The sequence below is a fragment of the Stegodyphus dumicola genome, chromosome X2 (assembly GCF_044657685.1).
Source record: "Stegodyphus dumicola isolate Sdum_Otavi_A_Nest chromosome X2, ASM4465768v1".
Taxonomy (NCBI): domain Eukaryota; kingdom Metazoa; phylum Arthropoda; class Arachnida; order Araneae; family Eresidae; genus Stegodyphus; species Stegodyphus dumicola.
The window spans coordinates 135386727-135458815 of NC_140781.1; the positions used below are offsets into that span (position 1 = coordinate 135386727).

At 30.7% G+C, this 72089-nt stretch overlaps 1 protein-coding gene across 1 annotated transcript; it reads left to right on the top strand.

Moving 5' to 3' along the window:
* Positions 1-34288: 34288 nt before the first annotated feature.
* On the top strand, positions 34289-37377 carry LOC146992920 (uncharacterized). Its single transcript, XM_085810189.1, has 3 exons — positions 34289-34449; positions 34543-34656; positions 35298-37377. Exons 2-3 carry the CDS (start codon positions 34633-34635, stop codon positions 35688-35690), a joined length of 417 nt encoding a protein of 138 aa, XP_085666315.1. The 5' UTR covers positions 34289-34449; positions 34543-34632; the 3' UTR covers positions 35691-37377.
* Positions 37378-72089: the final 34712 nt, after the last annotated feature.

Below are 72089 nucleotides of genomic sequence, written 5' to 3' on the forward strand. Positions count from 1 at the left end.
GTAGCACATTGCTGGAGTTTAAAACAAAGAAGCTACTTTTGAAGTTTTATATATTAAGAAACAATACTAGATATTTCTCTTTGTGTATAATTTTTCTTTAATTTCAAAGTAGTTAAAATCTAATGATTCCTTTTCCCCCCTTGGCTTCTTCTAGTGTAATTTGCCATCATTTTTGTACACTCTTGGATTGCAGATCATGATATCGTGAAAGAAAAAGAATGGAGAAACAGTGCAGACAAAAAGACATCTGTGGCTAATAATTCTTGTTTTATATTAACTTTATTTTCACTAGAAATGCTTGAATGTTATAATTTGTACATCCCTTTTTGCATGTTGCTTTATATTTGAGTTTTGCTAGTTATTTATTTTACATGAAACTTCATATTACATTTTAATGTTTAGGGTAGCATTTATGTATTAATTTCTTAGGTTTTGAATTTCGTATTGAAGTGTCTGAATTGGTGCTTTCTTTATATTGTATTGTAATATTTGAAGTGAGGTAGAACCACACTATAGATATCAGAAGTCTGAGATTTTTTAGAGTTCCGTTGCTTTGCAGTGGTATCAAAATTACCTCTGTAGTGTATTTTTTTCTGAATTGGCCTCCTTTCGCATTACGAGGAGGAGGCTAAACATTTTCCTCTCTGTGTGGCCTAATATTTTCCCTGTCCAACGGGATCTTCTCTTCCCAACAAGTCAGTGTAATTGAACTGCCTGTGTATAAACGAATTTTGTTTCAGTTTTGTCCGAATTTACAGTCTCTCTATAAAGTGCTGTTTCTCTTAAAACCTTTGAAAGTGAAATGTTGAACAAAAAAGAAATGTAAATAAAAATTTAATGAGTACTCGTAAAGAAAGTTAGTAGAGCCAAATTGTCTTCTGTTAAGGCTGCTTAAAATGTGCTTTTTCTTAGTTGTTTTAAGCATACTTTATTATATTTTTCCCTTAATCTGAACTATTTTAGCATATTGTGAAGTTTTCTGAACCAATTTGCGAAGATGTATTTAAAATTGATTCAATAAGAAAAAATTAATTTTGAAATCGAATCAGTGATGTTTTATTTTTATCAAAGTTGCATGACAGAATTATTTTTTGAAAAAGCTGATGTCTTTTGTTTATAAGAATGACTGATGCAACTGTAACCGTGTCGTTGTAAAGAGCATGTTTCCCAGCAGCTCTTTTAAAGTGTCCAGTTTTTTCTTTAATTGGGTCAATCTCCGCTAGAAGATCAGACGTTGCTTTTGTGTTATTTAACAATTCCTTCATCTTATCTTCAGTTAAAATCTTTTCTTAGTAATGAGCGCTTTTATTATCAAGGGGTATTATAAGCACCCAATTCTTCTTTTGTAATTTTCTAGTCATTAACAGTACTTGTGTAAAAACAGATTAAAGTATACGAATTTCCTGTTTAAGAAAGGAATTTCTCTATGACAGTATGCAGTCTGTATCATAGCTGGAATAGCGAGATGTTGCGTCTTCAGGGAAACAAAATCTGTTATTCTGTAATTTTTACTGAAAATGTGATTTTAAATTTTGTTACCTAGATAACCTATTTTTAACTCTTTCTATATGAAAATGAAACCAAATACAGACAAAGAAATAAAATTGCATTCCTTTCCTTGGTGCAGTTATTCGCAACTTTAACTTATTGGGAGCCAATTTTAAGTTTATAGAATTTGGGCTAGCTGCAATTATAAATTGCAATTTTAGTATTTCAGTTGTTAGTGCATTACACAAAGTATAAAAATGTGTGGTATAAAATGTTAAAGAAAAGGTATACTCTTTGTATTCTTTACAAAAATTTCAGCAAGATGAAAATTAAATACAGGGAAAACATATTTTAATGTGAAATTTAACACTGCTTTTCTTCTGCGAGTTATTTTCCCTCTCTGTAGTACGTGTGATGTTATGGGTAAATCCATTCAGTCGTTCGGATGTTTGTTTGTTATCCTGTATCTGAACATTGATTTTTAACAAGTTCATTCTTAAAAATCCTCTTTCACCTTTTTACGTAAATCAAAAGCAGGAATTTATCTTTTTAAAAGTTTAACAGTTCATGATTTTTCTGATCTAGGACTATTCAAATGGGCTTTTTGTGGTATTCTTGATCTTAATTAGGATGAAAATTAGTTATTTCCATTTCTAGATCAGTAGAATTGTTATTTAACATATTTTCAATCTTTTACCATTTTTCTTAAATACTAGTATTATATAATGGGTTTGAAGTGAAGGAGAGTAGTTGGCCTAATTTTAAATACACTCAAAACATCTAATTTGAAAACTAACTTAAGCTCGATGAGACTTTCCAAATGTTTGTTTCAGTTTTCTTATATTTCACACTTTAGTTCTCCAGATTTTCCAAAGTGGCAAAACGTACATTACATTATGGTATATTATGTATATTCCTTATATTTGTGTAATATTTTCACAAAATTAATTTTGATTTAAAATGAATTTATAATAGCATTTAATTCAAAGACTTTGGTTTAGTTCTCTTCCCCCCTCAAGTTTAAGATTTTAGTTATTATGTCTGTAAGAATGACTAAATCATAGAACCAGGTATGTTCAATAATTTCTTCGTAAGTTTCATTTCTGGATTTTTAAAATTCTTCTATGAAACTTTTGTAACAGAAACTGGGATGGAACCCAGGCAGACAGACAGAATGTTCCTTCCCTGAGTGAAAATTTCTATCATTTCACTAAAAGTGACATTATACTATTTCATAATAAACCCTCGTAACACTAATAAATGTATATACACTTTTTTAATGTTTATATAATGCGTGTTTGGTTCCTACAATATTTTGAGGTATTATATTACTAATTCTGTATGTGCATTAAGACAGTTTAATATAGAATACCTGCTTCAAGGCTAAAAGTAAAGTATTTGAATTATGTTTTACGTTTCGTCTGTTTCCAGACGCAGGATCTATTCTACAATTTACAGAATTTCTCGGTATTGGACATCTCACATAGCTGACAAAATTTCATTCCTGTGTTTAGGTTTTATAGTACAATAAGTTGAGCATCCCTACATTAGTATATGACTTTGATTCCTTCGAAAGAGAAAAAGAGTATCTTAGTTTTCTTGAATTTTTGGTCAAAATTTTAGTATGTAAGTAATTGCAATAGCTCTTCCACGAAATTGCATTTAAATTTTTTGCGATATTTCAAAATGCTGTTTAATTCAATGGCATTTGATGTGTTTTGGCTTGCTGTATTAAAGCTGGGCACGAACACGGGCAGCTAGACAATTTGTTCTTTCCCTGAGTTAAATATTGCTATAATTTCATTAAAGTGACGTGGTAATATTTCAGGATAATTTTTGGTACATTGGACTAAGCTATCCTCTCTCAGTCATAAGAGTATCTAAGTAAAGAACGTAAAATTAGAAACGGTTCTTACGTTAAAATTCTCAATGAAATATTTCTTTTATGGTTTATGACTTTTGTTTCCAAGATGTTCTTCGAAGTCTGTTTTTAGAATGGTGTTTTTGAGCTTTTTTTTTAAAAAAAAAATCTTTAAAAGTGTATATATATATAGCTCTTTTAATGTTAATATATTGCGAGTTTGATTCTTACTCTTTTTTGATCTGTTATGTCACTAATTCTGTGTGTGAATTAAGATAGTTTAATATATAACACCTGCTTCAAAGCAAACAGTAAAGTTTATTTTGTTTATTTGTCATTTAAAATTACCTGCTTATTGTCTTTTGGTGCCGTCTTTCTACCAGCGCTGAAATTATTTACTCTTCTCGAAGATCATTATCCGTAATAACTGTCTAAATATTTTTCCTTTCATTGTTCATGTTGTACCCATATATTAAAACCCCTTTTGCTTACTGTACTTCTGTCGTATTAGGGAAATCATTTGCTTTTCTATCGACTGCAGTCATCAGTTTAGTAACAATGTAGCACATTGCTGGAGTTTAAAACAAAGAAGCTACTTTTGAAGTTTTATATATTAAGAAACAATACTAGATATTTCTCTTTGTGTATAATTTTTCTTTAATTTCAAAGTAGTTAAAATCTAATGATTCCTTTTCCCCCCTTGGCTTCTTCTAGTGTAATTTGCCATCATTTTTGTACACTCTTGGATTGCAGATCATGATATCGTGAAAGAAAAAGAATGGAGAAACAGTGCAGACAAAAAGACATCTGGGGCTAGTAATTCTTGTTTTATATTAACTTTATTTTCACTAGAAATGCTTGAATGTTATAATTTGTACATCCCTTTTCGCATGTTGCTTTATATTTGAGTTTTGCTAGTTATTTATTTTACATGAAACTTCATATTACATTTTAATGTTTAGGGTAGCATTTATGTATTAATTTCTTAGGTTTTGAATTTCGTATTGAAGTGTCTGAATTGGTGCTTTCTTTATATTGTATTGTAATATTTGAAGTGAGGTAGAACCACACTATAGATATCAGAAGTCTGAGATTTTTTAGAGTTCCGTTGCTTTGCAGTGGTATCAAAATTACCTCTGTAGTGTATTTTTTTCTGAATTGGCCTCCTTTCGCATTACGAGGAGGAGGCTAAACATTTTCCTCTCTGTGTGGCCTAATATTTTCCCTGTCCAACGGGATCTTCTCTTCCCAACAAGTCAGTGTAATTGAACTGCCTGTGTATAAACGAATTTTGTTTCAGTTTTGTCCGAATTTACAGTCTCTCTATAAAGTGCTGTTTCTCTTAAAACCTTTGAAAGTGAAATGTTGAACAAAAAAGAAATGTAAATAAAAATTTAATGAGTACTCGTAAAGAAAGTTAGTAGAGCCAAATTGTCTTCTGTTAAGGCTGCTTAAAATGTGCTTTTTCTTAGTTGTTTTAAGCATACTTTATTATATTTTTCCCTTAATCTGAACTATTTTAGCATATTGTGAAGTTTTCTGAACCAATTTGCGAAGATCTATTTAAAATTGATTCAATAAGTAAAAATTAATTTTGAAATTGAATCAGTGATGTTTTATTTTTATCAAAGTTGCATGACAGAATTATTTTTTGAAAAAGCTGATGTCTTTTGTTTATAAGAATGACTGATGCAACTGTAACCGTGTCGTTGTAAAGAGCATGTTTCCCAGCAGCTCTTTTAAAGTGTCCAGTTTTTTCTTTAATTGGGTCAATCTCCGCTAGAAGATCAGACGTTGCTTTTGTGTTATTTAACAATTCCTTCATCTTATCTTCAGTTAAAATCTTTTCTTAGTAATGAGCGCTTTTATTATCAAGGGGTATTATAAGCACCCAATTCTTCTTTTGTAATTTTCTAGTCATTAACAGTACTTGTGTAAAAACAGATTAAAGTATACGAATTTCCTGTTTAAGAAAGGAATTTCTCTATGACAGTATGCAGTCTGTATCATAGCTGGAATAGCGAGATGTTGCGTCTTCAGGGAAACAAAATCTGTTATTCTGTAATTTTTACTGAAAATGTGATTTTAAATTTTGTTACCTAGATAACCTATTTTTAACTCTTTCTATATGAAAATGAAACCAAATACAGACAAAGAAATAAAATTGCATTCCTTTCCTTGGTGCAGTTATTCGCAACTTTAACTTATTGGGAGCCAATTTTAAGTTTATAGAATTTGGGCTAGCTGCAATTATAAATTGCAATTTTAGTATTTCAGTTGTTAGTGCATTACACAAAGTATAAAAATGTGTGGTATAAAATGTTAAAGAAAAGGTATACTCTTTGTATTCTTTACAAAAATTTCAGCAAGATGAAAATTAAATACAGGGAAAACATATTTTAATGTGAAATTTAACACTGCTTTTCTTCTGCGAGTTATTTTCCCTCTCTGTAGTACGTGCGATGTTATGGGTAAATCCATTCAGTCGTTCGGATGTTTGTTTGTTATCCTGTATCTGAACATTGATTTTTAACAAGTTCATTCTTAAAAATCCTCTTTCACCTTTTTACGTAAATCAAAAGCAGGAATTTATCTTTTTAAAAGTTTAACAGTTCATGATTTTTCTGATCTAGGACTATTCAAATGGGCTTTTTGTGGTATTCTTGATCTTAATTAGGATGAAAATTAGTTATTTCCATTTCTAGATCAGTAGAATTGTTATTTAACATATTTTCAATCTTTTACCATTTTTCTTAAATACTAGTATTATATAATGGGTTTGAAGTGAAGGAGAGTAGTTGGCCTAATTTTAAATACACTCAAAACATCTAATTTGAAAACTAACTTAAGCTCGATGAGACTTTCCAAATGTTTGTTTCAGTTTTCTTATATTTCACACTTTAGTTCTCCAGATTTTCCAAAGTGGCAAAACGTACATTACATTATGGTATATTATGTATATTCCTTATATTTGTGTAATATTTTCACAAAATTAATTTTGATTTAAAATGAATTTATAATAGCATTTAATTCAAAGACTTTGGTTTAGTTCTCTTCCCCCCTCAAGTTTAAGATTTTAGTTATTATGTCTGTAAGAATGACTAAATCATAGAACCAGGTATGTTCAATAATTTCTTCGTAAGTTTCATTTCTGGATTTTTAAAATTCTTCTATGAAACTTTTGTAACAGAAACTGGGATGGAACCCAGGCAGACAGACAGAATGTTCCTTCCCTGAGTGAAAATTTCTATCATTTCACTAAAAGTGACATTATACTATTTCATAATAAACCCTCGTAACACTAATAAATGTATATACACTTTTTTAATGTTTATATAATGCGTGTTTGGTTCCTACAATATTTTGAGGTATTATATTACTAATTCTGTATGTGCATTAAGACAGTTTAATATAGAATACCTGCTTCAAGGCTAAAAGTAAAGTATTTGAATTATGTTTTACGTTTCGTCTGTTTCCAGACGCAGGATCTATTCTACAATTTACAGAATTTCTCGGTATTGGACATCTCACATAGCTGACAAAATTTCATTCCTGTGTTTAGGTTTTATAGTACAATAAGTTGAGCATCCCTACATTAGTATATGACTTTGATTCCTTCGAAAGAGAAAAAGAGTATCTTAGTTTTCTTGAATTTTTGGTCAAAATTTTAGTATGTAAGTAATTGCAATAGCTCTTCCACGAAATTGCATTTAAATTTTTTGCGATATTTCAAAATGCTGTTTAATTCAATGGCATTTGATGTGTTTTGGCTTGCTGTATTAAAGCTGGGCACGAACACGGGCAGCTAGACAATTTGTTCTTTCCCTGAGTTAAATATTGCTATAATTTCATTAAAGTGACGTGGTAATATTTCAGGATAATTTTTGGTACATTGGACTAAGCTATCCTCTCTCAGTCATAAGAGTATCTAAGTAAAGAACGTAAAATTAGAAACGGTTCTTACGTTAAAATTCTCAATGAAATATTTCTTTTATGGTTTATGACTTTTGTTTCCAAGATGTTCTTCGAAGTCTGTTTTTAGAATGGTGTTTTTGAGCTTTTTTTTTAAAAAAAAAATCTTTAAAAGTGTATATATATATAGCTCTTTTAATGTTAATATATTGCGAGTTTGATTCTTACTCTTTTTTGATCTGTTATGTCACTAATTCTGTGTGTGAATTAAGATAGTTTAATATATAACACCTGCTTCAAAGCAAACAGTAAAGTTTATTTTGTTTATTTGTCATTTAAAATTACCTGCTTATTGTCTTTTGGTGCCGTCTTTCTACCAGCGCTGAAATTATTTACTCTTCTCGAAGATCATTATCCGTAATAACTGTCTAAATATTTTTCCTTTCATTGTTCATGTTGTACCCATATATTAAAACCCCTTTTGCTTACTGTACTTCTGTCGTATTAGGGAAATCATTTGCTTTTCTATCGACTGCAGTCATCAGTTTAGTAACAATGTAGCACATTGCTGGAGTTTAAAACAAAGAAGCTACTTTTGAAGTTTTATATATTAAGAAACAATACTAGATATTTCTCTTTGTGTATAATTTTTCTTTAATTTCAAAGTAGTTAAAATCTAATGATTCCTTTTCCCCCCTTGGCTTCTTCTAGTGTAATTTGCCATCATTTTTGTACACTCTTGGATTGCAGATCATGATATCGTGAAAGAAAAAGAATGGAGAAACAGTGCAGACAAAAAGACATCTGTGGCTAGTAATTCTTGTTTTATATTAACTTTATTTTCACTAGAAATGCTTGAATGTTATAATTTGTACATCCCTTTTCGCATGTTGCTTTATATTTGAGTTTTGCTAGTTATTTATTTTACATGAAACTTCATATTACATTTTAATGTTTAGGGTAGCATTTATGTATTAATTTCTTAGGTTTTGAATTTCGTATTGAAGTGTCTGAATTGGTGCTTTCTTTATATTGTATTGTAATATTTGAAGTGAGGTAGAACCACACTATAGATATCAGAAGTCTGAGATTTTTTAGAGTTCCGTTGCTTTGCAGTGGTATCAAAATTACCTCTGTAGTGTATTATTTTCTGAATTGGCCTCCTTTCGCATTACGAGGAGGAGGCTAAACATTTTCCTCTCTGTGTGGCCTAATATTTTCCCTGTCCAACGGGATCTTCTCTTCCCAACAAGTCAGTGTAATTGAACTGCCTGTGTATAAACGAATTTTGTTTCAGTTTTGTCCGAATTTACAGTCTCTCTATAAAGTGCTGTTTCTCTTAAAACCTTTGAAAGTGAAATGTTGAACAAAAAAGAAATGTAAATAAAAATTTAATGAGTACTCGTAAAGAAAGTTAGTAGAGCCAAATTGTCTTCTGTTAAGGCTGCTTAAAATGTGCTTTTTCTTAGTTGTTTTAAGCATACTTTATTATATTTTTCCCTTAATCTGAACTATTTTAGCATATTGTGAATTTTTCTGAACCAATTTGCGAAGATCTATTTAAAATTGATTCAATAAGTAAAAATTAATTTTGAAATCGAATCAGTGATGTTTTATTTTTATCAAAGTTGCATGACAGAATTATTTTTTGAAAAAGCTGATGTCTTTTGTTTATAAGAATGACTGATGCAACTGTAACCGTGTCGTTGTAAAGAGCATGTTTCCCAGCAGCTCTTTTAAAGTGTCCAGTTTTTTCTTTAATTGGGTCAATCTCCGCTAGAAGATCAGACGTTGCTTTTGTGTTATTTAACAATTCCTTCATCTTATCTTCAGTTAAAATCTTTTGTTAGTAATGAGCGCTTTTATTATCAAGGGGTATTATAAGCACCCAATTCTTCTTTTGTAATTTTCTGATTCATTGTTTGACTTCTCTGTCTTCCATATGCAGAAATTCTTCGGCATCCTTTGCTTTTGAGATTTGTTAGAATTTTTTGGACTTCATTTTCAGTCGATGGAAATTATTTAAAGTAGCAGATAAATTCTTTCCGGTGTTGATGGATGAATGTTGCACCCTGTATGAATGAAATTCTAGCAGTGGACAAACTAAATGGGATCCTTTAAAGTACTGCTATACGCGAAATCACGCTTTACAAGTCTGCGCTCAGCAAGTACCTGCCGTATTAAAAATGATAGACTACGAAACATCACTTGAAGAATCGTATGAGTTATGTGGAATGCAGGTTGGGTGTTTAGTCATGATAGGTAAACAGACTATACAGATTACCCGAAGTAATAAAAATTGAGATGGGTGTACTATAAAGTATTTTACTCCTGGACCATGGACTAGTCATTAACAGTACTTGTGTAAAAACAGATTAAAGTATATGAATTTCCTGTTTAAGAAAGGAATTTTTCTATGACAGTATGCAGTCTGTATCATAGCTGGAATAGCGAGGTGTTGCGTCTTCAGGGAAACAAAATCTGTTATTCTGTAATTTTTACTGAAAAGAAAAAAAGAGTATCTTAGTTTTTTTTTTGAATTTTTGATCAAAGTTTTAGTATGTAGGTAATTGCAATATCTCTTCCGCAAAATTGCATTAAAATTTTTTGCAACATTTTAAAATGCTGTATCATTCGATGGCATTTGATGTGTTTTCGCTTTCTGTATTAAAGCTGGGTTCAAACCCGGGCAGCTAGACAACATGTTCTTTCCCTGAGTAAAAATTAATTCTGTTAAAAATAAATTTATATCATTAAATGAAGAGGCTAGATGAAATATTCAAATCGTGTAGCTTCTCTATTTAGTTTGACAGTAAAAAGTCTGGAAGTAATATTAATTCTTTGTTGAAAAATATCTTTATTGATACCAAGTGTTTCAAATCAATCTTAAGTTATTTCTCAGAGTAATATATAAAAACTGTCCCCCTCTGGCTACATTCCTGAAAGTAAGCATTAAGTATTTAACAAATCGATTTGATCATATTTTATGCATCATGCAGACTATATTTCCAGCTCTTTCATTAAAGTGCAATTTATTTTCAGTGTATTAACATGAAATTTCTTCTAAAATACTGTACAAGCCTAGTCACTTATTCCAAATTTAATTCAGTTTTCATATAAGAATTAAAATTTGCCAGACAATTGCTTTCTTAACATCTATTAAACTAAAAATAGTTTAATAGATGTTGTTGTAATTCAACACTTTTGACTTTAATGTTTTCAGAAATTTGCTAAATCGAGTTTGTCTTTGTGTGACCTTGCATCGAAGGCACCGATAATAAATTTGTTTTAACATTCACTGGTTAAATTTTTAAAGAAAACTTATTATATATGTAAAAGAAGGAACAAATTATATTTATCTTGGTAATATGTCTTTTGATATTGTCTTAAGTTATCGCGTCTTATGGTTATTTATGGTGTCTCATGATATTGCAGCAACTTAAAATGCATTTCATAGAACTTGTTGTTTCTTAAGTTGCATAACCTATTTTCATAGCTTCTTGTCATCTTTATGTTTTACTGTTCCATGTTCAAATATATATAAAAGGTAAATTTCTAATCAAATATTCTTCCAGTCACAGTACAGTGATATAATGTGTGTTCGCATTTATTATGCAGTTATCATTATTCATTATAGAGTTTTATATATTTATTATATATATTTAATTTATATCATTATGTATTATATGATTTTGCTTTTAGAATATATCACAATATATGTTTCGAATTGCTAATAAAACTATTATGTTTTTCAATATGTTAATGTGATCTGTGTGTCTTTTAGGTTAATTATTTTAATAAAGGAATTAAAATAAAATCATATCCTTTTAATGTAATTCACATTTAACCATAAAATTTTTTTTTTTTTAAGTCACATTTGATAACAATATAAAAAATGTCGATAGAAACTTTAAAATTATTCCTATTTTTATTGGCAAGTATTAAATATTCTTCAGAAAATTCCATTTCTCAGCACACACCATCTCAATTAATTTAATCAGTTTCCAAATAAAAATTAAATTCAGTATGTGCAGAGTAAGTACCAGAAGTAGAACTGCATGAAACACACAAGAACATATCCATATTTAGCCAATCACTATTCACTTCTAACTGTTACTAACTGAATAAAAGAAAATATAAGTATAAAGTTCTATGAATAAAAGATCAGTTACACTAAAGAAAATTTTTTTTAATATACATTACATCTTAATTCTATATAATTATTCTTTTGTTTTTCACTTGCCCTTGACATTAGTTGATGACAGCTGATTCATGTCAGAAATATTGTTCCTTATAAAAAAATACACACATAAATTTTATGTTTTATATATAGAAAAATCTATGTACTCTTCTGTTATAGAGACTTGGATTCAAAAATGTCTGTATGTGTGTTTATACACAAACATACATGCATACGTACATATATACGTGCATATGTGAACACATTCATACATACATTTCTGAATTCGGTCCTGATAACAGAAGTGTACCAAATTTTGCCGCAGTTGTTAAATGAATAGTGTAAGGTAAAATGGTTGTGGTTTATTTGATTACAGCTTAGCTTGCTCAGGCTCATCTATACCTAAGGGTGTAGATGATGCCCTTGTGTAGTACTTTCGATTGAAAACTGGCACACATTAATATTACATGTGTATAATCAGCTATAAAATATGCACCAAGAAACTGAAATTGTCAACAGTAATTTAATATACTTTATTCTGTGTTACATACGAATAGTACATTCTTTTTGGACAAAGCTGTATGAAGCATACACAATCAGCCTCATTCAAATACTAAATATTTAAGTATTTTTTGATTATCCAACCCCTAGTTTCAGCATTTTATAAAAGTGTTAGGTTTTTTTTATGCATTCCTGGTACACATGCGACCAAAGACAGTGCATAAAAATGGTTATATAATTATATTATACAAATGGTTATGATTTTATAGTTAACCGTCATTTCACTGGCAAATACCTTTTTTATCATAATGAATTACATTAGAATTCTGGAATCTATGTACTTATAAGAAAGAAAGCATTGGATTTCATTAAAAATACAATGTTTTCCCTAAGAATAAAGAATGAAAAATGTGCATTCTATGAAATTGTACTTTTTAAATGATAAAATTTTAAAATCTACAATCTGAATATTAGAATATGGTTGGAAAATTACCGTAAAATCTCTTGTTTCTACCAAAGTGCTTTTAATATTCTGTGATGGATGGAATTCTCTTATGAAAATTATGTTATGGTACTTGAAATGGTTTCTTGTTTACTTAAGAATTATAACCAGATAATGAAGCTCTTACAACAAATTTTATCTGATTAATATAATTTATGCCTTTTTTTTTAATGAAATGGCTGTTGTATATAATGATTGTAGTTGTTTAAATTTAAATAATTCTTTGGCATAATGTAATTTATATCATCTATGTTGCTACAATTCTGTTTCAGTACAAGACCATCATGTCAGTGTAAGATTTCGTAAGTGGAGACTTGGTTTCTAATCTTTGTGTAATATAATACGGAGAAGCTCTTACTGTGAATTTTGATATGAATAATTTATTCTTGTATTGGAATTGGAATGGACTCGGTGTTTTCATTTAGGATGTTTCATATTCAAAGAGTTAGTTCAGTGTTTCATATTCAAAGATGATTCAGTTCATACAATGTAATTAATTAATAGACTTATCACACAGACCTTTTTAATAAACTTATTCTTTATTTTTTTGTTCAGACATAATGTTACTAATTAAAAACAGCATTAGAGAAACAAAACTGGTTAAAAGAAAACTTCAGTTATTTTTAAAATTGATATTTTGTATTTAAATGCTTTTATTAATATAAAAACAGCAATAAACATATTTCTAAATAATAAGGTTATTAAGAATCCTTAAGAAAATTTTTAACATTTATAAAGGTTTGCAAGGTGAAAACATAATCGATTTTGTTATAAATCACATGGTTTTGACATGTTTTGAGTATGCTCCTGCTGGATTGGTAGAAGCTTGGTGATCCTGTTATGAACAAATCTTAACAGATGAAGATATAGCATGTGAATATAGAATCTAAAGGCATATTACTAAGCACATTGGTTATCAGTCTGAAGAAGAATGCTTTTATGAAGAACTTTATAGGGCACACTCGTTCTTATATGGCAGGGTTGCTTTCTCAAGTACTGAGGTAGGGAATACTTAATCTGTTCTTTTTTTTTTTTTTTTTTTTGAAGTGTTTGGTAATGGTATTATTCATTTCATGTATTTTCTGTAATACATATAGAACACTAATATTTCTATTACAAGTGTCTTTTTTCATTTTTAAGTGCTTTGCTTGTTGATATTCTCAAAATTGCATCTAATAAGTAGTGCTATTAAGTATATAATAGCTATATATTATGTATAAATTATAATATAATGTACAACATATAATGATATGTATTACGTGTGCTATTATGTATGTATAAATACAATAAACGCATATATAGATCAATATATTTTTAGTATGTAATCATTCAAAATAAATTTTATGGAAAAAAAAGACACTTGACAGCAGATATTTTCTGGAAATCCCAAGTTAAATACATATGAAATCATTTGTTTACAATCAGTGAACGTTAACACCAAAACAGCGACTCAGTGCTTACAACAGCCAGCAGTTCCTCCTTTACATGAACAAGAAATTAAATTAAAAAAAATATATATATATTTCTCCTTTTTCAACAATGAAATGTCCTCCGATTTCATGCGATCATTACACTATAGAACTTATCCTTCAATAGGAAGTCAAAATTCGTACATTGGGTTTTTCACGTAATATTCCGTGCTTTACTAAATGATGCACTTTTTTAAATTCTCTCTGCTTCAGTAATATAGCGAGAATTTACGCCTCCTTGAACAAAATCAAACATTTCGCAAAAGCTAAGCAACTCCATTTTTGGATGGACGAAGTCAGATCACAAATCAAAATACCGATTTTTATACGCCATACCTATATGTGAATTTAATCACGGATAAAAAGAAAAGGCAAACTAGTAGAAAATATTCTAAAAATATTACTGTCTCCATGGGTGTAGTCAAAACGAGAGGAAGCTGTAATCATTTACAATAAATAGTGTCTCACAGTTGTGTGTAGTGAGTATGTTTGGTAAGGCTGAATAGATGTGATGATGGGGGGGGGGGGAATGGATAGTGTTGAGATGCTTGGTATTCAAGCATTTATTTATTTATTTTACCATGGAATTTAGCATGGAATACAAGGCAATGTGTATGCTTTCATCCTGAGACACACAGCAAAAGACCCATAACATCAGACAAAAATATATATTACTTTAACTAAAATAAGTAAAGACAATAAGCATAGATCGGTGGTATTTATTGATATATTTATCATAATTTATTATAAGTTTATTTATGGTCAGTTCGCTATCATAATTTATTACTTGTTAATTAATGTTAGTTTAACACATTGAAGAAAACAGTATTTATATTATCTCATAAGTATAAGAATTTATTTAAGGCAATGAAGAATAATAGATCCCTCACATTTAGACATTAAACAGATAGCAAACAACAGTTGAGGAAAAAAGAAATCGGTGAGGTATAGTATTTAAAGGCAAAAAAATATTTAAGCGATCTCAGGGGGGTGGAAAGATAGGAGAGCGAAGTAGTGCATAGCGCAACCTAACATACACGTCGCTTCGCAAAATCTCCATTTTCCCTCTCTGGAAACTGGAAATTCCTCAAAACAAGACAGGGCTAAGGATAGGGCTTAACCTGTATAGTAGGGCAGGCTCAGAAAGCAGAATCGTTGACAAACGGGAACTGATAACGAAGTTAGCGCCTGTTTGGAATTGTTACCACAAAAAGAGACGCAAGCAATGAGCAATTTCAAGCATTGTTTAACGCTAAAAACTGGTGAAAAAATATATTTATTAATTTAAAAGTACTTAGATTTGATTTAGTTTAGATGAAAGAAGGATACTTATCTCAAAATTCCATGCTTTCTTCGTGTATCCTCGCAGTGTCCACTTTGTCACTCTCATTAACATCGGAGCTAAATTAAGGAAAGAAGAGTTTAAACCCTTCGCTGCGGAGTTAGATCTAATCGTTGCAAAAGATGTGAAAATTGTTATTTTAAAAACTTTTATAAAGAAATAATAAAGTTTTGAAAACTTATCAAGAGTTCGTAAAAGCTTAGTTGATTACCCGTTTAAGCAAGGGGGGAAAACTCAAAGCCGAAAACAATTCAAAAATTTCGTTACAAAAACTTGAAAACGAAACAAAGATAGAGTTAGATAAAATCAAACTAGCGCAGTTGGAGAAAGAACTTCAAATCGCAAATGTCAAATCGAGTTGTCCCAAAATACGTCGTCTTCGACAGTAAAGCCATCAAAAGACAGCCGTCAAAAACCCAATCCCTGATATCTCAGTTGGTGAATTTGAGAATGCTGAAAAGACACTTTGTAGGTTTGGAACAGAAAGAATTATTTACATGCATAAAAGACCCCACTGTTCGTGCGTTGAGACTAATCGTAGACGAAATGGAATTTTCAGAGCGAATACGGACGTCCTACAGCGTCAAGATGAAGAAAATTTCCAATATCCTCTCATTTTACCTTCAAAACACCCTCTTGTTTAGAGACTAATTTATGAGACACCTGTAGAACTCCAGCATGCTGTTGCAGCATTTTAATGACAAATTATAGAGAAAAATTGTGGATATAAAATCCAGAAAAACTGTTCGAAATATTATCAAATATTATTAGGAAATGTGTAAGATGTAAAAGATTTGCTACACAAAGAGTAATAGTCGAGCCAGGATTTCGACCCGAATTCAGACTTAGAAAGGGCCGTTTTTGAAGTCGTCGGTGTAGATCTAGCGGATCCTCTCTATCTCCGTGATGGATCTAAAGCTTGGATAGTCTAGATTCATTGCTAGAAGAGGTAGAACTTATGTAATATATTCTGACAACGGAACTAATTTGGTACGGACTAACAGTGTTCTTAAGAAAGTGAAGTAGAACGCCATATGTTTAGCTGTTTCTATTTAAAGGACACGATGGAAATTAAAACCTCCGACTGCTGCCTGGTGGGAGATAAGGCTCCTCTAAACCAGGCTGAATCACCAACGTTTCTCTCTTGGCGAGGGAGTGAACGTGCTGCCAATTTTGGCGCGTTTATCGCACACGCTGGCTGAATGTCTGCTGTTTTTTTAAAGATTTATTTTATAGACGCGCGGTATTCAGCGCATATAAACTTTTCGGATAATTTATTGATTCTCGAATAGTATATAGACGTTTTCACTTAAATAAAAATTTCGCGTATATTTTGTAAACATATTCAAAATAACTTATTCTTTAGATGTTTCAGTTTCGTTAGCAGACTATAATAAATAAGATATGAATAAAAACTTTCAATAGTGTCAAATGGGGAAATAGTTAAAGCGTAGAGTGTGCAAATAAATTTATCTTAATGACATTTTAACAAAAATTTCCATAAAAACACTGTAAATTCATACTAAAAAAATAACTTAAGAATATGTTGTCATTTAAGTCTGAGGTACATGGAAATAATTGTGCAAGATTCTGAAGAAACACTTTCTTTTAAATGTGTGAAATATTTCATAACATAATGTGGAAGAAGAAAGTACAGCATTCTGTGTTTTGGATGCTTTTCATCAAATGTAATATAAATACGAACTAGAAACCGTAATAAAAAGTCCTTCCTCTTCAATCAGATCACCTTTGTGTTGCATTGTATTTGTAATACTTCTAAAAATCCAGTTTTTACCTAAATTAAAAAAACAGTTATTCCATAAAAGATAATAACTTTGAACGTATATAGAATGAATTTTGTAATTTGAGTTATGTTACAAAATAATTCATAGTTTATATATTTTATACTAATAATTTAAATAAAACCTGTCCAATTTAAGAATGTGTGTTAACCACATTCTTAAATTGTAAAAGGACAACTTAACCACATGTAATTAATTTCAAAGCATAAAAGAAAGCTTATTTTTTATTTTACACAGCAACAGCATTTTCATGCAGTCAAGTTTTTTTAACTGCTAGTTATTATACATAATACTTAATTTTAAACCCATTCTTATTAGAAAGCATAACTAAGAAACTTCTTTTTAAAGCACCACAGTGATTGCAAAGAATGTCGTTAAATTTACAAAAGTATTGAAGATATATTGAACAGCATTATAACAAGAAAGTACTGTAGAAAATATGTAAATTTAGCATAACTTCTTTTTTAATATTTGCATAGTTTCCTCCAAATGAACCTTAATGGGAAGTTATCTTGCGAAAATTTAAAAGTATTAAAATGGCCTCTATTTAAGATGTAACTGCATTTATAATTATTTTGTAATTGCGAATAGATTATATTATTGCAATTAGATTATGCACTTACAACATAATTGCATAAAGTAATGAAATTAAGAGTTCACAGATACAATGTAATATAATTACAATGCAATTACCTAAATTGTAATTATAATCACTTATTTCATACCACAATATTATTACAATCACAATGTAATTTAAATTGGGTACTATATTTGCATACCCTCCACTCAAAAGGAGGTACTGATAAGCCTGGAAGTTATTATCAACAAAAAGCCTGTTCAGGACAGTTTGATGACAATTTCCACTGGGCGAAAAGTACATTCTTAAGCCCAGGCAAATCATGACAATAAAAATCATTTAGTCTTATGATTCACTATATTTTAAACCCTAAATTTGAATTCTGCACCAAATTATTTACCTATATTTTAACATACTTTATGAATTATTAGAAGCGACATGGCAAATATCTTCTAAAAATAACTGTAAAATATTTGTATCCATTAATTGATTCAGATACACACTTTTATTATTTAAGTATATCAAAATAACAGTTTCATGTTCCTGAAATACAAAAATTATGGAAAAAGTTAAAGTAATATTCTTAGAAGCATATGATATTAGTCACCAGATGCAAAATTATAGTTAATTTTTTGCCCTAAATACAATTTTATTACACAGTAGTCAAATGTGTAACTTAATAACATGTTATATAAAAAATTAATGATAATAAGTTTATCAGAAATGAATTAATTCTGCAAATAAACTTTCTGCACTTGAAAATTTTCTACACCTGAGGGGAGGGAGAGATCTAGTAAAATTAGATTTATTATAACTTCAGTTGGACCAAACACCTTCTCTCTATATATATGCATCACTAAAGAAATAAATAAAATAATCATGCTTAAAAAACAGATATACCATACCAGTTTTTTTTCCCCTTGTTACACTTTAGATTGAGAAATAACAAACCGTACAACACTGAAAAATACTATCCTCGAAATTTTGTTTAAATGAAGAAACACACACCATCTTTTTATTTAAGCATTACACTTCAAAAACAGATACACATACCAATTTATTTTCACTAGCCTTTATACTGATAACATGCCATATAAAAATGAAAAGAATTATCCTTGAAATTTAGATAAAATGAAGTAACACAATGGGAAAATTTATGCACACGGACATCTTTTTTCTATTGCATGTTGTCTGACATGATCCACAAGTGCCTAAAAATGTACCCAAAGAAACGCATTTCAATATTAACAAAAAATTGTTTACAGATTAAAATTCATTCATTTCATACCAGTATTATAAAGATCATGCATGAAACAAATCTGCTTTCCCATACTTTTAAGTAAAACTTTTATACTGGAAAATAGACTATATTTCTATAATTAGAAACAAGAAAATACTAATTTGAATGTTCTGCATTCATTTCTAAATCTTTACTCCATTGCCAAATTGTATAATACTGTGATTATAAATAAACTTGCACAATCCTTGCAATTATTGAAGTCAGATTATATATATTTTGTCTCACACTATTCAATTTATTCTATTGACTTCAGATGTCAATGTCAAAATTCTGGAAGTTATTTTAACCAAGAAACAGTAGTGGGCACCGTGCATAAACAACTCATCTAACTTTTTAACAATAGTGATTATAAAATAAAGAAAAAATTATATATCATTCCAACGATATTGCAACTATAGTATAATGTTACATATATCTTTAGCAAACATTCAGATTTTATCTTGACTTTCCAAATTATTATTTATTTTTTAATAAATTTCAATATGCTAATGATTTTCATGTTACATTAGTATAAATTCCACAATTAGCACAGGAAAACAAAATCCGCGCTTTATATTAGAAGAGAAATTTCTTTTCCATATTCAAAACATCTACATTGGCGATGTTTGGCGACGGGTACATTAACCCTAGACTAATTTAATTATAGCTATTATTACAGAAATTAGCAGATACTCAGGTTATTGTACACAAGAATTTCACTTTACTTGCACATTATAAACATCAGAGAAGATATAAACTCTAAATGAAGGCGTAATTAACATTATACTTACTAAGCAAAGTTCAGCGCCTGGACCAGGTTTCCAATTGTCTCTTCGGCAATTATTTACCCATATCTTTCTTCATTTTTAGGAAATTTTACCAATGTATGACCTTTCCGTGAATGATTTGAACAATTAATAGCTGCACATCCGCCCATTTTACACAAAAAAAACACAAAAAATTGTTGCACCTTAACCACTCAGCCGCCATTAAATCTCCCACTTGGGAGCGCGAATGCCTGATGATTCAGCCTGGTTTATAGGAGCCTTAGTGGGAGAGGCTTGTGCGAATGATGAAAGAAAATTTTTAAGAAGAATATAAGGCCGAACTGCGTATTTCCAAACCCTACCTCACTTTTCGAATTTTTGACGTCATGGACAAATCGACTAGTTTCGCCTGGATGGTAATTCTTGAGCATGCGCTGAAGGGCGAGAAGTAACAAAGAAATTCTCACTATAGATCCTTTGGTAACATAAACAGAATTTGCGCTTCTAAACAGTATTAAGTATATTGTCTGAAAGTGTATTCGTTTATGTAATTGCATAATTTTACTGTTTCTGTAATAAGAAAACTTCATTCAGATAAAATTTATTTTAATATTATTATTATCTGGTTATAGGATTATACGAAATGCTGAATACTCTAGGTACTATCGTAATCTTCGCATAACCTTTCACATTGGATTTTGCCGTATCATTTTAAAATATATTGTATAATAAAGATTAAATCAAAGCAAATTACTTTGTTAGAGATGTTAATGTTCTAACTGAATTTTCTTTTTATCACTTATTATTTATTTCCTCTTTGGAAACATATTCATATTTGGCAAATAATTATCTCCGCTGAAAATTTTTTGATCGTTTAAAAACTATACTTGTCAATAATGTAATAGAAACTCACTAATCTAGTGCTTCATAGATCAATATGACAACGAATTCAAAATGTTTTAAAAAAACCATTCTTTAATCTTTATTTTGTATTAGATGCAACTAATGTCACGGAGATAAAATATTTCAATAAAAAAGTTCTCCATGTTAATTCAATAGCAAAATTATTTCTATTTCAGTGAGAAATCCACTTTCAATGCTTAAATAACAGATAAATGTAAGATAAGCATTTTAGAAGTTTTAAATATAAGCTAAAGGTTTACTGTACAATTTTATGTAAGAAACGTAATAATTTACTTTCATTCCTTTTAAATCGGTATATTAATTTCCAATCAACTAAAATTTTTGGCAGTTTAGAGACTTAACACACAGTATTCCGTCACTTAAAATATCAATTAATTGTTCTTTTTCATTTAGAGATACATTGGAATTGAAAATACCAAAGGCAAAATGGGTCACAGATCCAACCTAATTCCTTATTTGGAAATTTTTCAAAAAAATTTGTCAATTTTATCATATGTTGTTTTAAACAAGAAATCTGTATTATTTTCTTTAGTAAATTGTGAAAAGCATGTTTCTGTTTTTTTTTTTTTTTTGGTTCAATTCTCCTTGCCAAAGTATTGGCTTAGTTTTAAAAGCTTACATTAATACAAACTGCGACACAGTGTGTCTAGGTAAGATTATTTGTTTCAAAATGTTTGTTAATAATTTCAAATATTTTCTCTCCAGTTGTTTTTCCTTCCCAAATATTACAACATAAAAAATATTCTACTGCGTCATTTTCAAAAACATATCTCACATAAACGATGAAATGAAACATTTTAGTAATGTCGGTAGTTTCATCAAGTTTTATAGTAAAGACTGGATTTTGTATTCTATAGTGTCTGATATGACAAAAATTTGGTAAGAAACAGTATCATTTTTTTTATGCTATTGTTTTTAAATCGTTACTATATTTTTCTGCATGCATAAATGATGTCATTTTAATTGCTGAAGGAAGAATGAGCGATTCTCCAATTGTATGAGGTTTTAAATTTTTTGCAATTAAATATGAAACTTTTAAGGATGCCTGTAAATCCTTCTCAGGAACTATTGTATATTTTTTCAAAAATACATTTTAATTTTTCATGCTCTCAGCTCATTCCTTAAAAAAATTCTTCAGATTTATTTACTTAATCTTTATGTTTAGTTTCTGAGGTACTTTTCAGTTTCACTGGTGCAAATCTCGCCAAGCAGACCTTGTTGACGACAACATACAATATACACATAAAAAATGTTAACAAACGTTAGTTCTAAGAATTTTTTATTTTGAAGACACAAACATTTTAATATCTTTTAAAATTTTGTAAAAAGCCAATAAATAAAGATAATAAATTTGTAAAAAGACATTAAGAATTTACTGTTTTCATGGTTCAACATCCTGATTCGCCGGTTCGTATCACGTAACACCACGTGATCTCATCTCATGTAAACTACGCTACAAAAATCTAATTCTCTCAGTAATTATCTACATTAATTTCAAGTTAAATCTTAATTTGGAATAAAGTTTAAATGCAAGAATTATTTCAATTCGTACAAATAGCTTACTCAAAAATTATGTAAAACCTCAGTGCTTTACTTCACTACTGCATTCTCAATAGAATTGATGAATTTAACCCTTCATTTTGCCTTTGGGTGAGTGGTGTGATTGCAGTCTAATTGTTTTAATTACCGTGAATGGTCTTGGGGCATAAATTTTAATTATTTTGTAAAAATTCTATGTAGTTGTATGCCAGTATTGAAAGAAACAATCTGATAAGAAATGGCTGCGACTTGTTTCGAAAATGAGGCGGAAAACGTTGGCAGTGAAGATATTCCGTTTGGCATCAGTAGTATCGTTGTTGGCAACTTTATTGCTTGCGGCGGCAAAATGGGAAAAGTACCGTTTCTAAATGTATTTTTAATTTCGCAGATTTCATGCTTTCCATTTGCCAAGTTTTCACTGCATTTAACACACAATGGATATTTTTTTTCCATTGATAATGCAACATGTAAAACAGTATAAAATAAACTCTTGATATTTACTCAATTTTTTTTTTTTTTTTTTTTTTTTTTTAGAAGTAGAAAGAGAGCCAATGGTTAAATTTTTGTTTGCATTTTCATTAATAGTTTTTCTCTAAGTTTATTTGATGTTGGTGCATCCATTCCATTTCTCTTACAAGAGATTTTGAGCCATTTAACCATCATGAACAAAATTGCAACGAAAACAAAATTGTTTTTATTATCCTTTGAGACACTACTGAATTTTCCAATGCTTAGGAAATGTTATGTGCTTACTTGACAACAAATTTGATTAGAAATAAGAAACATAGTTTATAAATGATGCGTATTACAATTACAAATTGCATGCAAGACACTACTAAGACAGCCGAAAAAACTAAATCTTAGCTGCGCGTATGCAGTTGCTTTGAAATTTGATTCGAGCTGTTTGGAAATCATCAAACGTAACACATAAATCAAGTGAAACCAATAAAATCAGAATTAAAATATGGAAATGTTTAATTTAAAATTCCTGGCAAATGTTAAAAAACATCCAAAATTCTCTTCAAATTCCGTATATCTTTTATTGTCAAATAAATTTCTTTGAATTCTGTGACCCCCCACAAATTTGTTCATGACTCCCAGGTTAAAATTTTGTAAAAAAACAAGTTATCAATTGCATTTTGAAAAAAAAAAATTATTTCAGGCTTGTCTTCAACAGAATAGCATACAATAGAGTATTTTCAAATTTACGGGAAAGTATGACTTATGTGAAAATTGATAAACATTGGCTGTCCAATGTGAAAAGTCAATTACGGTTTAATATGTTATGTTCATAGCTTGTGTATTTTGATTATCTAACTAAATACAGAATGATCCATTCTTGCAAACTTTTGCTGGAATAACTGCTAGAATATCTATCCCATTTCAGATGAACAGAAAGCAAGTGTTGTATTCTTATTCAACAATTACAATACTCTTGCATAATACTTACAAGCAATAAAATTGGTTATTTAACTAAAGTGCAGTCAATTTTATTTCTTATTTACATGAATGATGTATCACACAATGCTGTGTAGGCTGGTGACCTAGCGATGATGATTCAAAATGCATCTTTGCATTCAGGCATACACTCCTTATAAGAATATAACCATGCACTGGAGTCCTAGCTTCAGCAGGTACATTTTGTTATGCTATTCAATCTCTGTGGGTCCTAAATTCTAAAAACTTTTCACTCCTAAATTCCAAAAATTTTGTTACTTGATATTTCTGTAAATTCCAAAATTTGCACACCTGCCATAACTGCACTGGCTGTGGCCTCAGTTATCCAATGTTCCAACAAAATCAAATATTGTAACGTTATTTTAGACCAGACTTTCTTGAACTGTAGATCGCAACCCCCATCTACAGCAGGGGGTCGCAAAAAATTTTAGTAGTTTTGGTATTTCTTTAACTTAATGTAATAATTTTACAATTACCCAATACTTTTACACAATGTATCTGAAAATAGATAAAGATAAGACAATACAGACAAAGAGAAAAACAAAAATGTTTCAATGCATTCTGTTTATAATATAAATGTTCATTTTACTTGCTTTGCACGTGATGCTGTCATTTCGTCTGTTACTTGATTAAAATTTTCACATTGTTCTATGTCTTAAAATGAGAAATTAAAGATAATGACCTAAAACTGCAATACTATCTTGCAATAAAAGTGGAATAATTGACAGTTTCACTCGCGTGTGTGTCAGATTTTTGCAATGCTTTCGCAAAATTTTCATAAATATTTCAGGGTCATGGAAAAAATCTATGATAAAAAAGAGTCACGACTGAAAAAAAGTTTAAGAAGGCCTGTTTTAGACCAATCAGTTTCCTGACGCCAACCCATTTTTCGGCCTGTTTTGTTTCTTAGCCGAATAATGTTTGTGTGGGGATTTTTCTATATTTTTACTGTTTCAGCTGAATGAAAAAACATGCTAAAATGTTTCAAATGACTATTAGGGGAAGAGAATCAAATATCCCACATTATTATTATCTCTATTTATCTCCTGTTTTGATTCTGAGTTATGTTTTTTGATAGAATTTTTCCATATTACATATTTCAGTTCAACAAAAAATCAACTTTTAAAGTATTGAGGAAAAGCATGTACTAAAATGTTTCAAAATGAAAATTTGGGATAAATAAATATATAAATTAGTTTTTTCTAGGAGTGTTGTTCTTATATATAGTATATAAAAATTTTTTACAAAGACTAAAAAATTGAAGTTCAAATGATCTTCATAAAATCCTATAAATGTGGAACAAGAATAATTTAAAATGTAAAAAATTAACACGTTGACTGCCGCGTGCATTTTACGTGATTTGCGCATGAAGCCAACTTGAAATTTTTATTATGCGATATATATTATGTTAAAATATTATCTACAGAACATAATGTTATATAATTGTGCTTCATGCTGGGGGTCACCAGCGACCTCCAAACATCTGTAGACCATTTTTGTGATTTATAATTAAAATTTTTATGATTTATTATTCTTCAAACCATTATAGTAACAATGGTACTATTTAAAAATTTATCAGTATCAATATTTATTTTAATTATGTATTTTACTATTGGTCGCGTTGCTAGTGGCACCCACGGCAGTCAACATGTTAAAATAAACCATCACAAGAAAAAACAAAAAGTAGTATAAAAGAACAAGAAAAGTGAGGAATACAACCAACTTTAACATAATATCGTCAAGAGGAGGTATGTCAAATTTAATTACATTTCCCCTTCTAAAACAAAATCCTTGCTTTTCTGTATCCAGAATCAGCTGATGAACCATTTCAATATATTTTTTATCTTAATTGTTCACCAAAAAATTCTAGTCCTCCTCAAAGCGAAGGAAAATCATTGAAAATATCTTCCGATTTAAAAATATTTTTCTAATCTAAAAAGAAAGAAAGAAAACATGCCCTTAAAAATGTAGAAAAAATTAAAATCCTGCAGTGGAAAATCTTTGAAAGTTCAAAATAATTTTAACACAAAACTTCACTAGAACCTCTTATCAAACAGCAGTAGCAAAGGAAAATGGGGAGGGGGGAGTAAAATCATTAAAAATATCTTCCAATTTAAAAAGATTTTACTAGTCTAAACAGGATTTTATCAAGTTAATTTGAATTTCAATTTTTATTCTTTCTGAAAAATTGGTTCTAAATTTCTTTCTTTATATATTTACTGATCAATTTTTAGCAGCATAATGCACAAAAAGTTTTGGATTATAAATTTTCCTTTTAAAAAATTATTTGTATATACATAGTCCAAACACATCTGTATACAGTGGAATACGTTTAACGTGAAAACGCTTAAGACGAAATATTGGTTAACACGAAATAATGCAACGGTCCCAACAAACTACTATGTATTTTCATGCAATTTGTTTCTCTTAACACGAAACAGAAATTGCTTAATGTGACGAGGTCACATTGAATTAATTATTTACTACGTTATGGCATTATTTAGATATTTGCATCAGATTCCTTTGGTGACAATTTCATTTTTTTCGCCAACTTGTGTTGTAAGTTGGGTAACAGATTTCATCAGACAACTGTTGTAAGCGGAGGAAAGTATTGCATCAGACAACTAGCGTCTTCACTTCTGTTTGCCTGGGTGGCTGAAGGTATTTTGCGATTGGTTGCCTTCTGACGCTGGATTTTTTTTCATTGGGCGGCAAAACTTAACTGTGGAACTTTATAAAAGGCGGTATTTTTTGTCTACCAGGAGGGAGGAGATTGTGAAGGTGCGAGATGGAGACGCTGCATAGAGAAAGACAGTAAGAGTGGAGATAAAATGCAAACTTTTGGGAGTTTATCGTGCAAGCTTTCTTTAGTCTCCCAGTATGTATGAAAGAAGCGAGTTTCTTTCTCTTTGATGTTGTAGCTGCAAAATTTAAGCTAATCTCTTTTTTCCCGGGCTTGTCATTTTCGCCCGGCATCCCGATGAAGAGTATCTGCATGTTTTTGAGCTGAAATACACCAAGTCTTCGAAGGGCTGTGTGGAAGAATTGATCTATCCTTTTTTTTTGTTCTGAGTGAGGAGGCCTCATATCGTCATGTGACATACCGGATTAAAAAAAAAAGTGAATATCTCTTCAGTATTGTTAGTATCCAATAAAGCAAGAATTAAATCTGTTTTCATGTGTTTGTCACTCTCTCGTCACGGCGGGCTATAGACCTGGATCTTGTCCTGGGGTAAGTTGCCACTATATTCCTGTTTATCATAACATGTGACATATACGTTTGCCACCACAACCAACGAAATAATTATTACCACACTTAACATGAAAAGATATCCTTTCTGGAAATGAACAAAATACAGAAAACACTGGCATCGCTGGCGAGATTTAAGCGGGGTGTGAAATGAAAGAGAGGTGGTTTCACATGTTTCGTAGAAAAGAGGCTAATTTGGCTTTGAAATACCCTTGGAATAGCCTGTGACACGAGCCAGTTTTGTTTATCTACGGTACTTTCGCCTTTCACGTCTACAAACGCCACACAAACATCTCATCTCTCATCAGTTAGCTTTGGAATTCAGTGATGAGTACATGGCAGTGTGAGTAAAAATTAGTGAGTTTGGCTCATATGTTGCACTGCATAGAATTCAGCGACTCCAAGGATGAATGAAAATTATTTTCATTACACACAATTCTCAAAAGTATCAGATTCTTCGGCGCCGAAAGAAATGGAGAAGTAGGATATTGAAACTGAGCTGACACTTAATGAAATGTTTGAGAAAGTTTATTAATGAACTGTCTACTGTACTATCGGAAGAATTCATTGCGGTAGTTTATGATAATGTGTGTACAGGCCCAATTATGGCAGACAAAGTTATTTTGGAGTTTGTTCAAAGCTAAAAAATTATCATTGATGCAGATTCTGATGACGAAAATAAAATGAATAATGCAGTTCCTGTTCCCACCTCATCCAAAATGAGGAACATCATAAAAAGTATGGACAGTTATTCAGACGCACATTCCAATGGTGAAATGAATAACAAAATGTTTGACATTGAACAATTTTATGCTAAAAAAGACAATGCAAAGAAAAATATCAGATTATTTTCCCAAAACTCAATAAATGTTTTGTTTTTCAAAAACTTGAAAATTTTGTATTAAATTCCATTAAGTTCTTGTGGATGTTTTAGTTTCATTTGTTTTTATTAAATACATGCATATATACATATCTATGTAAATAAAATGTACTCTAATAAGCTTAATTTTGTTGAATATATGCTTTATTTTTTCTTTTCAATATTCTTTAACACGAAAAAATATTTCAGTCCCCTCAGTTTTATGTTAAATGATTTTCACTGTATATCTGTTGCACATAAATCCCTTTCTTACACAAAATATAAATGTATGTATAGAATAACTAAATAAATTGTAAAGGAAGTTTAATTAGCAACTATGAAATCTTAAAAAAGTACATAGTATGAAATTTATAATGGCAAACATTAAAAATAGATGAAAGTAAATAAAATTTAAATTATAGAATGTACTTTATAAAATTAATAATAAGTGGTTAAAAATATTTTTTTTTAATTACTTCAAACATGGAAGTTATTTGGCAGAGATTGTTGGATATAAAATTACTCCTTCAAATTTTCAGATTACTATTGTTCATATTTAAAGTCTCAACTCGCTGAATTAATCCACATAACAACCATTGTAAAAATCACTCATTATCATATTCCAAAGATCAGCAGCATACATTTTTTTCAAAATCGTGCATAATATTAAATAATGGCTTTTGATAGTCAAGTTGATACAAATAAGATGAATTGTTTTTATGATTTTAGACTAGTAGTCTATTCTTCCATTCACTTATTACAATATTTCATTTTTTATATGCTCGGCTATCCAAAATTTCAAGAGCTTTCCGGATATTTTTTTGGTTGAGTTTTTACCATACATACATTTCAACATTTACATTGTCACAATTGCACAGACACATACTTGAAGTGAATTTACTTTTACAGCTAAACACAGGAACTGGAAAACAAAAAAGTACTTATTCGGAGATTGTATTTCTTTTTCGTTCATGAAAATCAAAGTTCATTACACAAACATGCATTTACACTGCACAAGCATGTATGGAAATTCTTAATACATTTAGTGATCCTGATAATTGATTACGCATTTAGTAAATAAATCAGAAAATATTTTAATGTATAACAAACGAATGAAGTAGTTAAGCTTTTATAAAACAGAGCATAATACCACAGTTACGAAGATATTTAATGTTATAAAGTTAGGTAATTTAGTAAATTTCAGTTGTTCACCAAAGCAATGAACTATGAAGTTCCTTGTATATCTTTATAAATGAACTTTATTGCTGTTGTAAGCAATTAAACAACTGTTCAAGTTATTTTAATAATTTTGAAATATATACATTAAAAGAAACAATAAAATGTATTAATCTATTTGTCAACCTTGATTTTGGCACGAAAGTTTGCAAAATGCTTCGTAGTTTTTAAGCACATAGAGGCACTGCAATTCTTTTATTCCTTGATCTGAAGTTTTCTGCAATTGTTTTTTTTATTATTATTATTATTATTTATTTAAATTGCTGTATTGGCACACATACAATTTTTGTATAGTGGCTTCAGATGTGGATAAGTTTTTCGAACACTTTCGTCTCTTTTACTGGCGTCGCTGAATTTTGCGATGAAATGCAGCACATTTATTGCCGAGTGTCACCTTCCAGATTTTTCATACTGATAATGTATACATTAGCAGTGAATTATTCTCCTCTTTCCTCAAATACACTACGGCGATAAACAGTAACCATTCACTGAAGATTTTGCGAAAATTCCCACTCATAATAATTTAAATTGCGAAAATCTCACAATTAGCACCTAAGCACACTATTCAGCAGCACAATTCTTTCGAAAGCGCGCCGTAGTAGTCAAAAGTGGGGTAGGCATCTTGCCAGGTGAAACTAGTCGATATTTCCGTGACGTCAAAAATTCGAAAAGTGGGGTAGGGTTTGGAAATACGCGGCCGAACTTTCTTAAATTGCGAAGAGTTATATACTATATTATGTGACTGTGAACAAATGATTAATACACGACATATCACATACGTATCAGAGGATAATCAAGATCCTTTACCATTGACCCCTGTGATGTTCCTCCATGAATGGCGTCATCAGGAGTTCCTGATATTGACTACGTAGACTACCAAGAACCAAACCGACGAGCCAAATATCGACAGAGAATAAGACGTCATCTAAGAAACAGATTTCGTAGTGAATATCTTGGTGAGTTGAGACAACATGCGATAAAGAGGGAGCCTCCTTGGACAGATGCAAGGAGGTTAGAATACATGGAGATGCCCTGCCCGCAGTCCAAGTGAAGCCAAAAAGTGGGGGAAAGCATGCCCTTAGTAGTCGTGGCTTTAGAAAGATTGACGAGCTCTTCAGCCAATGAGGCAGAACCTAGCCACACCCAATTTCGTAAATTAAAGACCGTGGATTCTTCGCGCGCTTTTTCCTTCACTTTTTCCCGCCATTTCATTTTATTTCTACATTTTCTATCATCTTGTAGACGGCTGCAATATTGTTCCGAGAAGCAATTTTTATTCCTGCCAAAATGGTAAATTCCTGCGTCGCTTTCGGCTGTACAAATAGAAGAATAGCAGGATCCGGTATTACATTTCACAGGTAAATATTTTTTTAACATATATACTATCATTTATTTAATTATACTTTGCTCAAAGTTAGATAAAAATTTGCTGTGCATGTTTAAAACATATCCAAGGAAACGGCTGCAAGTGCTGATAATTGTATCAATTCTAATGATTATCAGGATATGCAGAGGGAAAATATATCTACAAAGGGACTGATTCCATTAAAATGAGTTAAATGAGAAATGCATTATGTAATTACATGCTGTCATTAATGAATGCTAGCAATAAAGGCATTGTGAAAATAAATAAATAAATACTCAAACCATTAATTGATTATATTTTAGTTATTCTAAATATATACAGGTATAATTCTCAATTTTCCATGTTAGAAATACTACTTACGTTTTGAAAAATATTAAATTGCATGAACAATGATAAAAAATAATATTTAAATTCTGCATTGTTATTTTTAAAACTCCCACAAATTTCACCCCAAATTAAATCCTGTTATTAAATATTTACTTGAACAGAAAATAAAATTAAATACATAAAATATGACTTGTAATGTAATATGATCACACCTTTAAAATAACGCGTTTTCTTTTCCACGATGAGCTGACCACTCCCCCTTCCCTAGTTTGCTTTTACAACTCAGTTAATTACGAGTATAATACTCAAACCATTAATTGAAGAAAAATCTGAGAATTATAGATGTTTCTTCGCGCACGTCACACCGAGAAAATACTCAAACTCTTTTCTGACGGCTTTTCAAACGCACATTTCAATTATTCTACTTATTTATGCATGTTAAAAAAACATTCTTTTATATGGAAATGAAATCCGAAATGTAGACATTATTTCAATGTAACCATTCAGTACCTTATAACCCTCTCACGTCTTCACATAGGAAATTAGAAAACACACTCAAAACTTCAAACAAGCTGACGTTTAACCTCACTTGACATAGTAAGGGAAGCGTTTTCTTGCCCTCACGAGGCGTGGCTTATTTGCTTCCCCCGGCCTCACTCTCCTCGTATTGCGACAGCAGAGACGCCATCTCCATGTATTCTAACCTCCTTGGACAGATGTCTTGGTTTGCACCCGCTAAGTCTTTCTGCCCCGATGGGCGAAAAATCAAGCATAGGTGCGAAGGAAAGGTGTATAGAAAGAGGGGCAATTTCGTATTCGAGGTGAGTAAAAAGGAACTTCGTACATTTTTTACGAGTTCAAAAGACCAGAAAGAAAAGATGGGACAAAATAAAATTTAAAATAAATGGCCCAAAATTAATAGAGGGAAAAAAAAGGGCCTAAAGAGAGAAAAGGAAAAGAAGTAGAAAATATCCTAAAATACGATTGTGTCCGTGAGTGTAGTTAAGGAGTTCATCTGCAAAGATTAGTGTCTTTAAGAAGCAAACTTTAGCTAAGTTTAATAAAAAAAAAATAAATGTATGAATTCCTACATGGTAATGTGTATGCCCTTATCTTGAGACCTAACTAGAAAATACATATATCATCACAAAGATGTACATAATATTTTAACTAAAGTAACATTAAATATTACCGTTCCCCAAAAAATTCATGTATATTTCAGGAAAACAGTAATTGACAAAATTATAAATCCATCGTACACAGTGTGAGAGCATTTCAGCAAAAATAAATTATACAGTTTATTTTTCTTAAATATTAGTTAAATATAAAATTAATTTATTAATTTTACCGTTGAAATTTATTATAGTACAAGTTGAACAAATTCCATCACTGTATTTTTATTTGCTAAGTAATTTTAAGTTTGAGACCTGAAAAAAAAAGTCGGGGATTTTTGTTACAAAAATCACAATCTATACTCATCGATGATCAAGAGATCCCCATTTTTCCCTCACAAGAAATTCCTAAGCACGAAAAGGGGGGGGGGGTCGCCGCTTTTTCGGATGGCCTAGAGTCTCCTTTTCCCATCGATAGAAAGATTTGTGTCAACGATAGGGGAATGGCCGGCTTATCGATTACGAGTTTCAAAGTCCGTCTCGTGTATGAACCTTTGTGTTTAGAGGCAAAATGAATTTTGCGAAATCTTGGAGCGAATTTAAAGAAATACTTCGCAGACACGAAGTAGAAACTGTAACAAAATATGTTTACTACTATGGAAAGATAAAGAGAGTAAGTAATTTTTGAAGATGTAATGAGTAAATAAAAATCCTCTAGAATGTAAATGCTTTCTTTGGTTGTTTAGTTGATATTTGGCCATTTTGTTCCAAAGAACTTATCAGCACTAATTTGTATTAATTTTATTGCGTAAGATCTAGTTGATGTTGCGAGATTTGGTCCAAGTTGAAAAAAGGGTTTATAGACGTTCATATTCATTAATTTTGTTGCATAACGTGTAATAGCGTTATGTTTGATTTTTATTTGGTTTCATTGTCAGGTATTGCATGTTTTTTTTTTTTTTTTTTTATAGCTGATGCTTCACGAAACATTCCGTACTATATTAAACATTAAACAAGATATACCGTGTTAGATTTGAAAATTTTTATTGTTTCTTGAGAAACTCGACAATTGTCTCGATGACTACTATATTTTTCATCCTATTTTAGTGTATGAATGCAGTCTGTTGATTTGAAATATAATCATTTAATAGTCTATAAAGAAAATCCATTCTTTAGTTTTATCATTAACAACATGTTTCAAAATAACCTTATAATAAACACTACCAATTCAAAAAATATTCTGTTTTATTTTCAGGTAATAGTTCACCATAAAATTATAATGCATTGAAATATCAGGAAGTTATAATAATAAAGATATTGAATTTTAGAAAACAGGAAAGTTTTCTGAAATGTATATATATATGTCTTTAGTGATGTGATATATATATTTCTTTAGTCAATGAATGCTACTTATCTTGTGTGTAAAATCACATTACTGTCTATTTTGACTCTTAGCACCTATGGTAGCTGAATACTGGATGTTTGATCAAGGTACAAATACTGTTGAATGGATTAGCTGCATGGGAATTTTCCTGTTCTCCTTATATATAAGTGAATACAAGACAGTTACCCATTAGACCTTCTCAAAGGCATCCCTTTTGCGTAAGGCAGCTAGCTCATTCTATACTTTACCTAGCATATATAATTTTAATATGAGACAAAATGACATAATTTTTTTACATAATAGTTTAATGCTTTTAATATATCTCTATGTTTGCAGTAGGTGCTGCTTAATGTGATTACTTTTGCCCATATTTGATAATATAAGATGATGAGAAAAGTATCCTTTAAAATAGGAATTGAATTAACTATAAATATAACTAGCCACTTTTTTAACATTTTAATTAGGAAAAATAAAAGTTTGTTTATCAATTGTTTACAGTCTTCATTGCAAAAGTTCAATTGAGTAGTCCATAATGTTTCTGAAATTTATTGGACCAATTCTATACCTATAATCTTAATACTTGGAGGGCATCCTTGTTTAAAGAGATTTTGCCAATGTAAAATCTGAAATTGGGCAAAAACGCAAGTGTATTTTGGCAAAGATGTTTTCAGGAATTTTTACCTCCCTTTTGAAGAAGAGGGAACTGTGCTGAAGCCCTTCCAAATCAATAGCTATTGAAAAATCGTATGAAATTAAGTTTTTTTTTATTTTATTGTTTTGCGCTTTTTTCTAAATGCTTGATTAAAATCATTTTTGTTCTTCAGTTTAAGAAATTTATTGTATAATATTTTGATTATATTAACCAAATTGAGCAAATAAAATTACAGCAAATGATGCATTTTTTATGTTTCCATATATGAAAGAGCAGAACTTAGAAATTCAATAGCAATATACACGACATCAGCTGCAATATATTAAGCAGTGTCTACAGTATGTAGTATATATAGAGACAGTTAAATGTATAATATGTTTATAGAGATCTGTAATTTCTTTCTTTTAAAAATCAAAGTATAATGTTAAATGTATAATATGTTTATAGAGATCTGTAATTTCTTTCTTTTAAAAATCAAAGCTTATCAGATTGTGATCTAAATCAAAATTTTCTTTCCAGTTGAACTAACTCCAGATTTACGATTAAACTGGTTAGATGATATTCCCTATTTCCACTTTGGGCGAAAAACCTATGTTTGCCATCAAGGAAAAGATCTGAATAAACGTCAAAAGGAAAATTATGCTAAAGAAAAAAATGAAAAGGTAAAATAACATTGTTATATTTAAAAATTTATACAAAAATATCACCTCTTGGATTATATATATATATATGTGTGTGTTTTTTTTTTCTTTTAGTGTCAAACTGATCATGCTTTTGGTAAAGCATATTCCAAGAACCAGACAACTAAAAAAGTTAATTGTCCAGCTGTAATTAATGTTACCCGAATGTACAGGATGCCTCAGTTCAAGGTAGAAGTTTATTTAACTTTTTGTTCTAAGATGGTCTTAGTAATTTTAGAGAATTTTTTTTTAAGGAAAAAATATAATTCTGTCACGTATGAGCAAGATGTATTGAAGGTATTCTATGATAAAGTATACATATTTTTTGACATAAAAACAAAAGGTATTTTTAGAGTCACAATGTAAAAAAGAGAAATGATTTTTTGTGTCTCTTTATTCAACATATTTTTCTAAACAGTTTTTTTTTTTTTTTTGGCCAAAAGAGGGTTTTTAACAGTAATATTTTCCTAAATAAATAATTCAGTAATTGACATGCAAATAAAATGATGCTTTCAGGCCACAAATAAAGGCTTTTTATGCTAATTATATTCTAACCAATTTGCTACAAATAGAAATAAGTTGTTCAAAGTGAAGTTTTATTGGTTATGTTTCTTTGAAGAAGTAATTTGATCTATTGTTATAAAAATGGAAGATCCTTTTTACAGCTTTTTTTAAAGGAAAGAAATGACTCCTCTTTTTTTTTTTTTTTTTTTTTGAATAATTTGCTATGAACAGAAAGTTTTTAAAATTGAACCTTTATCAATAATTAGTTTTAGATGACTGTGCTGGAATTTCTAAATTTTACTGTGATAAATATGTTTAAATTACAGGTAGTGCCAACCCGAAAAAGAAAGATTATGATATCTCGGAAAATTAAGGAAAAACTAGCCAATAAAGATAGTATTGCTGGTGAAGAAGTTTTCATGTTTAATTTACCTAATAGCCAAGATCATCAAAATCATCTAATGGGTAACATGGCTGCAGTAATAGAACCTATAGATGCTAGAGTGCGGCATTTCATAGCTTCTAAAGTTAAGAATGGAAAATGCAATGCCACTGTAATTGCAGAGCTATTAGAAGTATACGTTTCAACTGAATTGGGAGAAACTGATAAAACGTGCAGACGATTTTATCCAGAAATGGAGGCAATTAGGAAAATAATAAGCCAAGCAAAATCCGATATTAGAACTAGTAAAATTGACAAGAAAATACAGAAATGTTAATAAATAGCTGGGATACTTCCAAGTGTTCTGTTTTTTTTTTTTTAGACCATGTACTGAAAATACATATGATGGTACTGAGCCAAATGACTTTACAGATTCAAAACTAAATCTGCTATTTGTATATCAAAGTGAAGAAATGAAAAATTTATATGTCTTATATGGTTCTAATCTTGTTCTTCTCGACGCGACCTATCGAACCTGTAAGTATGCTCTCCCACTTTATTTTTTAGTTGTCAAAACAAATGTGAACTATCAAATAGTGAGCATAATAATTACACAAAATGAAACAGCCAAAGCATTAGAAGAAGCTCTTTTAATTATTAAAAATTGGTCGCCTCTCGTTAGACCAAAATATGGGATGGTTGATTTTGCAATGGAAGAAATTACAAGTTTGGAAAATGTCTTTACAGGAATTAAGGTTTTTATATGTAGTTTCCATCGAGAGCAGGCATGGTCAAGATGGGCTTCTAAGAAAAAGAATGCAATGTAAATTACGTGCCATAGCAAATGCTCCAACTCAAGATGAAATGGTTGCAGCAATAGAGGTATTAAAATCATGGAACCAATATGAAGCTGTGAAAGATTATTTTGAATTAACATGGTTCAAGGAAATTGAGAGATGGGCTTTGGCTTACAAACCAAATGACTTATTCATAAACTTGAACAATGGTGTTGAACGCTTAAATGAGGAACTAAAATATAGATATCTTCAGGGATATAAAAACTGTATGCTGTCTGAAATAATTAAGATCTTGGTTGAGAAATTTCTGCCAGAAAGATATAGAATTTACGTCAGAAAAAATCTGAGTTTGCTTTCGCAGGCCAGATTATACAATGAACATGTACCAAATTATTTAATCAATAAGCCAAAATGGTTAATTGATCACATAAAAACAAAATTAAGAGCTGCTGAAGTTTATGTGGGTAGTATAAAAAAATTTCACATGGCTTCTTTAAAGTTTCTTCTGAAACTAAGCATGATGCAGTTTATTCTGTCACGTTTGATGAACAGAAACAACTGTGTCAATGCATATGCTTAGATTTCAGAAGAAACCGACTGCTGTGCAAGCATATTGTGTTTGCTGGCATGAAGTTTCCAGCCTGGAGTTTGGAATGTACTGCAGAATGGTTATTTTCAACACCTATTTTCAAAGTTGATGAAGATTTAGTCTCAAGAAGTATTTCAGGCACCAGAAAACGAAAATATTCATCAACTGAAACTCCTTCAGGTGGAACATCAGATAATTTACCCACTATATCTGAAGAAGCAACGTTGAGTAAAAAAAAGAAATTTGATCAATGAGTGCGATGCAAATTACAGGTCAATTCGGTCACTCCTTTGGAATTTAGATAGCGAAAATTTACACAATGTAGCCAACTCTTTGAAGGAGATTTTCGAGTCTGCTTCAAAAACAGTTATGCGAGATGAAAATACTGGTCTACCGCTTCAAATTGAAAAAAAAAATTAAACTAAAAAAAAGTAAAAGAATTGTCAAGAAGTATGGTCAACTAAACCTCCATCGCCGTAGAAATACCAGAGTTGGAATAAAGGTGGATATACATAAAGAAACCATTTCAGTAGATGGCCAGTAATTAAAATTAGTATAAAACCTAAAGCAGGCTACAAAGAGCCTTTGGCAAAGGTGACACCCCCACCTATGAGTGGATAATAGAGTAATCTCGGGGACCTGCATGCCATGGATACACTAATACTTATTTTCAAATAAAATAATAAATTTCATACTTTTAGGATAATCTTAAATACTGAATATTATCATACTTGAAATACTTTAGTATGTGCATTTTCGGATTCTTCAGAATTTATAGTGAAAAAACTGCTACAACTATATACTATCAAATACCAGATTTCAGACAATTAAAATTGATGATAATTCAAAGTATAACATATAAGTTTTGTACAATTCAATAAACATAATACATGTTAGTATTTAGTAATATTTATTTCCTGAACAACTTTACAAACACTTATTTGAGAGTCATATAACTTATTTCTATTCAATAATGCTGCAGCTGCATTGATTGTCACGATCAAGACATATGAGCAATATAGTATTTAATGCACTCAAAACTGAATCTGGTAAAGACTTACAGCATATTGGTTACCAAATGCATCTAAAGCAAACCAGTATGCAGGGTTAGTTTTACAGGTTCACTTGTTTTCAAATTAGCAACTCTGTAAAAGTTTTACTCTTGGTTGTACTGACACTGCCTGTTCTTTCTCATATCTAATTGTAGTTATTTGGTTGTAATATGCAGTAAAGGTAAGAACACTGGTGTAATATGCTGTAATTTTTATGTTAGATAGCCCAGTTACATGACTACAACATTTTTCCACTACTTTTTTTACACTGTAAACTCGGTTTAGAAAGTTATTTTCCATGATTTTGGGGTGTTGTATAATACATCATATGGAATAACTACAGTTAAATGTATTCATTCAAAAGAGGATATATTGTCTTGCTGAATCTTTTCCTGTACTTATTGTTTGATTTAATATTTCCAATGTGGTGGATTGACCATCATGGAATCATAGCATCCAGTAGATCTTTCAATATAACTCCATTCAGATATTCACATTTATATTATTGTAAATTAACGTAGAAGACAGATTGACAGATATTCTCAGTTCTTAGTGCCAAAGTGTTTTTTAATAATGCTAAAATACAATTTAAAAAAAAAAGATTACTCATGTTATTATGTAGAATTAATGTTAAAATTCCATACAAGAAACAAGCATCGATTAATTGTGTTATATAGAATTAAAGAATAAACAGTCAGGTAGAAATTTATAAATGCATAAAACACAACAAAAGGCAGGGCTGCATTTATTCCAGTTCATTGAAAAAGTTGTGGCTTTCCTAGACCCCTACCCCTTGTCGAACATGTAGGTTGTTTCGAATGTTGTCATGAGTAACTAACATAAAATATAATTTTTTCCCCAAATTAGTATGTTATAATTTTTGAATAAAAGAAGAGTGAGATAAGTGGTTATTCTAGCCGAAATAAAGTGTGCGTCGAGTTCCAGTAAAGACCCAAAAATGTCATCTGGGAAAGCTGAGAAAGGGGAAACGAGCTAGCTTTAACCTGAGTCTAGAGATGCATATAATACATACATACAATACAGATAAGTGTGAGTAAACTGGTGCACTTAAATTATAACATAAGTCACAAATGTACATTACAGGTAAAGCATGTCAATTTAAATAATATGTGTATTAAGTATGGCCATAGGCCATTTACAATTATTTGGGTCATTCACATTATAATCGTAAACCCTTAATAACAGGGTTGTCTTCAAATCTTTAAATTCAGAAAAACTTCTAAAATCGTAATTTTTTCTATAGAAGAATTTCTATCCTCAGAAAAATAAATGTTAAAGAATTGAAATATAAAATTTGTGCATTTTATGCAGAAAGTATTCAAGTATTTCATTTTGATGTCCAGTGATATTAAAAATTGTTTTAAATTTTGACTTACAGATGCCCTAGAGGAGTTGCATGGTATCTAAAATTTCTGTGAAACACAGTTTGAAAACCTTCAGACTACTCGAAAACTTCAGATTATGTGAAACAAGAAATGTAGATGTAAAGAGCAGTGATTAAAAAGTTTTAATGACCAAAATATTTTCATTCCATCAGATTATTTGTGTATTTTGAAGAAGACACAATCAGATAATAAGATCACAAATAGAGGATAAGTTTTTTTTTACTTTTTTTGGGGGGGGGAATTATTGCATATACCATACACTTTAACATATAGAATATTCTTGGATTGTCTACTGAAAAAAGTACATAATATATGTAAATTTTAATATATAAGAAGTAATGCAAATATTTCAATAAATGAATGGATAAAAAATGGCCTTCTTAAACAACCTCATGTTTAAATTATTTAGAGGAATTTATGCGAACATGTTTCTGTTGGCATTAATTAAACATTAACAAATGTAGATGAACACAAATTGCATAATGTATTTTAATTGAATATATGTTTTGGAATGAAAAATGTAAACAGCCTTAATATACTTAATAACTCGGATTTGTAATGCATATATTTTTATTTCCAATGGCAGACAAAAGTATATATACAGACACACTATCAAATAAACACACACAAACAAATATATCACACACTAAATAAACAGAGAATAAGGAAGCCTATTTACTACTGCTTGAACATACTCTAGGCTTCCAGTAACAGCCACAGAGATCCTGTACAAAGAGAGCCATGCATTTTGCAGATGGTGGAGGTTCGTATCTTGGGCTTTTATCACAAAGGACGAATACAGAATTTTTTAATCAAAAAGTTTTGCTGAATAATGACGAGTTAAAATTCAAGTTATTATGATGGAATTAGCCTTTGGGTATCGGAAATGAATATGTAGTTGAAGAACGAAGGTTTGCTTTAAATTACCGATTTCTAATACATTAATTTAATTATGTGTTTTAAAAATATCATTTTAATATAATATTTTTCTAATACATTTATTTTATTATCCAAAATTATTTTCTAATTAACAGAAAGATACAGCATAACTTTCAGTGATCCATTGTCAAAAAAAGGCTTCTTCTGGACAGCTTAATAATAGTACAAGGAAATAAGCTTATTTTATGCATGCCTTGTGGCATGAGATAATGAATTTCTGAAGTATTTTAAAAACTGTAAAAATATGTACATATACCATAGAAATGATTTTTAACACTAAATAAAATTCAATACGTGCCCATAGTAAGATCAACTTATGAAAGCTTTTTTACCAAACTGGAAATCATTGCATAAAAAGGAAAATTTCCAAAAGCCATTTTTTAATTTTTATAATATGACTAACGATAAGGTATTGCTTTTTGATCAATAACATGGGTTGTTTGAACTAATAAAGAAAAACAGCTGAATGCACATATTAGTAACCTTAAATTGCATCAGTATTACAACGAGTTAATTCTAAATCACAAAACACTTCTGTAAGACAGTCAGACACAGCTGCTACAAAAAATTTTCTATGGAAGTGGTTGTCCTAGGTGATATTTGATGTCAATGTTATTAAATTACCACTTTTGTTATCTTTTGTTAGTGTGATATGCATCTCTCTGTGTATACATTTTGAATCTGAAATAATGCATTCAGCATAGCATATATACTTTAGGGATAATTGGGTGTAAAGAAAAGTCAATAAATACAAATTTATTCGCATACAAAAATAATTGTATGGTTAAAATGTACACAAAATGATGAAAATACATAGTTTTTTTATTATTAATTACCAGATATAAACAGCGCATAAATCTTAACACTAAGCAGGATTATAATTTAAAAAGAAATCAATAGCAAACAAAAATCCACAAAATATTAGTTCACTTGAAGCACTACACATCTTAATATCTGCTGCAAGAATGAAAAAGAAACGTGCCTACATGAGAAGCAACAGAAAGAAATTGGAGAGTATGGTTAAATAATAAAAACCAAATCCTTAATATCATCTACTGACAGAAAGAGAACAAAATGCAAATAAGAAGCAAATTTCTTAAAAGCTAACAATAAAGAAGAGATTAAAATTAGGATGAACTGTCATATTTTTATTGATATAAAACATCAGATGCCACTTGAAATCAAATGTTAAGTGAAGTGGTGCCCCCACCCCAGTATAATTTTTCGATGTAGAGAAATTAAAATCGTAGACAAAACAAAATTTATAAATTTCTTTCCTCCAGACATAAGTTTGTGCTGTTTAGTACAAAATTTAAGACACGCATCTCAGCTGTACAGAGCAAAATTTTAACGCTGTCTTTGCTTGATCATTGTATATGAAACAACGCAGTCAGAGAATATTATAGATATTCAAAGAAGGATTCAGTTGGTATTTCTCTAAGATTATATTACATATATAAGAAAGTGCTTGTGTGGTATAGTATTATAATGTTTATAATAACACATTATACTATATTTAATTTTTTTACTAAATCAACCCAAGTTTTAATGCCCGTTTATTTGTATATATATGCACACACAATTAAGTACACAATATATTAAAATAGATATATCACCTAAAAAAGATATATCCCTATGAACAAAACAAAAATTATGGGTCATTCAAATAAATAAAAATTCAGTGATTCTTTTGCTGTGTTCTACCCTACGTAATTATTACTTTAAATCGTACATATACAATCAGTAGTCTAATATATATTTTACAATCAGGCATTATTACTACTTGGTCAACAATACAGACATATCTAAATTTTCATTATTGTTTACACTCATTACATGCACAATTGCGGTTTTTTATTTTAACAACAGAAATGAACTAAACATATCAATACTCTTGATCATTGTATCAGCAATATGAGCAAGTTTCTGTGTATCATACAGATTTATTCGCATTGCGCCCAGTCTCGTATACAGCAAAAAAATAAATAAATAAAATAAAATATGAAGGTGAAGGCCCTTTTCCGTTCCGCAAAATTTTCCACAATTCCCCCTAAAACGTAAACAAAGTATCGAGACTTCGTAATCGATTACAAAGTGCAAACCTATCAGCTAGTCGTCATCGATGGGGAAAGGAGAATCTTGACCATCCGAAAAAGCGGCGACCAAAGGGGAGGGGGGAACTACGAAGGGTGTGAGTTGCTGATAAGAACGGACTACTGATAAGGAATGTGGCGTCTCTACGGAATAGTTACGAAGAAAAGAACCACATGACCTGCTACTATTACCAACTATTGTATAATGCTAGAATCTTATGAAAAATAATAAATAAAGAACTTTAATGACACTCTAGTGATAGAGAAACAGATATTTTATAGAGAACAGAATGTTACTTATCTGAATATTCCGTGTCAAGGCCTCTTTTGGATTTCTCGTGTTCATAGTGAACAGCTAACAAAACACCTGAAGTTTCGAAGAAGCGAAGTTTCCTTTTTCAATTTGATGAATGAGACATTACATAGGAAAGGTGCATTTAACTATTTTAGAGAGTTGAAAACATTTTTGAAACACTTATTTAAAAAATTTCGGAGCTGTGTTTAGACACTGCCTCCAGCTTTCGTGATCGCAGCGCCAGTCTATATCCGTTTATTCTTAACACGTCTTCCTCAATTTCCTGTACAGTCGGTTACAAAAGTATTCGAACACCGGTACCCTATCAGAAAATGACAAGATAGGTTTTTTTTTTTTTTTTTTTTTTTTTTTTTTTTTTTGTCTCTCGTGTTATTCCATCTTAAGTTTTCTTCTTTCCCCATCTTGGAAAAGACTGAAAAATGGTCACGATCTCTCTTTGAACTGGGAAGCCATTTTGACAAGGAGGTTAGAATACATGGAGATGCCCTGCGCGCAGTCCAAGTGAAGCCAAAAAGTGGGGGAAAGCATGCCCTTAGTAGTCGTGGCTTTAGAAAGATTGACGAGCTCTTCAGCCAATGAGGCAGAACCTAGCCACACCCAGTTTCGTAAATTAAAGACCGTGGATTCTTCGCGCGCTTTTTCCTTCACTTTTTCCCGCCATTTCATTTTATTTCTACATTTTCTATCATCTTGTAGACGGCTGCAATATTGTTCCGAGAAGCAATTTTCATTCCTGCCAAAATGGTAAATTCCTGCGCCGCTTTCGGCTGTACAAATAGAAGAATAGCAGGATCCGGTATTACATTTCACAGGTAAATATTCTTTTAACATATATACTATCATTTATTTAATTATACTTTGCTCAAAGTTAGATAAAAATTTGCTGTGCATGTTTAAAACATATCCAAGGAAACGGCTGCAAGTGCTGATAATTGTATCAATTCTAATGATTATCAGGATATGCAGAGGGAAAATATATCTACAAAGGGACTGATTCCATTAAAATGAGTTAAATGAGAAATGCATTATGTAATTACATGCTGTCATTAATGAATGCTAGCAATAAAGGCATTGTGAAAATAAATAAATAAATACTCAAACCATTAATTGATTATATTTTAGTTATTCTAAATATATACAGGTATAATTCTCAATTTTCCATGTTAGAAATACTACTTACGTTTTGAAAAATATTAAATTGCATGAACAATGATAAAAAATAATATTTAAATTCTGCATTGTTATTTTTAAAACTCCCACAAATTTCACCCCAAATTAAATCCTGTTATTAAATATTTACTTGAACAGAAAATAAAATTAAATACATAAAATATGACTTGTAATGTAATATGATCACACCTTTAAAATAACGCGTTTTCTTTTCCACGACGAGCTGACCACTCCCCCTTCCCTAGTTTGCTTTTACAACTCAGTTAATTACGAGTATAATACTCAAACCATTAATTGAAGAAAAATCTGAGAATTATAGATGTTTCTTCGCGCACGTCACACCGAGAAAATACTCAAACTCTTTTCTGACGGCTTTTCAAACGCACATTTCAATTATTCTACTTATTTATGCATGTTAAAAAAACATTCTTTTATATGGAAATGAAATCCGAAATGTAGACATTATTTCAATGTAACCATTCAGTACCTTATAACCCTCTCACGTCTTCACATAAGAAATCAGAAAACACACTCAAAACTTCAAACAAGCTGACGTTTAACCTCACTTCACATAGTAAGGGAAGCGTTTTCTTGCCCTCACGAGGCGTGGCTTATTTGCTTCCCCTGGCTTCACTCTCCTCGTATTGCGACAGCAGAGACGCCATCTCCATGTATTCTAACCTCCTTGCATTTTGAGAAAAGCGGACGATTCCACCTTGGAGAACGGAAATGACCCCGCTCACCACACCTCTCCCTCTCTTTGCATTGGGACGCGATTTTGAGAAAAAGCGGACGACTCAATCTTGGAAAAACGACATTCGATATGTTTTGGCTTGCTGTATTAAAGTCGGGGTGGAATCCGGTCAGCTAGGTGTGTGCTTTTCCTCGGTGAAATATTGCTATCATTTCATTGAAAGTGACCTGGTAATATTTCAGGATAAACCCTCGTACATTGGGCTAAGTTGTCACCTCTCATGGATGATTGTACCTAAGTAAAGAACTTAAAACTTTAGATACGTTTCTTAGGTTAAAATTCTGATTGAAATACTTCTTTTAAGGTATATGACTTAACTTTCCTAGGTGTCACTAATTGTGTGTGTGAATTAAGATAGTTTAATATATAACACCTGCTTCAAAGCTAACAGTAAAGTTTATTTTGTTTATTTGTCATTTAAAATTACCTGCTTATTGTCTTTCGGGGCCATCTTTCTACCATCGCTGAAATTATTGACTCATCTCGAAGATCATTATCCCTTTTATTGTGTATCCATAATAACTGTCTAAATTTTTTTCTTTTATTGTTCATGTTGTAGCCGTACATTAAAAAACCCTTTCGCTTACTGTACTTCTGTCGTATTAGGAAAATCATTTGCTTTTCTATCATCTGCAGTCATGATTTTAGTAACAATGTAGCACATTGCTGGAATTTAAAACAAAGAGGAAAATCATTTACTTTTCTATCAACTGCAGTCATGATTTTAGTAACAATGTAGCACATTGCTGGAATTTAAAACAAAAAAGGCTACTTTTGAAGTTTTATATATTAAGAAACATTATTAGATATTTCTCCTTGTGTATAATTATTCTTTAATTTCAAAGTAGTTAAAATCTAATGATTCCTTTCTTCCCCCCTTGGCCTCTTCTAGTGTAATTTGTCATCATTTTTGTGCACTCTAGATTGCAGAACATGATATCGTGAAAGAAAAAGAACGAAGATGGAACGGACAAATAATGCAGAGCAAAAAGACATCTGTGGCTGGTAATTCTTGTTTTATCTTAACTTTATTTCCATTAGAAATGCTTGAATGTTATAATTTGTATGTCCCTTTTCACATGTTGCTTTATATTGGAGTTTTACTAGTTATTTATTTTACATGATCACTTCACATTATGTTTTAATGTTTAGGTTAGCATTTGTACATTAATTTGTGCATTAATTTAGGTTTTGAATTCCATATTGAATTGTCTGAATTGGTGCTTTCTTTATATTGTATTGTAATATTCGAAGTGAGGTTGAACTGTTAATCACACTATAATTATCCGAAGTTTGAGATTTGTTAGAGTTCTGTTGCTTCGTAGTGGTATCAAAATTACTGCTGTAGTGTAATTTTTTCCCAAGTGGCCTCCTTTTGCATTACGAGGAGGAGGCTAAACATTTTCATCTCTGTGTGGCCTAATATTTTCCCTGTCCAGTGGGGTCTTCTCTTCTGAACAGGCCAGTGTAATTGCACTGCATGTGTATAAACCAATTTTGTTTAATTTTTTCCAAATTTAGAGTCTCTCTATCAAGTGCTGTTTCTCCTAAAACCATTGTGTTAATCTTTGGATTATGGTAACTTGGTGATTTTTCGCGAAACTTTGGCAAGAACCCTGCTACAACAACCTTCTACTTTTTTTTTCGCACCATTTTGTCTTCATGAAGCAAAGACAGGTTTATTTATTTTTTATTTTCTCAACATTTTTTCCAACAATCTGCTAGCCGAATTACGCTTATGCTATAAATTTTATGGAACAAAAGTGCTTAATCATGACGAATATTAACTGCAAAATTGGGAGAAAGTGCAGGTTCGCAAACTCCTTGCCAAGATTTTTAGAATGGCACATACATGGTAACCATGTACACGTTGACCTATTTTTACTTAAAAAAACATCCCAGAATTGCACAAAAATGGAATTGCGCACACTCTTGACTTTATCCATGTACACTGCTTTTTTCTCATAAATAAAAAAATTTGCACGAAAATGCAGGAAAATTTTGTAAATCTTTAAAGTCGGTAAAAAGGACATATATGAAATTACCTGATCGCGAAAACGTATATACCCTTTCCAAGGATGAACATTTGCACGTATAAAATATCCAAAAACTTTTCCCTCTAAATTATCTATTATAAACGTCACCTGCGAATTTATAACGCAAACATTAAAAATAGTTGCTAATACTTAGTGTCAAATATTTAAATTATTTCCATGCACGTTTACTTCTGCTGAAACGTATTCCAAAATGCTACAAACATATAATTCCCAAAATAACTATCATTTAATTAGGTTGATCTTTACATTATGGTAACTTCGTGATTTTTTGGCGAAAATTTGGCAACCAACTCTCCTACAGCAACCCTTGCTGATAAGAACGGACTACTGATAAGGAATGGGCGTCTCTACGGAATAGTTACGAAGAAAAGAACCACATGACCTGCTACTATTACCAACTATTGTATAATGCTAGAATCTTATGAAAAATAATAAATAAAGAACTTTAATGACACTCTAGTGATAGAGAAACAGATATTTTATAGAGAACAGAATGTTACTTATCTGAATATTCCGTGTCAAGGCCTCTTTTGGATTTCTCGTGTTCATAGTGAACAGCTAACAAAACACCTGAAGTTTCGAAGAAGCGAAGTTTCCTTTTTCAATTTGATGAATGAGACATTACATAGGAAATGTGCATTTAACTATTTTAGAGAGTTGAAAACATTTTTGAAACACTTATTTAAAAATTTTCGGAGCTGTGTTTAGACACTGCCTCCAACTTTCGTGATCGCAGCGCCAGTCTATATCCGTTTATTCTTAACACGTCTTCCTCAATTTCCCGTACAGTCGGTTACAAAAGTATTCGAACACCGGTACCCTATCAGAAAATGACAAGATGTTTTTTTTTTTTTTTTTTCTGTCTCTCGTGTTATTCCATCCTAAGTTTTCTTCTTTCCCCATCTTGGAAAAGACTGAAAAATGGTCACGATCTCTCTTTGAACTGGGAAGCCATTTTGAGAAAAGCGGACGATTCCACCTTGGAGAACGGAAATGACCCCGCTCACCACACCTCTCCCTCTCTTTGCATCGGGACGCGATTTTGAGAAAAAGCGGACGACTCCATCTTGGAAAAACGGCATTCGATATGTTTTGGCTTGCTGTATTAAAGTCGGGGTGGAATCCGGTCAGCTAGGTGTGTGCTTTTCCTCGGTGAAATATTGCTATCATTTCATTGAAATTGACCTGGTAATATTTCAGGATAAACCCTCGTACATTGGGCTAAGTTGTCACCTCTCATGGATGATTGTACCTAAGTAAAGAACTTAAAATTTTAGATACGTTTCTTAGGTTAAAATTCTGATTGAAATACTTCTTTTAAGGTATATGACTTAACTTTCCAAGGTGTCACTAATTGTGTGTGTGAATTAAGGTAGTTTAATATATAACACCTCAGTTCGCAAACTCCTTGCCAAGATTTTTAGAATGGCACATACATGGTAACCATGTACACGTTGACCTATTTTTACTTAAAAAAACATCCCAGAATTGCACAAAAATGGAATTGCGCACACTCTTGACTTTATCCATGTACACTGCTTTTTTCTCATAAATAAAAAAATTTGCACGAAAATGCAGGAAACTTTTGTAAATCTTTAAAGTCGGTAAAAAGGACATATATGAAATTACCTGATTGCGAAAACGTATATACCCTTTCCAAGGATGAACATTTGCACGTATAAAATATCCAAAAACTTTTCCCTCTAAATTATCTATTATAAACGTCACCTGCGAATTTATAACGCAAACATTAAAAATAGTTGCTAATACTTAGTGTCAAATATTTAAATTATTTCCATGCACGTTTACTTCTGCTGAAACGTATTCCAAAATGCTACAAACATATAATTCCCAAAATAACTATCATTTAATTAGGTTGATCTTTACATTATGGTAACTTCGTGATTTTTTGGCGAAAATTTGGCAACCAACTCTCCTACAGCAACCCTCTATTTTTTTTCCCCACCGCCATTTTGTCTTCACAAAGTAAAGACATGTTTCTTTTCTTTTTATCTACTGAACACTTCTTTCAACAATCTGGTAGCCGAATTACACTTATGCTAGAAATTTTATCAAACAAAACTGCTTAATCATGACAAATATTCACTGCAAAATTGGGAAAAAGTGCACAATACCATACTCCTTACGCGTTTTTTAAAATAACACATACACATAAACCATGTACACGCCGACTTATTTTTACTTAAAAAAAATCCCAGAATTGCACAAAAATGGCATTGCGCACACTCTTCACTATATCCACGTACACTGCTTTTTTCTCATAAATTAGAAAAATTTCACGAAAATACATGACAATTTTCTCAATCTTTAAACCCGGTAAAAAGAACATATATGAAATTACCTGATCGCGAAAAAGTATTTACCCTTTACAAATATGAACATTTCCGCATATAAAATAAGTAAAATATCCAAAAACTTTTACCTCTAAATCATCTATTACATTATACACGTCACCAACGAATTCATACCTCAAGCATTACAAATACTTAGTATCAAATATTTAAATTATTTCCATGCACGTTTACTTCAACTAAAACATATACCAAATTCCTACAAACATAAAATTCACAAAATAACTATCATTTCATTAAAATATAATTAAATTCAAAAACACTACTTAAAATATAAATGAGCACATACATTAAATTAATAAAAATTACCTTACAATCCTACTTACTTTAAACTAAATCATTACTAATAACAATTTTCCCAATAATACCAGATTCCTTTCCACCTTACATTTAGAACAATGCATAAAAATAAAATCCTCAAATAATTAAAAATACTAACTTACCTAATCTTCTTCAGAATCTTGATTACGTGGCAGATACACTTTTCTAATTCATTCAATAAAATTATTGAAAGATTTTTTCTGCGAATTTTTCCTCCATACTTCCTCCGCTAAATAAAAATCAAACTTCTCTTTATCACAATGCCTAAATACCCATTTCGAATTCACTTGAGTGAGGGGCATGGGATCCAAAAATTAAACAACACTGTTTCACACAACACAGAATAAAGCTAAATACAAAATTTCCACACTTTTTCCTGATTTCCCCCCTTTTCCGATTAAAGTACTGTAATTCGTCCATTAATATCACATGACATATCCCATGATCTCTCATTTCCCTCACGCAAAATAATGCGTAATCGGAACTGAGTACTGCTCACATTATTACCAAAGTCCCAGGTAGTAATCTTTATCGCCTCCAAAATGTCGCCAAACTACCAGTTACCATATTGTAAAGATCAAACTTTAATTAAAATATAGTTTAATTAAAAAACACTACTTAAAATATAAATAAACACATACAGTAAATTAATAAAAATTAAATTAAAATCTTAATTACTTTAAACTAATTCATTGCTAATAAAAATTTTCTAATTTTTCCTTTCATCGTTCATGTTGTACCCATACATTAAAACCCCTTTTGCTTACTGTACTTCTGTCGTATTAGGGAAATCATTTGCTTTTCTATCGACTGCAGTCATCATTTTAGTAACAATGTAGCACATTGCTGGAGTTTAAAACAAAGAAGCTACTTTTGAAGTTTTATATATTAAGAAACAATACTAGATATTTCTCTTTGTGTATAATTTTTCTTTAATTTCAAAGTAGTTAAAATCTAATGATTCCTTTTTTCCCCTTGGCTTCTTCTAGTGTAATTTGCCATCATTTTTGTACACTCTTGGATTGCAGATCATGATATCGTGAAAGAAAAAGAATGGAGAAACAGTGCAGACAAAAAGACATCTGTGGCTCGTAATTCTTGTTTTATATTAACTTTATTTCCACTAGAAATGCTTGAATGTTATAATTTGTACGTCCCTTTTCACATGTTGCTTTATATTGGAGTTTTGCTAGTTATTTATTTTACGTGAAAGCTTCATATTACGTTTTAATGTTTAGGGTAGCATTTATGCGTTAATTTCTTAGGTTTTGAATTTCGTATTGAAGTGTCTGAATTGGTGCTTTCTTTATATTGTATTGTAATATTTGAAGTGAGGTAGAACCACACTATAATTATCAGAAGTCTGAGATTTTTTAGAGTTCCGTTGCTTTGCAGTGGTATCAAAATTACTGCTGTAGTGTATTTTTTTCTGAATTGGCCTCCTTTCGCATTACGAGGAGGAGGCTAAACATTTTCCTCTCTGTGTGGCCTAATATTTTCCCTGTCCAACGGGATCTTCTCTTCCCAACAGGTCAGTGTAATTGAACTGCCTGTGTATAAACGAATTTTGTTTCAGTTTTGTCCGAATTTATAGTCTCTCTATAAAGTGCTGTTTCTCATAAAACCATTGAAAGTGAAATGTTGAACAAAAAAGAAATGTAAATAAAAATTTAATGAGTACTCGTAAAGAAAGTTAGAGCCAAATTGTCTTCTGTTAAGCCTGCTCAAAATGTGCTTTTTCTTAGTTGTTTTAAGCATACTTTATTATATTTTTCCCTTAATCTGAACTATTTTAGCATATTGTGAAGTTTTCTGAACCAATTTGCGAAGATCTATTTAAAATTGATTCAATAAGTAAAAATTAATTTTGAAATCGAATCAGTGAGGTTTTATTTTTTATCAAAGTTGCATGACAGAAATATTTTTTGAAAAAGCTGATGTCTTTTGCTTATAAGAATGACTGATGCAACTGTAACCGTGTCGTTGTAAAGAGCATGTTTCCCAGCAGCTCTTTTAAAGTGTCCAGTTTTTTCTTTAATTGGGTCAATCTCTGCTAGAAGATCAGACGTTGCTTTTGTGTTATTTAACAATTCCTTCATCTTATCTTCAGTTAAAATCTTTTCTTAGTAATGAGCGCTTTTATTATCAAGGGGTATTATAAGCACCCAATTCTTCTTTTGTAATTTTCTGATTCATTGTTTGACTTCTCTGTCTTCCATATGTAGAAATTCTTCGGCATCCTTTGCTTTTCAGATTTGTTAGATTTTTTGGACTTCATTTTCAGTCGATGGAAATTATTTAAAGTAGCAGATAAATTCTTTCCGGTGTTGATGGATGAATGTTGCACCCTGTATGAATGAAATTCTAGCAGTGGACAAACTAAATGGGATCCTTTAAAGTACTGCTATACGCGAAATCACGCTTTACAAGTCTGCGCTCAGCAAGTATCTGCCGTATTAAAAATGATAGACTACGAAACATCACTTGAAGAATCGTATGAGTTATATGGAATGCAGGTTGGGAGTTTAGTCATGATAGGTAAACAGACTGTACAGATGACCCGAAGTAATAAAAATTCAGATGGGTGTACTATAAAGTATTTTACTCCTGGACCATGGACTAGTCGTAAACAGTACTTGTGTAAAAACAGATTAAAGTATATGAATTTCCTGTTTAAGAAAGGAATTTCTCTATGACAGTATGCAGTCTGTATCATAGTTGGAATAGCGAGGTGCTGCGTCTTCAGGGAAACAAAATCTGTTATTCTGTAATTTTTACTGAAAATGTGTTTTTAAATTTTGTTACCTAGATAACCTATTTTTAATTCTTTCTATATGAAAATGAAACCAAATACAGACAAAGAAATAAAATTGCATTCCTTTCCTTGGTGCAGTTATTCGCAACTTTAACTTATTGGAAGCCAATTTTAAGTTTAGAGAATTTGGGCTAGCTGCAATTATATATTGCAATTTTAGTATTTCAGTTGTTAGTGCATTACACAAAGTATAAAAATGTGTGGTATAAAATGTTAAAGAAAAGGTATACTCTTTGTATTATTTACAAAAAATTCAGCAAGATGAAAATTAAATACAGGGAAAACATATTTTAATGTGAAATTTAACACTGCATTTCTTCTGCGAGTTATTTTCCCTCTCTAGTACATGCGATGTTATGGCTAAATCCATGCAGTCGTTCTGATGTTTGTTTGTTATCCTGTATCTGAACATTGATTTTTTACAAGTTCATTCTTGAAAATCCTCTTTCACCTTTTTACGTAAATCGAAAGCAGGAATTTATCTTTTTAAAAGTTTAACAGTTCATGATTTTTCTGATCTAGGACTATTCAAGTGGGCTTTTTGTGGTATTCTTGATCTTAATTAGGATGAAAATTAGTTATTTCCATTTCTAGATCAGTAGAACTGTTATTTAACATATTTTCAATCTTTTACCATTTTTCTTAAATACTAGTATTATGTAATGGGTTTGAAGTGAAGGAAGTAGTTGGTCTAATTTTAAGTACACTCAAAAGATCTAATTTGAAAACTATCTTAAGCTCGATGAGACTTTCCAAATGTTTGTTTCAGTTTTCTTATATTTGACACTTTAGTTCTCCAGATTTTCCAAAGTGGCAAAACGTACATTACATTATGGTATATTATGTATATTCCTTATATTTGTGTAATATTTTCACAAAATTAATTTTGATTTAAAATGAATTTATAATAGCCTTTAATTCAAAGAATTTGGTTTAGTTCTCTTCCCCCCCCCTCAAGTTTAAGATTTTAGTTATTATGTCTGTAAGAATGACTAAATCATAGAACCAGGTATGTTCAATAATTTCTTCGTAAGTTTCATTTCTGGATTTTTAAAATTCTTCTATGAAACTTTTGTAACAGAAGCTGGGATGGAACCCAGGCAGACAGACAGAATGTCCCTTCCCTGAGTGAAAATTTCTATCATTTCACTGAAAGTGACATTATACTATTTCATAATAAACCCTCGTAATGTATATACACTTTTTTAATGTTTATATAATGCGTGTTTGGTTCCTACAATATTTTGAGGTATTATATTACTAATTCTGTATGTGCATTAAGACAGTTTAATATAGAATACCTGCTTCAAGGCTAGAAGTAAAGTATTTGAATTATGTTTTACGTTTCGTCTGTTTCCAGACGCAGGATCTATTCTACAATTTACAGAATTTCTCGGTATTGGACATCTCACATAGCTGACAAAATTTCATTCCTGTGTTTAGGTTTTATAGTACAATAAGTTGAGCATCCCTACATTAGTATATGACTTTGATTCCTTCGAAAGAGAAAAAGAGTATCGTAGTTTTCTTGAATTTTTGGTCAAAATTTTAGTATGTAGGTAATTGCAATAGCTCTTCCACGAAATTGCATTTAAATTTTTTGCGATATTTCAAAATGCTGTTTAATTCAATGGCATTTGATGTGTTTTGGCTTGCTGTATTAAAGCTGGGCTCGAACACGGGCAGCTAGACAATATGTTCTTTCCCTGAGTTAAACATTGCTGTAATTTCATTAAAGTGACGTGGTAATATTTCAGCATAATTTTTGGTACATAGTACTAAGCTATCCTCTCTCAGGGATAAGACTACCTAAGTAAAGAAGGTAAAATTAGAAACGGTTCTTACGTTAAAATTCTCAATGAAATATTTCTTTTATGGTTCATGACTTTTGTTTCCAAGATGTTCTTCGAAATCTGTTTTTAGAATGGTGTTTTTGAGCTTTTTTTTAAAAAAAAGTCTTCAAAAGTGTATATATATATAGCTCTTTTAATGTTAATATATTGCGAGTTTGATTCTTACTCTTTTTTGATCTGTTATGTCACTAATTCTGTGTGTGAATTAAGATAGTTTAATATATAACACCTGCTTCAAAGCTAACAGTAAAGTTTATTTTGTTTATTTGTCATTTAAAATTTAAAATTACCTGCTTATTGTCTTTTGGTGCCGTCTTTCTACCAGCGCTGAAATTATTTACTCTTCTCGAAGATCATTATCCGTAATAACTGTCTAAATATTTTTCCTTTCATTGTTCATGTTGTACCCATATATCAAAACCCCTTTTGCTTACTGTACTTCTGTTGTATTAGGGAAATCATTTGCTTTTCTATCGACTGCAGTCATCATTTTAGTAACAATGTAGCACATTGCTGGAGTTTAAAACAAAGAAGCTACTTTTGAAGTTTTATATATTAAGAAACAATACTAGACATTTCTCTTTTTGTATAATTTTTCTTTAATTTCAAAGTAGTTAAAATCTAATGATTCCTTTTCACCCCTTGGCTTCTTCTAGTGTAATTTGCCATCATTTTTGTACACTCTTGGATTGCAGATCATGATATCGTGAAAGAAAAAGAATGGAGAAACAGTGCAGACAAAAAGACATCTGTGGCTAGTAATTCTTGTTTTATATTAACTTTATTTCCACTAGAAATGCTTGAATGTTATAATTTGTACGTCCCTTTTCACATGTTGCTTTATATTGGAGTTTTGCTAGTTATTTATTTTACATGAAAGCTTCATATTACGTTTTAATGTTTAGGGTAGCATTTATGCATTAATTTCTTAGGTTTTGAATTTCGTATTGAAGTGTCTGAATTGGTGCTTTTTTTATATTGTATTGTAATATTTGAAGTGACGTAGAACCACACTATAATTATCAGAAGTCTGAGATTTTTTAGAGTTCCGTTGCTTTGCAGTGGTATCAAAATTACTGCTGTAGTGTATTTTTTTCTGAATTGGCCTCCTTTCGCATTACGAGGAGGAGGCTAAACATTTTCCTCTCTGTGTGGCATAATATTTTCTCTGTCCAACGGGATCTTCTCTTCCCAACAGGTCAGTGTAATTGAACTGCCTGTGTATAAACGAATTTTGTTTCAGTTTTGTCTGAATTTATAGTCTCTCTATAAAGTGCTGTTTCTCTTAAAACCATTGAAAGTGAAATGTTGAACAAAAAAGAAATGTAAATAAAAATTTAATGAGTACTCGTAAAGAAAGTTAGTAGAGCCAAATTGTCTTCTGTTAAGGCTGCTCAAAATGTGCTTTTTCTTAGTTGTTTTAAGCATACTTTATTATATTTTCCCCTTAATCTGAACTATTTTAGCATATTGTGAAGTTTTCTGAACCAATTTGCGAAGATCTATTTAAAATTGATTCAATAAGTAAAAATTAATTTTGAAATCGAATCAGTGATGTTTTATTTTTATCAAAGTTGCATGACAGAATTATTTTTTGAAAAAGCTGATGTCTTTTGCTTATAAGAATGACTGATGCAACTGTAACCGTGTCGTTGTAAAGAGCATGTTTCCCAGCAGCTCTTTTAAAGTGTCCAGTTTTTTCTTTAATTGGGTCAATCTCCGCTAGAAGATCAGACGTTGCTTTTGTGTTATTTAACAATTCCTTCATCTTATCTTCCGTTAAAATCTTTTCTTAGTAATGAGCGCTTTTATTATCAAGGGGTATTATAAGCACCCAATTCTTCTTTTGTAATTTTCTGATTCATTGTTTGACTTCTCTGTCTTCCATATGTAGAAATTCTTCGGCATCCTTTGCTTTTGAGATTTGTTAGATTTTTTGGACTTCATTTTCAGTCGATGGAAATTGTTTAAAGTAGCAGATAAATTCTTTCCGGTGTTGATGGATGAATGTTGCACCCTGTATGAATGAAATTCTAGCAGTGGACAAACTAAATGGGATCCTTTAAAGTACTGCTATACGCGAAATCACGCTTTACAAGTCTGCGCTCAGCAAGTATCTGCCGTATTAAAAATGATAGACTACGAAACATCACTTGAAGAATCATATGAGTTATGTGGAATGCAGGTTGGGTGTTTAGTCATGATAGGTAAACAGACTATAAAGATGACCCAAAGTAATAAAAATTGAGATGGGTGTACTATAAAGTATTTTACTCTTGGACCATGGACTAGTCATTAACAGTACTTGTGTAAAAACAAATTAAAGTATGTGAATTTCCTGTTTAAGAAAGGAATTTCTCTATGACAGTATGCAGTCTGTATCATAGCTGGAATAGAGAGGTGTTGCGTCTTCAGGAAAGCAGAATCTGTTATTCTGTAATTTTTACTGAAAATGTCTTTTTAAATTTTGTTACCTAGATAACCTATTTTTAACTCGTTCTATATGAAAATGAAACCAAATACAGACAAAGAAATAAAATTGCATTTCTTTCCTTGGTGCAGTTATTCGCAACTTTAACTTATTGGGAGCCAATTTTAAATTTATAGAATTTGGGCTAGCTGCAATTATATATTGCAATTTTAGTATTTCAGTTGTTAGTGCATTACACAAAGTATAAAAATGTGTGGTATAAAATGTTAAAGAAAAGGTATACTCTTTGTATTATTTACAAAAAATTCAGCAAGATGAAAATTAAATACAGGGAAAACATATTTTAATGTGAAATTTAACACTGCATTTCTTCTGCGAGTTATTTTCCCTCTCTAGTACATGCGATGTTATGGCTAAATCCATGCAGTCGTTCTGATGTTTGTTTGTTATCCTGTATCTGAACATTGATTTTTTACAAGTTCATTCTTGAAAATCCTCTTTCACCTTTTTACGTAAATCGAAAGCAGGAATTTATCTTTTTAAAAGTTTAACAGTTCATGATTTTTCTGATCTAGGACTATTCAAGTGGGCTTTTTGTGGTATTCTTGATCTTAATTAGGATGAAAATTAGTTATTTCCATTTCTAGATCAGTAGAACTGTTATTTAACATATTTTCAATCTTTTACCATTTTTCTTAAATACTAGTATTATGTAATGGGTTTGAAGTGAAGGAAGTAGTTGGTCTAATTTTAAGTACACTCAAAAGATCTAATTTGAAAACTATCTTAAGCTCGATGAGACTTTCCAAATGTTTGTTTCAGTTTTCTTATATTTGACACTTTAGTTCTCCAGATTTTCCAAAGTGGCAAAACGTACATTACATTATGGTATATTATGTATATTCCTTATATTTGTGTAATATTTTCACAAAATTAATTTTGATTTAAAATGAATTTATAATAGCCTTTAATTCAAAGACTTTGGTTTAGTTCTCTTCCCCCCTCAAGTTTAAGATTTTAGTTATTATGTCTGTAAGAATGACTAAATCATAGAACCAGGTATGTTCAATAATTTCTTCGTAAGTTTCATTTCTGGATTTTTAAAATTCTTCTATGAAACTTTTGTAACAGAAGCTGGGATGGAACCCAGGCAGACAGACAGAATGTCCCTTCCCTGAGTGAAAATTTCTATCATTTCACTGAAAGTGACATTATACTATTTCATAATAAACCCTCGTAATGTATATACACTTTTTTAATGTTTATATAATGCGTGTTTGGTTCCTACAATATTTTGAGGTATTATATTACTAATTCTGTATGTGCATTAAGACAGTTTAATATAGAATACCTGCTTCAAGGCTAGAAGTAAAGTATTTGAATTATGTTTTACGTTTCGTCTGTTTCCAGACGCAGGATCTATTGTACAATTTACAGAATTTCTCGGTATTGGACATCTCACATAGCTGACAAAATTTCATTCCTGTGTTTAGGTTTTATAGTACAATAAGTTGAGCATCCCTACATTAGTATATGACTTTGATTCCTTCGAAAGAGAAAAAGAGTATCTTAGTTTTCTTGAATTTTTGGTCAAAATTTTAGTATGTAGGTAATTGCAATAGCTCTTCCACGAAATTGCATTTAAATTTTTTGCGATATTTCAAAATGCTGTTTAATTCAATGGCATTTGATGTGTTTTGGCTTGCTGTATTAAAGCTGGGCTCGAACACGGGGAGCTAGACAATATGTTCTTTCCCTGAGTTAAATATTGCTGTAATTTCATTAAAGTGACGTGGTAATATTTCAGGATAATTTTTGGTACATAGTACTAAGCTATCCTCTCTCAGGGATAAGACTACCTAAGTAAAGAAGGTAAAATTAGAAACGGTTCTTACGTTAAAATTCTCAATGAAATATTTCTTTTATGGTTTATGACTTTTGTTTCCAAGATGTTCTTCGAAATCTGTTTTTAGAATGGTGTTTTTGAGCTTTTTTTTAAAAAAAAGTCTTCAAAAGTGTATATATATATATAGCTCTTTTAATGTTAATATATTGCGAGTTTGATTCTTACTCTTTTTTGATCTGTTATGTCACTAATTCTGTGTGTGAATTAAGATAGTTTAATATATAACACCTGCTTCAAAGCTAACAGTAAAGTTTATTTTGTTTATTTGTCATTTAAAATTTAAAATTACCTGCTTATTGTCTTTTGGTGCCGTCTTTCTACCAGCGCTGAAATTATTTACTTTTCTCGAAGATCATTATCCGTAATAACTGTCTAAATATTTTTCCTTTCATTGTTCATGTTGTACCCATATATTAAAACCCCTTTTGCTTACTGTACTTCTGTTGTATTAGGGAAATCATTTGCTTTTCTATCGACTGCAGTCATCATTTTAGTAACAATGTAGCACATTGCTGGAGTTTAAAACAAAGAAGCTACTTTTGAAGTTTTATATATTAAGAAACAATACTAGACATTTCTCTTTTTGTATAATTTTTCTTTAATTTCAAAGTAGTTAAAATCTAATGATTCCTTTTCACCCCTTGGCTTCTTCTAGTGTAATTTGCCATCATTTTTGTACACTCTTGGATTGCAGATCATGGTATCGTGAAAGAAAAAGAATGGAGAAACAGTGCAGACAAAAAGACATCTGTGGCTAGTAATTCTTGTTTTATATTAACTTTATTTCCACTAGAAATGCTTGAATGTTATAATTTGTACGTCCCTTTTCACATGTTGCTTTATATTGGAGTTTTGCTAGTTATTTATTTTACATGAAAGCTTCATATTACGTTTTAATGTTTAGGGTAGCATTTATGCATTAATTTCTTAGGTTTTGAATTTCGTATTGAAGTGTCTGAATTGGTGCTTTCTTTATATTGTATTGTAATATTTGAAGTGAGGTAGAACCACACTATAATTATCAGAAGTCTGAGATTTTTTAGAGTTCCGTTGCTTTGCAGTGGTATCAAAATTACTGCTGTAGTGTATTTTTTTCTGAATTGGCCTCCTTTCGCATTACGAGGAGGAGGCTAAACATTTTCCTCTCTGTGTGGCATAATATTTTCTCTGTCCAACGGGATCTTCTCTTCCCAACAGGTCAGTGTAATTGAACTGCCTGTGTATAAACGAATTTTGTTTCAGTTTTGTCTGAATTTATAGTCTCTCTATAAAGTGCTGTTTCTCTTAAAACCATTGAAAGTGAAATGTTGAACAAAAAAGAAATGTAAATAAAAATTTAATGAGTACTCGTAAAGAAAGTTAGTAGAGCCAAATTGTCTTCTGTTAAGGCTGCTCAAAATGTGCTTTTTCTTAGTTGTTTTAAGCATACTTTATTATATTTTTCCCTTAATCTGAACTATTTTAGCATATTGTGAAGTTTTCTGAACCAATTTGCGAAGATCTATTTAAAATTGATTCAATAAGTAAAAATTAATTTTGAAATCGTATCAGTGATGTTTTATTTTTATCAAAGTTGCATGACAGAATTATTTTTTGAAAAAGCTGATGTCTTTTGCTTATAAGAATGACTGATGCAACTGTAACCGTGTCGTTGTAAAGAGCATGTTTCCCAGCAGCTCTTTTAAAGTGTCCAGTTTTTTCTTTAATTGGGTCAATCTCCGCTAGAAGATCAGACGTTGCTTTTGTGTTATTTAACAATTCCTTCATCTTATCTTCCGTTAAAATCTTTTCTTAGTAATGAACGCTTTTATTATCAAGGGGTATTATAAGCACCCAATTCTTCTTTTGTAATTTTCTGATTCATTGTTTGACTATTCTGTCTTCCATATGTAGAAATTCTTTGGCATCCTTTGCTTTTGAGATTTGTTAGATTTTTTGGACTTCATTTTCAGTCGATGGAAATTGTTTAAAGTAGCAGATAAATTCTTTCCGGTGTTGATGGATGAATGTTGCACCCTGTATGAATGAAATTCTAGCAGTGGACAAATTAAATGGGATCCTTTAAAGTACTGCTATACGCGAAATCACGCTTTACAAGTCTGCGCTCAGCAAGTACCTGCCGTATTAAAAATGATAGACTACGAAACATCACTTGTAGAATCGTATGAGTTATGTGGAATGCAGGTTGGGAGTTTAGTCATGATAGGTAAACAGACTGTACAGATGACCCGAAGTAATAAAAATTCAGATGGGTGTACTATAAAGTATTTTACTCCTGGACCATGGACTAGTCGTAAACAGTACTTGTGTAAAAACAGATTAAAGTATATGAATTTCCTGTTTAAGAAAGGAATTTCTCTATGACAGTATGCAGTCTGTATCATAGTTGGAATAGCGAGGTGCTGCGTCTTCAGGGAAACAAAATCTGTTATTCTGTAATTTTTACTGAAAATGTGTTTTTAAATTTTGTTACCTAGATAACCTATTTTTAATTCTTTCTATATGAAAATGAAACCAAATACAGACAAAGAAATAAAATTGCATTCCTTTCCTTGGTGCAGTTATTCGCAACTTTAACTTATTGGAAGCCAATTTTAAGTTTAGAGAATTTGGGCTAGCTGCAATTATATATTGCAATTTTAGTATTTCAGTTGTTAGTGCATTACACAAAGTATAAAAATGTGTGGTATAAAATGTTAAAGAAAAGGTATACTCTTTGTATTATTTACAAAAAATTCAGCAAGATGAAAATTAAATACAGGGAAAACATATTTTAATGTGAAATTTAACACTGCATTTCTTCTGCGAGTTATTTTCCCTCTCTAGTACATGCGATGTTATGGCTAAATCCATGCAGTCGTTCTGATGTTTGTTTGTTATCCTGTATCTGAACATTGATTTTTTACAAGTTCATTCTTGAAAATCCTCTTTCACCTTTTTACGTAAATCGAAAGCAGGAATTTATCTTTTTAAAAGTTTAACAGTTCATGATTTTTCTGATCTAGGACTATTCAAGTGGGCTTTTTGTGGTATTCTTGATCTTAATTAGGATGAAAATTAGTTATTTCCATTTCTAGATCAGTAGAACTGTTATTTAACATATTTTCAATCTTTTACCATTTTTCTTAAATACTAGTATTATGTAATGGGTTTGAAGTGAAGGAAGTAGTTGGTCTAATTTTAAGTACACTCAAAAGATCTAATTTGAAAACTATCTTAAGCTCGATGAGACTTTCCAAATGTTTGTTTCAGTTTTCTTATATTTGACACTTTAGTTCTCCAGATTTTCCAAAGTGGCAAAACGTACATTACATTATGGTATATTATGTATATTCCTTATATTTGTGTAATATTTTCACAAAATTAATTTTGATTTAAAATGAATTTATAATAGCCTTTAATTCAAAGAATTTGGTTTAGTTCTCTTCCCCCCCCCTCAAGTTTAAGATTTTAGTTATTATGTCTGTAAGAATGACTAAATCATAGAACCAGGTATGTTCAATAATTTCTTCGTAAGTTTCATTTCTGGATTTTTAAAATTCTTCTATGAAACTTTTGTAACAGAAGCTGGGATGGAACCCAGGCAGACAGACAGAATGTCCCTTCCCTGAGTGAAAATTTCTATCATTTCACTGAAAGTGACATTATACTATTTCATAATAAACCCTCGTAATGTATATACACTTTTTTAATGTTTATATAATGCGTGTTTGGTTCCTACAATATTTTGAGGTATTATATTACTAATTCTGTATGTGCATTAAGACAGTTTAATATAGAATACCTGCTTCAAGGCTAGAAGTAAAGTATTTGAATTATGTTTTACGTTTCGTCTGTTTCCAGACGCAGGATCTATTCTACAATTTACAGAATTTCTCGGTATTGGACATCTCACATAGCTGACAAAATTTCATTCCTGTGTTTAGGTTTTATAGTACAATAAGTTGAGCATCCCTACATTAGTATATGACTTTGATTCCTTCGAAAGAGAAAAAGAGTATCTTAGTTTTCTTGAATTTTTGGTCAAAATTTTAGTATGTAGGTAATTGCAATAGCTCTTCCACGAAATTGCATTTAAATTTTTTGCGATATTTCAAAATGCTGTTTAATTCAATGGCATTTGATGTGTTTTGGCTTGCTGTATTAAAGCTGGGCTCGAACACGGGCAGCTAGACAATATGTTCTTTCCCTGAGTTAAACATTGCTGTAATTTCATTAAAGTGACGTGGTAATATTTCAGCATAATTTTTGGTACATAGTACTAAGCTATCCTCTCTCAGGGATAAGACTACCTAAGTAAAGAAGGTAAAATTAGAAACGGTTCTTACGTTAAAATTCTCAATGAAATATTTCTTTTATGGTTCATGACTTTTGTTTCCAAGATGTTCTTCGAAATCTGTTTTTAGAATGGTGTTTTTGAGCTTTTTTTTAAAAAAAAGTCTTCAAAAGTGTATATATATATAGCTCTTTTAATGTTAATATATTGCGAGTTTGATTCTTACTCTTTTTTGATCTGTTATGTCACTAATTCTGTGTGTGAATTAAGATAGTTTAATATATAACACCTGCTTCAAAGCTAACAGTAAAGTTTATTTTGTTTATTTGTCATTTAAAATTTAAAATTACCTGCTTATTGTCTTTTGGTGCCGTCTTTCTACCAGCGCTGAAATTATTTACTCTTCTCGAAGATCATTATCCGTAATAACTGTCTAAATATTTTTCCTTTCATTGTTCATGTTGTACCCATATATCAAAACCCCTTTTGCTTACTGTACTTCTGTTGTATTAGGGAAATCATTTGCTTTTCTATCGACTGCAGTCATCATTTTAGTAACAATGTAGCACATTGCTGGAGTTTAAAACAAAGAAGCTACTTTTGAAGTTTTATATATTAAGAAACAATACTAGACATTTCTCTTTTTGTATAATTTTTCTTTAATTTCAAAGTAGTTAAAATCTAATGATTCCTTTTCACCCCTTGGCTTCTTCTAGTGTAATTTGCCATCATTTTTGTACACTCTTGGATTGCAGATCATGATATCGTGAAAGAAAAAGAATGGAGAAACAGTGCAGACAAAAAGACATCTGTGGCTAGTAATTCTTGTTTTATATTAACTTTATTTCCACTAGAAATGCTTGAATGTTATAATTTGTACGTCCCTTTTCACATGTTGCTTTATATTGGAGTTTTGCTAGTTATTTATTTTACATGAAAGCTTCATATTACGTTTTAATGTTTAGGGTAGCATTTATGCATTAATTTCTTAGGTTTTGAATTTCGTATTGAAGTGTCTGAATTGTTGCTTTCTTTATATTGTATTGTAATATTTGAAGTGAGGTAGAACCACACTATAATTATCAGAAGTCTGAGATTTTTTAGAGTTCCGTTGCTTTGCAGTGGTATCAAAATTACTGCTGTAGTGTATTTTTTTCTGAATTGGCCTCCTTTCGCATTACGAGGAGGAGGCTAAACATTTTCCTCTCTGTGTGGCATAATATTTTCTCTGTCCAACGGGATCTTCTCTTCCCAACAGGTCAGTGTAATTGAACTGCCTGTGTATAAACGAATTTTGTTTCAGTTTTGTCTGAATTTATAGTCTCTCTATAAAGTGCTGTTTCTCTTAAAACCATTGAAAGTGAAATGTTGAACAAAAAAGAAATGTAAATAAAAATTTAATGAGTACTCGTAAAGAAAGTTAGTAGAGCCAAATTGTCTTCTGTTAAGGCTGCTCAAAATGTGCTTTTTCTTAGTTGTTTTAAGCATACTTTATTATATTTTCCCCTTAATCTGAACTATTTTAGCATATTGTGAAGTTTTCTGAACCAATTTGCGAAGATCTATTTAAAATTGATTCAATAAGTAAAAATTAATTTTGAAATCGAATCAGTGATGTTTTATTTTTATCAAAGTTGCATGACAGAATTATTTTTTGAAAAAGCTGATGTCTTTTGCTTATAAGAATGACTGATGCAACTGTAACCGTGTCGTTGTAAAGAGCATGTTTCCCAGCAGCTCTTTTAAAGTGTCCAGTTTTTTCTTTAATTGGGTCAATCTCCGCTAGAAGATCAGACGTTGCTTTTGTGTTATTTAACAATTCCTTCATCTTATCTTCCGTTAAAATCTTTTCTTAGTAATGAGCGCTTTTATTATCAAGGGGTATTATAAGCACCCAATTCTTCTTTTGTAATTTTCTGATTCATTGTTTGACTTCTCTGTCTTCCATATGTAGAAATTCTTCGGCATCCTTTGCTTTTGAGATTTGTTAGATTTTTTGGACTTCATTTTCAGTCGATGGAAATTGTTTAAAGTAGCAGATAAATTCTTTCCGGTGTTGATGGATGAATGTTGCACCCTGTATGAATGAAATTCTAGCAGTGGACAAACTAAATGGGATCCTTTAAAGTACTGCTATACGCGAAATCACGCTTTACAAGTCTGCGCTCAGCAAGTATCTGCCGTATTAAAAATGATAGACTACGAAACATCACTTGAAGAATCGTATGAGTTATGTGGAATGCAGGTTGGGTGTTTAGTCATGATAGGTAAACAGACTATAAAGATGACCCAAAGTAATAAAAATTGAGATGGGTGTACTATAAAGTATTTTACTCTTGGACCATGGACTAGTCATTAACAGTACTTGTGTAAAAACAAATTAAAGTATGTGAATTTCCTGTTTAAGAAAGGAATTTCTCTATGACAGTATGCAGTCTGTATCATAGCTGGAATAGAGAGGTGTTGCGTCTTCAGGAAAGCAGAATCTGTTATTCTGTAATTTTTACTGAAAATGTCTTTTTAAATTTTGTTACCTAGATAACCTATTTTTAACTCGTTCTATATGAAAATGAAACCAAATACAGACAAAGAAATAAAATTGCATTTCTTTCCTTGGTGCAGTTATTCGCAACTTTAACTTATTGGGAGCCAATTTTAAATTTATAGAATTTGGGCTAGCTGCAATTATATATTGCAATTTTAGTATTTCAGTTGTTAGTGCATTACACAAAGTATAAAAATGTGTGGTATAAAATGTTAAAGAAAAGGTATACTCTTTGTATTATTTACAAAAAATTCAGCAAGATGAAAATTAAATACAGGGAAAACATATTTTAATGTGAAATTTAACACTGCATTTCTTCTGCGAGTTATTTTCCCTCTCTAGTACATGCGATGTTATGGCTAAATCCATGCAGTCGTTCTGATGTTTGTTTGTTATCCTGTATCTGAACATTGATTTTTTACAAGTTCATTCTTGAAAATCCTCTTTCACCTTTTTACGTAAATCGAAAGCAGGAATTTATCTTTTTAAAAGTTTAACAGTTCATGATTTTTCTGATCTAGGACTATTCAAGTGGGCTTTTTGTGGTATTCTTGATCTTAATTAGGATGAAAATTAGTTATTTCCATTTCTAGATCAGTAGAACTGTTATTTAACATATTTTCAATCTTTTACCATTTTTCTTAAATACTAGTATTATGTAATGGGTTTGAAGTGAAGGAAGTAGTTGGTCTAATTTTAAGTACACTCAAAAGATCTAATTTGAAAACTATCTTAAGCTCGATGAGACTTTCCAAATGTTTGTTTCAGTTTTCTTATATTTGACACTTTAGTTCTCCAGATTTTCCAAAGTGGCAAAACGTACATTACATTATGGTATATTATGTATATTCCTTATATTTGTGTAATATTTTCACAAAATTAATTTTGATTTAAAATGAATTTATAATAGCCTTTAATTCAAAGACTTTGGTTTAGTTCTCTTCCCCCCTCAAGTTTAAGATTTTAGTTATTATGTCTGTAAGAATGACTAAATCATAGAACCAGGTATGTTCAATAATTTCTTCGTAAGTTTCATTTCTGGATTTTTAAAATTCTTCTATGAAACTTTTGTAACAGAAGCTGGGATGGAACCCAGGCAGACAGACAGAATGTCCCTTCCCTGAGTGAAAATTTCTATCATTTCACTGAAAGTGACATTATACTATTTCATAATAAACCCTCGTAATGTATATACACTTTTTTAATGTTTATATAATGCGTGTTTGGTTCCTACAATATTTTGAGGTATTATATTACTAATTCTGTATGTGCATTAAGACAGTTTAATATAGAATACCTGCTTCAAGGCTAGAAGTAAAGTATTTGAATTATGTTTTACGTTTCGTCTGTTTCCAGACGCAGGATCTATTCTACAATTTACAGAATTTCTCGGTATTGGACATCTCACATAGCTGACAAAATTTCATTCCTGTGTTTAGGTTTTATAGTACAATAAGTTGAGCATCCCTACATTAGTATATGACTTTGATTCCTTCGAAAGAGAAAAAGAGTATCTTAGTTTTCTTGAATTTTTGGTCAAAATTTTAGTATGTAGGTAATTGCAATAGCTCTTCCACGAAATTGCATATAAATTTTTTGCGATATTTCAAAATGCTGTTTAATTCAATGGCATTTGATGTGTTTTGGCTTGCTGTATTAAAGCTGGGCTCGAACACGGGCAGCTAGACAATATGTTCTTTCCCTGAGTTAAATATTACTGTAATTTCATTAAAGTGACGTGGTAATATTTCAGGATAATTTTTGGTACATAGTACTAAGCTATCCTCTCTCAGGGATAAGACTACCTAAGTAAAGAAGGTAAAATTAGAAACGGTTCTTACGTTAAAATTCTCAATGAAATATTTCTTTTATGGTTTATGACTTTTGTTTCCAAGATGTTCTTCGAAATCTGTTTTTAGAATGGTGTTTTTGAGCTTTTTTTTAAAAAAAAGTCTTCAAAAGTGTATATATATATATAGCTCTTTTAATGTTAATATATTGCGAGTTTGATTCTTACTCTTTTTTGATCTGTTATGTCACTAATTCTGTGTGTGAATTAAGATAGTTTAATATATAACACCTGCTTCAAAGCTAACAGTAAAGTTTATTTTGTTTATTTGTCATTTAAAATTTAAAATTACCTGCTTATTGTCTTTTGGTGCCGTCTTTCTACCAGCGCTGAAATTATTTACTTTTCTCGAAGATCATTATCCGTAATAACTGTCTAAATATTTTTCCTTTCATTGTTCATGTTGTACCCATATATTAAAACCCCTTTTGCTTACTGTACTTCTGTTGTATTAGGGAAATCATTTGCTTTTCTATCGACTGCAGTCATCATTTTAGTAACAATGTAGCACATTGCTGGAGTTTAAAACAAAGAAGCTACTTTTGAAGTTTTATATATTAAGAAACAATACTAGACATTTCTCTTTTTGTATAATTTTTCTTTAATTTCAAAGTAGTTAAAATCTAATGATTCCTTTTCACCCCTTGGCTTCTTCTAGTGTAATTTGCCATCATTTTTGTACACTCTTGGATTGCAGATCATGGTATCGTGAAAGAAAAAGAATGGAGAAACAGTGCAGACAAAAAGACATCTGTGGCTAGTAATTCTTGTTTTATATTAACTTTATTTCCACTAGAAATGCTTGAATGTTATAATTTGTACGTCCCTTTTCACATGTTGCTTTATATTGGAGTTTTGCTAGTTATTTATTTTACATGAAAGCTTCATATTACGTTTTAATGTTTAGGGTAGCATTTATGCATTAATTTCTTAGGTTTTGAATTTCGTATTGAAGTGTCTGAATTGGTGCTTTCTTTATATTGTATTGTAATATTTGAAGTGAGGTAGAACCACACTATAATTATCAGAAGTCTGAGATTTTTTAGAGTTCCGTTGCTTTGCAGTGGTATCAAAATTACTGCTGTAGTGTATTTTTTTCTGAATTGGCCTCCTTTCGCATTACGAGGAGGAGGCTAAACATTTTCCTCTCTGTGTGGCATAATATTTTCTCTGTCCAACGGGATCTTCTCTTCCCAACAGGTCAGTGTAATTGAACTGCCTGTGTATAAACGAATTTTGTTTCAGTTTTGTCTGAATTTATAGTCTCTCTATAAAGTGCTGTTTCTCTTAAAACCATTGAAAGTGAAATGTTGAACAAAAAAGAAATGTAAATAAAAATTTAATGAGTACTCGTAAAGAAAGTTAGTAGAGCCAAATTGTCTTCTGTTAAGGCTGCTCAAAATGTGCTTTTTCTTAGTTGTTTTAAGCATACTTTATTATATTTTTCCCTTAATCTGAACTATTTTAGCATATTGTGAAGTTTTCTGAACCAATTTGCGAAGATCTATTTAAAATTGATTCAATAAGTAAAAATTAATTTTGAAATCGTATCAGTGATGTTTTATTTTTATCAAAGTTGCATGACAGAATTATTTTTTGAAAAAGCTGATGTCTTTTGCTTATAAGAATGACTGATGCAACTGTAACCGTGTCGTTGTAAAGAGCATGTTTCCCAGCAGCTCTTTTAAAGTGTCCAGTTTTTTCTTTAATTGGGTCAATCTCCGCTAGAAGATCAGACGTTGCTTTTGTGTTATTTAACAATTCCTTCATCTTATCTTCCGTTAAAATCTTTTCTTAGTAATGAACGCTTTTATTATCAAGGGGTATTATAAGCACCCAATTCTTCTTTTGTAATTTTCTGATTCATTGTTTGACTATTCTGTCTTCCATATGTAGAAATTCTTTGGCATCCTTTGCTTTTGAGATTTGTTAGATTTTTTGGACTTCATTTTCAGTCGATGGAAATTGTTTAAAGTAGCAGATAAATTCTTTCCGGTGTTGATGGATGAATGTTGCACCCTGTATGAATGAAATTCTAGCAGTGGACAAATTAAATGGGATCCTTTAAAGTACTGCTATACGCGAAATCACGCTTTACAAGTCTGCGCTCAGCAAGTACCTGCCGTATTAAAAATGATAGACTACGAAACATCACTTGTAGAATCGTATGAGTTATGTGGAATGCAGGTTGGGAGTTTAGTCATGATAGGTAAACAGACTGTACAGATGACCCGAAGTAATAAAAATTCAGATGGGTGTACTATAAAGTATTTTACTCCTGGACCATGGACTAGTCGTAAACAGTACTTGTGTAAAAACAGATTAAAGTATATGAATTTCCTGTTTAAGAAAGGAATTTCTCTATGACAGTATGCAGTCTGTATCATAGCTGGAATAGCGAGGTGTTGCGTCTTCAGGGAAACAAAATCTGTTATTCTGTAATTTTTACTGAAAATGTGTTTTTAAATTTTGTTACGTAGATAACCTATTTTTAATTCTTTCTATATGAAAATGAAACCAAATACAGACAAAGAAATAAAATTGCATTCCTTTCCTTGGTGCAGTTATTCGCAACTTTAACTTATTGGGAGCCAATTTTAAGTTTATAGAACTTGGGCTAGCTGCAATTATATATTGCAATTTTAGTATTTCAGTTGTTAGTGCATTACACAAAGTATAAAAATGTGTGGTATAAAATGTTAAAGAAAAGGTATACTCTTTGTATTCTTTACAAAAAATTCAGCAAGATGAAAATTAAATACAGGGAAAACATATTTTAATGTGAAATTTAACACTGCATTTCTTCTGCGAGTTATTTTCCCTCTCTAGTACATGCGATGTTATGGCTAAATCCATGCAATCGTTCCGATGTTTGTTTGTTATCCTGTATCTGAACATTGATTTTTAACAAGTTCATTCTTGAAAATCCTCTTTCACCTTTTTACGTAAATCGAAAGCAGGAATTTATCTTTTTAAAAGTTTAACAGTTCATGATTTTTCTGATCCAGGACTATTCAAATGGGCTTTTTGTGGTATTCTTGATCTTAATTAGGATGAAAATTAGTTATTTCCATTTCTAGATCAGTAGAACTGTTATTTAACATATTTTCAATCTTTTACCATTTTTCTTAAATACTAGTATTATGTAATGGGTTTGAAGTGAAGGAAGTAGTTGGCCTAATTTTAAGTACACTCAAAACATCTAATTTGAAAACTATCTTAAGCTCGATGAGACTTTCCAAATGTTTGTTTCAGTTTTCTTATATTTCACACTTTAGTTCTCCAGATTTTCCAAAGTGGCAAAACGTACATTACATTATGATATATTATGTATATTCCTTATATTTGTGTAATATTTTCACAAAATTAATTTTGATTTAAAATGAATTTATAATAGCCTTTAATTCAAAGAATTTGGTTTAGTTCTCTTCCCCCCCCTCAAGTTTAAGATTTTAGTTATTATGTCTGTAAGAATGACTAAATCATAGAACCAGGTATGTTCAATAATTTCTTCATAAGTTTCGTTTCTGGATTTTTAAAATTCTTCTATGAAACTTTTGTAACAGAAGCTAGGATGGAACCCAGGCAGACAGACAGAATGTCCCTTCCCTGAGTGAAAATTTCTATCATTTCACTGAAAGTGACATTATACTATTTCATAATAAACCCTCGTAACACTAATAAATGTATATACACTTTTTTAATGTTTATATAATGCGTGTTTGGTTCCTACAATATTTTGAGGTATTATATTACTAATTCTGTATGTGCATTAAGACAGTTTAATATAGAATACCTGCTTCAAGGCTAGAAGTAAAGTATTTGAATTATGTTTTACGTTTCGTCTGTTTCCAGACGCAGGATCTATTGTACAATTTACAGAATTTCTCGGTATTGGACATCTCACATAGCTGACAAAATTTCATTCCTGTGTTTAGGTTTTATAGTACAATAAGTTGAGCATCCCTACATTAGTATATGACTTTGATTCCTTCGAAAGAGAAAAAGAGTATCTTAGTTTTCTTGAATTTTTGGTCAAAATTTTAGTATGTAGGTAATTGCAATAGCTCTTCCACGAAATTGCATTTAAATTTTTTGCGATATTTCAAAATGCTGTTTAATTCAATGGCATTTGATGTGTTTTGGCTTGCTGTATTAAAGCTGGGCTCGAACACGGGGAGCTAGACAATATGTTCTTTCCCTGAGTTAAATATTGCTGTAATTTCATTAAAGTGACGTGGTAATATTTCAGGATAATTTTTGGTACATAGTACTAAGCTATCCTCTCTCAGGGATAAGACTACCTAAGTAAAGAAGGTAAAATTAGAAACGGTTCTTACGTTAAAATTCTCAATGAAATATTTCTTTTATGGTTTATGACTTTTGTTTCCAAGATGTTCTTCGAAATCTGTTTTTAGAATGGTGTTTTTGAGCTTTTTTTTAAAAAAAAGTCTTCAAAAGTGTATATATATATATAGCTCTTTTAATGTTAATATATTGCGAGTTTGATTCTTACTCTTTTTTGATCTGTTATGTCACTAATTCTGTGTGTGAATTAAGATAGTTTAATATATAACACCTGCTTCAAAGCTAACAGTAAAGTTTATTTTGTTTATTTGTCATTTAAAATTTAAAATTACCTGCTTATTGTCTTTTGGTGCCGTCTTTCTACCAGCGCTGAAATTATTTACTTTTCTCGAAGATCATTATCCGTAATAACTGTCTAAATATTTTTCCTTTCATTGTTCATGTTGTACCCATATATTAAAACCCCTTTTGCTTACTGTACTTCTGTTGTATTAGGGAAATCATTTGCTTTTCTATCGACTGCAGTCATCATTTTAGTAACAATGTAGCACATTGCTGGAGTTTAAAACAAAGAAGCTACTTTTGAAGTTTTATATATTAAGAAACAATACTAGACATTTCTCTTTTTGTATAATTTTTCTTTAATTTCAAAGTAGTTAAAATCTAATGATTCCTTTTCACCCCTTGGCTTCTTCTAGTGTAATTTGCCATCATTTTTGTACACTCTTGGATTGCAGATCATGGTATCGTGAAAGAAAAAGAATGGAGAAACAGTGCAGACAAAAAGACATCTGTGGCTAGTAATTCTTGTTTTATATTAACTTTATTTCCACTAGAAATGCTTGAATGTTATAATTTGTACGTCCCTTTTCACATGTTGCTTTATA

What these genes read in the sequence shown, in the direction of transcription:
- LOC146992920 (XM_085810189.1), top strand. Translation starts at nt 34,633, where the DNA reads ATGTACAGGATGCCTCAGTTCAAG. An exon ending in ACAGGATGCCTCAGTTCAAG is followed by an intron (nt 34,657 to 35,297) that starts GTAGAAGTTTAT and finishes TTTAAATTACAG; the next exon opens with GTAGTGCCAACCCGAAAAAG.